The sequence below is a fragment of the Glycine max genome, chromosome 16 (assembly GCF_000004515.6).
Source record: "Glycine max cultivar Williams 82 chromosome 16, Glycine_max_v4.0, whole genome shotgun sequence".
Classification (NCBI taxonomy): domain Eukaryota; kingdom Viridiplantae; phylum Streptophyta; class Magnoliopsida; order Fabales; family Fabaceae; genus Glycine; species Glycine max.
This window is the reverse complement of record NC_038252.2, coordinates 15,158,818-15,223,579: the sequence shown is the minus strand read 5'-3', so window position 1 is coordinate 15,223,579 and position 64,762 is coordinate 15,158,818. Positions and strand designations below refer to the sequence as shown.

General features: G+C 35.5%; 3 protein-coding genes across 5 annotated transcripts in view; all 3 read left to right on the top strand.

Annotated features, from left to right (window-relative positions):
* Positions 1 to 2,311, top strand: part of LOC100814948 (uncharacterized) — a 3,053-nt gene extending 742 nt beyond the window's left edge. The window contains exons 4-6 of the mRNA XM_041010434.1: positions 641 to 748; positions 1,688 to 1,835; positions 2,053 to 2,311. Coding sequence (XP_040866368.1) covers positions 677 to 748; positions 1,688 to 1,835; positions 2,053 to 2,294 — 462 coding nt within the window. The 5' untranslated portion in view covers positions 641 to 676 and the 3' untranslated portion in view covers positions 2,295 to 2,311. The remainder of the gene's footprint in view (positions 1 to 640; positions 749 to 1,687; positions 1,836 to 2,052) is intronic.
* Positions 2,312 to 21,624: 19,313 nt separating this feature from the next.
* On the top strand, positions 21,625 to 25,336 carry LOC100810821 (uncharacterized). Of its 3 annotated transcripts, XR_418780.4 has the most exons (3): positions 21,625 to 22,686; positions 23,468 to 23,608; positions 23,689 to 25,336. XR_418780.4 is itself a non-coding variant. In XM_006599121.4 (2 exons), the coding sequence occupies exon 1, from the start codon at positions 21,881 to 21,883 to the stop codon at positions 22,679 to 22,681; it is 801 nt and encodes a 266-aa protein (XP_006599184.1). In that variant the 5' UTR covers positions 21,625 to 21,880; the 3' UTR covers positions 22,682 to 22,686; positions 23,468 to 23,765. The 3 variants fall into 3 exon arrangements, 1 of the variants encoding a protein (XP_006599184.1); XR_005888969.1 differs by having other exon boundaries at positions 21,625 to 23,014; positions 23,468 to 23,765; XM_006599121.4 differs by having other exon boundaries at positions 23,468 to 23,765.
* A 2,752-nt stretch (positions 25,337 to 28,088) lies between these two features.
* LOC106796509 (uncharacterized) lies at positions 28,089 to 28,879 on the top strand. Its single transcript, XM_014768829.3, has 2 exons — positions 28,089 to 28,480; positions 28,566 to 28,879. Exons 1-2 carry the CDS (start codon positions 28,280 to 28,282, stop codon positions 28,740 to 28,742), a joined length of 378 nt encoding a protein of 125 aa, XP_014624315.1. The 5' UTR covers positions 28,089 to 28,279; the 3' UTR covers positions 28,743 to 28,879.
* The last annotated feature ends 35,883 nt before the right edge of the window (positions 28,880 to 64,762 follow it).

The following is a 64,762-nucleotide window of genomic DNA, read 5'->3' as shown; positions in this document are numbered from 1 at the left end:
GCCACCTGTCTCCTTTCTACTACTTCATGATTGTGTTAATGCTTTAATTTAATGCCCCTTTGTTTCTACATGATTTATGCATTGGGGTTAAGGTCCCCAAGCTACATTAAGTTATGTAAAATCGTTTATTTGTTTTGCTACTTAGTTCTATGGATGCATAGGGGGTACAGTACAGGGTATGGCAATTCCCCCCTTAGGGCCTGTTTGGGTAAGTGTATCTAGAAGGACTTCTAGGAAAGGAAAATAAGTAAAAATGGGATGAGCTTCTTCATAAGCTCAAATTAACTTATGCACAAGATAATTTGTAGTACTTTACAAGGACTGACTTGTACTTGAGAAATAAGTTAATATTTGGTATGTACCTATGAGTAACCATTAAGTACTAGTATTTGGTTCCATTCCTGGTTAGGCAACCATTTAATAAGACCCATGTATTGTAGGTTTACCACTTTGATAGGAAAATCAGTTATTTCTACTGTTTGTTCCTTTAGTGGCATGTATCATAGGTTTACTACTTTGATATGTTTGTGGGATCCTCATTAATTTGAAGAGCATGGTGTGCCTTAAGTGTGCTACTTTGCCCAGAGGTTTATAATTCCTGCAATTCTGGCTATTGATCTATTATTTTTGTATGGAGCAGCTACAACAAATTTATTTTTTGGTAAGGCAGAGGTTGATGTTCCACAATGTCTTCCTTTCAACTATTGCAACTAACTCGGCGTGGCCAGAGTTTTCTGGCTTCAAGGAGGTATTGATCTGTATATGTCTTTTCTGGTGATTCTTAATTTCACATCTAGCATTGCATTTGACTAAAATTGTTTGCTTGTTGACCTAAATATCAAGTTTATAACTTTTTCAGCTATTTTGTTCATTATTCCTAGGTCAGTTTTGAAGAATACATTATTCACATCTGATTGGATCCCCCACCCCCAATTCTCATTATCCAAAATGGAATATATAATGCTGAAAAAATAATACCCGTTAGGGAATTTTGGTGGTACCCAACACTGATATATATATATATATATATATATATATATATATATATATATATATATATATATATAAGAAATTGAATGAGATAATGCTTATACTATTTCAAAATGTCCATGCTGCAATCTTGAGACTTCTCATGCTACTGTAGTTTAAACTCTTAGAATCTAGTAATATGTAATCTAACAATAATAAAGGCAATATACCATTTTGGTTTCAATTTTTTTTTAACTGTTCTACTCCTTTGATAGCATATTATAACTGGTTTTATTTTACTTTTTCATTTTTTTATTTAATCTTTTTTTCTTTAACTTCTCATTTGTTAAAACTGACTGTTGTAACTAATAAATGTGGTTTCTATTTTCTATTCCTCTTCCTCTTTTTTTCCAATATTTTTATATGATAATGAGAAGTGGCTATTAAACTTAATTTTCAGATTAAGATAATGAGAAGAATCATGTTTCAGAAGATGTTATCATTGAGGCCTTTGAACACGATTTTTGCATATTCATAGACATTTTTGTATATCGTTAAAACTTAGATATAAATATTCTTATATAAACTTAGGGGACAGAATTTGTCAAGACAAATAATTAGTCTCAGAGAGGACAAAGATTTGCTCAAGACCAAGTATGAGCAAAGAGCTGTACATTACAGTAAATTACCTAATTCCTTTATTAATATTTTGGCATAGGCTGTTAGGGAGATGGGAACAGATTTTTCTATGATACAAAAGACTTTTTTCGCTGATAAAAGACGGCATCAAATTAAGTTGAAGTGCAAGAAGGAAGAGCGGCAGCAGCCTTTACAGCTAACCGATGTTGTAAATAACAGTGCAAAAGGTTTTGCCCTTTAATTATTGTTTTCTGCTATTCTCAGCTAGACTGATGTTTTTATTGTTTTAAGTAGTCCAAAAATGATCCTCAATATTACTTCTATGACTTCTTCAGCTTAACATGGCAAATATAAGTTTAGAATGGTTAACTTCATTGCTTTTCATTTACTCTTTGATGTGGAAAAAAAGTGATTCTAAAGCAAATTTATACTCCTTTCTTGTAGATCACCCTCGTTCTAAGTTGTTTATTGAACTACTAAAAGTAGTTTCCACCAAGGCAGAAGAATACCCCAGTAGAGATGCATCAGATTTTATGATGGCGGAGGAGGTTGTGGACCTAACAGTTGGAACTCATGTATGCACTTTTGGCCTATTCAATTTATCTTTTGATATCTTCCTTTTTTTGGTGCAGATAATTTATGATTTTAGTGGCTTATTTATCAGAGAAATATTCTTAATTGCATGATGTTTGATGTGGATTGTGGAACATAGTAGGGGTCCATCTACAAAAATTAAAATTTTTACTTGGTTCTGGCCTTCATTTCCTAAATTTGTTTGAGGTTTAAAGCTTTTTCTACTTTAAGTCATTAGATCAATGCTAATATCGTCTTTGGCTTTAAAGCTCAGATGGCCAAGTTACTTATAGTATATTGCCGCAAGGGTGATAGATAACTTGCCTTTATTATTTTCTTTAAAGAAAAAGTAAATTTAGTTTTATTTGTGCAATTAGCAATGATGCAATCCTCCCTAGGAAGGGATCAGTCACTAGAACCATGAGCAAGAGGCTCCCAGAAGATTGAGCTAGAGCTGCTAAAGAAGGCCCTAGGGTTCTCATGAACCTCAGGGTAGATTTCTGAGCCCATGGGCCAAGGTTGGGTCCAATTATCTTTGTACATATTAGACTAGGATGTCATTATATTTGGTCCTTGTATTTAGGGCTCCATATTGTAGGTAGGGTACCCTAGAAATATAGGATTTTTTCAGCCCTTGTATTTTAGGGCACCTAGACTAGTTTTCGTATTAGGGGTAGTTTTGTAATTTCACATGCACTAAGTGGATATTTGATGTGTGTGGTTGGAAATAAATTTAATTGAATTGGTAGAAGCCCAATCCAATTAAATTTTAGAGGGGGAGGTGAGCATTTGCATACTGCACCCCATTGCCACATCATATAGTCACACTTTGTGCATGTCCTTCATGCATTTCATGCCTCATGATACCTAAGCACACTTAGTGGAGAATCTTGGAATTGATCTTGGATTAGTGGGCTGAACCATAACTAAAATTCACTAATCATAATTAGTGAAATTTTGGCTCCAAAGTTTGGCTCCACAAATTCAATTTCAAATTCAAGTGAAATTTGAATAGAAATTCAAATTTCCCTCCAATTTTGTGTGACACTTAGGCTATAAATAGAGGTCATGTGTGTGCATTTTTTGGAACTTTGATCATTTGAATATTAACTTCAGATTTCAGAGCTCTTTTAGAGCACAAAATTTCGTGCTCTTCTCTCCCTCTCTCTTCATTCATCTCCTTCTTCCTCCAAGCTCTTATCCATGGCCTCCTATGGTGGTGAGCTTCTTCTAGACTCATCTTCTCCTTGAAGTGGCGTCTCCTCTCTCTATTCCTTCTCCATTCCGCTGCCATTTATCTTTCAAGAAGAAAAGGAATCCATTGATGAAGAAGATCCTAGGCCTACAAGCTCCAATGGAGCTTACATCATGTGGTATCAAGAGCATCTTCATCTAGGTGATGTCTTTTGCTTCCTCTATCTTTTTGTTCGGTGAATTCTCTTTAATTCCTTGTTCTTCATCTTATTCTCCTTGTATATCCTCCATTGTCTTGTGGTTTGGTGCTGTTTAGAGTAGATTCAAAAATATAAACCGATTAAATCTTAGATCTACACTTGTTCTTGCATTTCTATGGTTCAAATTTTGTAGATCTACTCTTGAATCATGTTTTTTGTGTTGATTTTAGGTTCTATCATTTTTCATTCATAATATTCTTATGCTGAACCTTTAGATCTAAATTTTCTTCTAAAATATTGATTAGAAAAAAAAAACACAAAAATCTAAGTGTAAATCACTTAATCCATGTTGTCTTAGAGTCATGTTTAGTCATAGTAATTGTCACATTATGTTCTAAGTTTGTGTTGAATTTTTATTTTTTTGATTGAATTCTAGATACATTTGTTCATGTATTCTTGTCATTCTTAGCCTATATTTTGAATTTTGAGTCTAATTCATGCATGTTATTTAGTTCATAACATGTTCTAAATCAATTCCTAGAAGTAGTCTTGTTCTTGAACTTTTTTTTGTTTTCTAAGTTTCCTACATGATGCCTATGATGAAGTTGAGTTGTGGTGCTGATTTGTGGCTGGATTTATGAATCAAAATAAGTCTTAAGCTCTCTTGAATTGTGTTATTCAAGATAATTGAGCATAAGCAAACACAAATTGTAACTATCCAAGCCTTAAGCAACATAAACACTACTCATGATTTCTAGGTTGAAATCGCTAGTGCTGGCAGCTTGAACATACGAACTTGTATAAATTACTGGGAATTGGTCACTACGTTATTTGAGCTGAAAGTTTTACTGAATTTTCTAGACATCTGGAAAAAAATTATAAAAAAAGAACCAAGCGATTTGGATTAAAGGAAAAAATAATAAAAATCGCACAATTTGGAAGAAAAATCAGTGTCCACGAAAAAAAAAGTGACAGGAAAGTGTGCTTGTTGTTTTGGCTCAAAATTTGTTCTATAATTGGTGCCTATTTTATACCAATCCTAGTTCTGAAATTTCAATTTAAAATTATTGTGAAAACAAGTGCCAAAACTAGAGGTTTCTTGAGTCTTTTTTTTAGAGTTTTTCTACTCTACTCTAGAGCCATTCTAGGTTTCTCTTTGAGTCCTAGCTTGCTTTTATGTCCTTTTCATTGCTTTAATTGTCGAATAATCCTTGAAAAATTGTCTTGTTAAAACTCCATTGGTTTAGCTTTCATTTCATTTTGGTCTTTGGTTATTGCTTGTCTCTTTGTTTCCTTGCTTGTAAGTTGCCATATAGGGAATTGGAAAGGAGGATTGGTGCCATATCTTGAAGAATTTGAGTCAAGAAGCAAGGGGTCAACCACCTTAAGAGCTATTGGACTAAGAAGCACTCCAAATTGAGTGAAATACTAAAGAGAGAATAGCCACCACAATTAAGGACTTTTTTTTTGTAACTTTGTAATTGGCAATTTGTTTTGCTTTCAAATTTTGTAACAAAAAAGCCTTTCATTGGAAGTAAGTTGGGAGCCTCCAATAGGTCACCCTACTTCCATTTGTGTGTAATAATTTTAGGCAATTTTCCCTTAGGATAGTGAGTGTTTTGTTGGGAACCTTAAATGAGGTCATCCAAACACTCTTAGGATCCGCCTAGTTTGCATTTCTTGCACTTTAATTTCTTGCTTACTTTCATAGCTTATTTCCTTTATCCTCCATTGTCAAACCGCCTAGATAGCTTGCCTTTTACCAATTAGTTTTTACCTTATCTTTCACACCTCTTTTAGTATTTATTTTGGCTAGTTTCAACCATAGTTTCTTTTACCTTTTTTTCAAACCCCCAACAAGAAAGAACCATAACTTAGGAACCAACATGAGTCTTCATTCTTCATCTAGTGTTAATGGTGAGGGTTTTACTCCTAAGGACCCTTTTTATAAGATATTAGATGAGTTGAGATCCCTTAAGTTGTGGAAAGAAAAACAAGAGAGAAAAGAAAAAGGTAAAAAAAGAGTGGAAAAAATAAGTCAAGATGAAAGAGAGAAAATAAGAGAGGAAGAAAGAAGAAAAATAATGAAAGAAATGAAAAGAGAAAAACATGTCTCCTATAGTAGTCATGACTCTTGCAAGAGTTTAAGTGAAGAACTTAGCGACTATTATAGAGGGCGTCATAGTTCACATACTAAACATCACTCCCAAAGAAGAGAAAAGGATAGAAGGCCTCAAGAGGTTAACATTAGCCTCCCATATTTCCATGGAAAAGATAATGTTGAGGCTTACTTAGATTGGGAAATGAAGGTTGAACAACTCTTTGCTTGCCTTCATATTAGCGAAGAGAGAAAAGTTCCATTGGCTACCCTTAACTTTCAAGCGTATGCCCTCTATTGGTAGACTTCCCTTGTTAGGGAACGAAGGATTCATGGGGATCCTCCAGTAGAGTATTGGAATGATCTTAAGAGTGCCCTTAGGAAGAGGCACATTCCCTCCTACTCTAAAAGGGAGCTTATGGACAAGCTCTAAAGGCTTAGACAAGGGAGTATGAGTGTTGAAGAATATAGACAACAAATGGAACTACTCCTTTTAAGAGCTGGACTTAGGGAAGAGGAAAGAACAAGCATAGCTAGGTTCCATAGTGGACTTAATATGGAAGTGAGGAACAAGGTTGAACTCCTTCCATATAGGGACCTAGATGAGCTAGTCCAACTTTGTATAAGAGTGGAGCAACAACTTAAAAGAAATCCTTCTTCAAAATCTTATGGCTCTCACTCTTATCCAAAGAAGGACCAAGCCCATGGAATTTTGGGGGCTGCACCTTCAAAACCTAAGGAAGATAAGGGTAAGACCATAGAGAAATACACCCCTAAGACTAGTTCCCAAGAAAGGACTAGCAATATTAAATGCTTCAAATGTCTTGGGAGAGGTCACATTGCCTCTCAATGCCCCACAAAGAAAACCATGATCATGAGGGGTCAAGACATTTATAGTAGTCAAGTGGAGACTACTTCTTGCCCTTCCTCTAGTGGAAGTGAAGATGAAGTAAGGGGTGAAGAGTCTAGTGAGGAAGTCTACCCCCATGAAGAAGGTGACCTCTTAATGGTTAGAAGGCTCCTTGGAGGTCAATCTTGCGATCTATCTCAATCCCAAAGAGAGAACATTTTTCATACAAGATGCAAAATTTTAGATAAAACTTGTTCTCTCATTGTGGATAGTGGATCTTGTTGCACTTGTTGTAGCACAAGATTAGTTTCCAAGTTGAACCTCACTATCATTCCCCACCCAAAACCTTATAAACTTCAATGGCTCAATGAGCAAGGGGAAATGATAGTTAACCAACAAGTGAAAATACCTTTCTCCATTGGGACATATAAGGATGAAGTTAATTGTGATATAGTTCCCATGGAGGCAGGACATATTCTTTTAGGAAGGCCGTGGCAATTTGATAGGAAGATCATTTACAATGGCCTAACTAATGAGATTACCCTCACCCATCTTGGCACTAAATTTATGTTGCATCCTCAAACACCTTCACAGGTGGCCAAAGATCAACTAACTATGAAAGATAAGAGGGATGAGGAAGAAAAACTAGAAAAACAAAAGAAAAAGAAGGATAGTAAGGCCTTGTCTTCAAAGGCCAAGGGGAAGGAAAAAGAGGAAAAGGATTCCTCCAAGAAGATTGTTAAGAAGGAAAATCATTTTGCAACAAAAGGTGATATTAAAATAACACTCCTTCTTAAACAATATTTCTACCTTCTCCTATCTAGGGAAACATCCCTTAGCATTACCACAATTCCTACATTTGAGACCTTACCCCCAAAGGTCCAAGAACTCTTACATGAATTTGGTGATATATTTCCCAAAGAGATACCCCCTGGGTTACCTCCTTTAAGGGGAATAGAACACCAAATAGATTTAGTCCCAGGAGCAAGCCTTCCTAATAGGCCAGCCTATAGGACTAACCCTCAGGAGACTAAGGAGATAGAGTCTCAAGTTAAAGAATTGTTGGAGAAGGGTTGGGTCCAAGATAGCCTAAGCCCATGTGTTGTGTCGGTGTTGTTGGTTCCCAAAAAGGATGGTACGTGGAGAATGTGTACAGATTGCAGGGTCATCAATAACATCATGATAAAGTATAGGAACCCCATTCCTAGACTTGATGATTTGCTTGATGAGTTGCATGGTGCCAATATCTTTTCAAAAATTGATCTTAAAAGTGGTTATCACCAAATCAGGATGAAAAATGGTGATGAGTGGAAAACCGCTTTCAAGACCAAGTTTGGTTTGTAAGAATGGTTAGTGATGCCTTTTGGGCTCACTAATGCACCAAGCACCTTTATGAGGCTTATGCATCATGTCTTAAGGGATTTCATAGGTAGATTTATAGTTGTTTATTTTGACGATATTTTAGTGTACAGTAGGAGCCTAGATGATCACTTAGGATATCTCAGGCAAGTTCTTTCAATCCTTAGGAAAAACACCCTCTATGCAAATATAGAGAAGTGTACCTTTTGTGTAGATAATATAGTTTTCTTAGGTTTTGTAGTTGGTAGAAATGGGGTCCAAGTGGACCCTGAGAAAATCAAGGCCATCCAAGAATGGCCCACCCCAAAAAGTGTGGGAGATATTAGGAGCTTCCATGGGTTAGCAAGCTTCTATAGAAGGTTCGTTCCTAATTTCTCTACAATTGCATCACCTCTCAATGAGCTAGTGAAGAAGAATGTGGCATTTACCTGGGGTGAAAAACAAGAGCAAGCCTTTGCTTTTCTCAAAGAAAAGCTTACTAAGGCACCTGTTCTAGCTCTTCCTGACTTTTCTAAAACTTTTGAGCTAGAATGTGATGCCTCTGTAGTGGGAGTTGGAGCTGTATTGTTACAAGGTGGGCACCCTATTGCTTATTTTAGTGAAAAACTTCATAGTGCCACCCTCAACGACCCCACCCATGATAAAGAGCTTTATGCCTTAATAAGAGCCCTCCAAACTTGGGAACATTACCTTGTTTCCAAGGAATTTGTCATTCATAGTGATCATCAATCACTTAAGTACATTAGAGGGCAAAGCAAGTTAAACAAGAGGCATGCAAAATGGGTAGAGTATGGACTTTGTCCTTGGGCTTCCTAGAACCCAAAGAGGTGTAGACTCTATCTTTGTGGTGGTGGATAGGTTTAGCAAGATGGCACACTTTATACCATGCCACAAGGTGGATGATGCTTCCCACAAGGTGTAGACTCTATCTTTGTGGTGGTGGATAGGTTTAGCAAGATGGCACACTTTATACCATGCCACAAGGTGGATGATGCTTCCCACATCTCAAAACTCTTTTTCAAGGAAGTTGTGAGACTCCATGGTTTGCCTAGGACCATTATGTCAGATAGAGATGCTAAGTTCCTTAGCCACTTCTGGAACTAAACTTCTTTTCTCTACCACTTGTCATCCATAAACTGATGGGCAAACAGAGGTAGTGAATAGGTCTTTATCCACCCTTTTAAGGGCTCTTCTGAAAGGCAACCATAAGTCTTGGGATGAGTATCTTCCTCATGTAGAATTTGCCTACAACAGGGGGGTTCATAGAACCACCAAGCAGTCCCCTTTTGAGGTTGTCTATGGGTTCAATCCCTTAACACCGTTAGACCTCATTCCCCTCCCACTGGACACTTCTTTTATACATAAAGAAGGGGAATCTAGGTCAGAATTTGTAAAGAAGTTGCATGAGAGGGTTAAGAACCAAATAGAGAACCAAACAAAGGTGTATTCAACTAAAGGCAATAGAGGAAGAAAAGAACTAGTTCTTAATGAGGGTGACTGGGTTTGGCTCCATCTTAGGAAGGATAGATTCCCTACTAAAAGGAAATCCAAGCTTAGCCCTAGAGGGGATGGACCTTTTCAGGTTTTGGAGAGGATCAATAACAATGCCTATAGGTTGGACCTCCCAGAAGAGTATGGAGTTAGCACCACTTATAACATTTCTGATTTAATTCCTTTTGCAGGTGGAGCTGATATTGAGGAGGAGGAACTAACAGATTTGAGGTCAAATCCTCTTCAAGGGGAAGGGGATGATGCAATCCTCCCTAGGAAGGGACCAGTCACTAGAACCATGAGCAAGAGGCTCCCAGAAGATTGGGCTAGAGCTACCGAAGAAGGCCCTAGGGTTCTTATGAACCTCAGGGTAAATTTCTGAGCCCATGGGCCAAGGTTGCGTCCAATTATCTTTGTACATATTAGACTAGGATGTCATTATATTTGGTCCTTGTATTTAGGGCTCCATATTGTAGGTAAGGTACCCTAGAAATATAGGATTTTTTCAGCCCTTGTATTTTAGGGCACCTAGACTAGTTTTGTATTAGGGGTAGTTTTGTAATTTCACATGCACTAAGTGGATATTTGATGTGTATGGTTGGAAATAAATTTAATTGAATTGGTAGAAGCCTAATCCAATTAAATTTTAGAGGGGGAGGTGAGCATTTTCTTACTGCACCCCATTGCCACATCATATAGTCACACTTTATGCATGCCCTTCATGCTTTTTATGCCTCATGACACCTAAGCACACTTAGTGGAGAATCTTGGAATTGATCTTGGATTAGTGGGCTGAACCATAACTAAAATTCACTAATCATAATTAGTGAAATTTTGGCTCCAAAGTTTGGCTCCACAAATTCAATTTCAAATTCAAGTGAAATTTGAATTTCCCTCCAATTTTGTGTGACACTTAGGCTATAAATAGAGGTCATGTGTGTGCATTTTTTGGAACTTTGATCATTTGAATATTAACTTCAGATTTCAAAGCTCTTTTAGAGCACAAATTTTCATGCTCTTCTCTCCCTCTCCCTTCATTCATCTCCTTCTTCCTCCAAGCTCTTATCCATGGCCTCCTATGGTGGTGAGCTTCTTCTAGACTCATCTTCTCCTTGAAGTGGCGTCTCCTCTCTCTATTCCTTCTCCATTCCGCTGCCATTTATCTTCCAAGAAGCAAAGGAATCCATTGATGAAGAAGATCCTAGGCCTACAAGCTCCAACGGAGCTTACATCAAGCAAGTTGGGCAATGTTCATAAATCCTCCAATGGAGTAATTCAAATGCAAAAATAAGTAAAACAGGTGTAGAAACTAGAAACTCAAAAGCAAACATAATTGAGTACACAGGAGAACACCCTGAACCAATTGTGAGTTATGGACTGTGCACATCAATATATAACTGAAAATTAGTTACAACAATATTTTAATCACATCACTTAACATTTTCCAGTGATGGGAGTTCAAAAGGAGGTGGTTATTTGTCAACTTAGCATTCTTAAGGTTCTACTGAAACAATATTTTTGGAAGAAGGTTTTCTTGATTTTTTGAACAAGATACATACAAACTAGTTCCTTGCAAGTTAACTAGGATATTTGTTATACATTCTGAATGTTAGATATTTCATGAACAATGTTTATATTTTTTGTTGCTATGCTAGATATCAGATCACTTAATTTTGTAAATTAATCTTATATATTATATGTTCTTTTAGTAATTTTGTATTTCCACTACTGGAAATGGGGTTGTAAAATGTTCTTTTAGGTTTTAGTTAATTTAATATTATATATTTATTTTTATTGTTAATTATTAATGTATTTAAGTTACTTTTTAAATAATTATACATAATCATTATTTATCCTTATTATGCTTAATTATAAAATATTAAATTAACTAAAACCATAATATATAGTAAAAAAATTATATGTACTTATCATATTTTCAATTAATTTTCTAATTATATGTACTTATCATATTTTGAATTAATTTTTTAAAAAATTATATGTACATTTAAAATACTTATTAATAATTATCTTTATTGATAATCATTATTTATCATTATGTTGGTTAATTATATAATATTAGATTAAATAAAACCATAATATATAGTAAAAAAATTATATAGTAAAATAATTCTTAAATTTTTAGCTTATATTATGGTTTTATTATGTTTATTACTAATTATTAATCTAATTAAATACTTAATGATAATTATTTGCAACTAATTATTTTATGATATTAATTTATATATAAATAAATTGATAATATTAAATTAATATAAATAAATTAATATTAAACTTTCTACGTCGGTTCTGACGTAGGCACCGACATAGGAATACGCTTTTTCTATGCCTTTCTACATCGGTCATAAAAGGACCGTCATAGAACACGTGATAAACGAAGTCATGCCTATGTCTACATCGGTGTTGTTGTAGGTACGACTTTGTTTATCACGTGTTTCTAAGACGGTCCTTTTACAACAGTCGTAGAAACATCCACCCTCTACAACGTCATTAATTTCAAAGACGCGCGTCCACCATCTTTGAAATGTGTTTTCCACCGATGTAAAATGCTATTTTTCTAGTAGTGAACATTCATAAGTGCAAAATTCTCTATTAGGAGTCAAGTATGTCAATTGAGCTCCTTTGATTTTAAGATCAAAATGGTCAAGAATATCCCTTCTTGGGAGTTATGTGATTGGTCAAGATGGCATTTAACCATAATTGCACAATCCATAAAAGTCCAACAATGTGCTTTATCTTCCCTGGAGTGTCCATAATTTCAACTACTTCCTTCATTACCTTGTAAACTAAAGCTAGTAGAAATTTTTCAAGATAGATATCCCGTCCAAAATGAATGGCTTAGGCTAAATTATAGATGTACATTAAATTTGAAGGGAGTGAGTACAAGTAAGATGCAAAGATACCCAATACATTAAAAATGCAATATGCTCTTCATCATAGACTTCTTCAGTGTCTTTTGCATTTTTCTCGATGAAAGCCCTATAAGACTTACCACTAAAGTCTATGTCTATCTCACTCCTTTCGATTTGATCCTCAATTAAACCTATAGCATAGGTCTTACTTAAAGGTTTAAGACTGATAATTGCAACTATGTCCAGTAAGGTTAAAGTAATTGGACCACAAGGAAGTTCCAAAGCATGTAGGCTTCTATTCCAGAATAAGAAAGAAGTCATCAACATAGGCATATCCAAACTAACAATATCATACTTAATCAACTGAATCAAATCATAAATGCCTATGTTTTTCCAATGTTGGGATTTTTTGGCTTCTATACATGTCAACCAACTAGAAAAATGTTTTCCTATCCTTGGGTGGAGAAGCTCTGAAAATCCCACTTTTTCTTCTTCAGAAAATCATTCCTAATGGTTTTCTTATGGATTCTAGGGTATTCGTTCTCATAGGTTAGGAACCAATAGCTAATGGCTTTAAAATCTAGCTTAGGACAGTAAGGACTTGCAAAGCAAATATCTCTAGAGTTCAAAGAAGATGGAACTAATACTTGGGTTTCCCATACCTTCTTGCATTCTTCTAACGGATGACTCATTATACATACATACATACATACATACATACATACATACATACATACATATGTATGTGTGTGTGTGTATGTGTGTCTGAATTTGTGATCATCATTTTAAAAGTTATTGTCTTTGATTAATACACTATTTAATCCCCTTCTAGTGTAATTGTTGTTATTTTAGGGTTCAATGTACACGTGTGAAAATGGTATAATTTAACTGTTAGTGTAGGAAATCTATAAATAAAAGGTTGTGTAACCATTTTTCCTTTGATTGGAAACACTTGCATAAATCTAATTACACTACCATGCCTCACACAAGTTGTTGAAACCTCATCCCTTGTTTTAATTATGACAAATCATTAGTCATGCAAATCATAAGGATGATGGAGAAAGATATCTGGATTGACTTGTTTGCTAGTTTTTTAGTGATATGTCATAAAAACAAAGATAAGTCCAATTTTCTTATGCGTTTAGAATGAAGTTCATAAATGAAACAGTTTGCATTCAAGTGAAGTAATCTTCAAAATATAAACTAAAGCACATATGTTGATGACCAAAGCTTTCCTCTGATATTACCATAATTAGATATGGCAAAGAACTTCGTGAAAGCTTCAACCTGAAGTATAGCAAAAGATACAAAACAAGTCATGTAATGAAGCAATATTAGAATCTCTCATCAGAATAAAGCTAGGTAGAATCAAGTTGTCCATATGACATAGAATCTAGAATCTGCAACATTTGATGAAGCTTTTGGGTATCTTCTAGACTTCCACATGAGTTATATTTCGAGGACTCATCAAAAGGTTGAAGATTGCTCTGAATCAAAGATGCAAGACACTGCAGAAGCTGAGTTTTATCCTTTAAAGGCATAATTGATTGTTAGATCAGAATGAAATAGACTTTGGACAAACTAATCAAAGAATAAAATGTCACATCTGCAATAGCAACCATTGGAAGATCAATCTTAAAGAAACTTGCATTGTATAGTGAAGAAGAATGAAGTTGAACTATCTATAAAAGATGCGAAGTTATAATATTATTTCAACATGTAAATTATTGTCCTTTTTATCAAAAGATGCAAAGTTATAATATTATTTCAAATTTGTTATTGGAACATGCATTTCAATACTTGTCTTTTAAATAAGATTATTTCAATATTTGTTGAATAACCAAAATTGTCTCAATTTGAAGCATGAAAATTGTTGGTTTGAATTAACAAAACCCACATCTTTGAAATTGTAATTCCAAGTCCCGCAGATGGTAATACTGTATTTGTTGGTTAAAATCACTGTGAGAAAGCTACAAAAAAAAAGAGAATATAATGGGGTTATGTTTGGCTTACCATGAATTTAACCCTCCTAAAATGCATCAACAATCATAAAAATGTCCATCACTTATGTGTTACTAGTAGTTTGTAGCAACCTTAAGAAAAAAATGCATTGCTTACCCACAAATTTATAACCCTTAGCAATTACCTTGGGTTATTAACCCCCGTAAAGGCCATAATAGCTATCCGCACTTTAAAGATCCCTTATACTTATCAAGGGTCACCAACCCCGCTAACACCAATTTTAGAACCCATAGATCTTACCAAGGGTTTACAAATTCCCATTAATACCAATTTATATGTGTGTGTGTGTGCGTATTTTCCTTTTTTTTTTTTACCTGCAAATTTATTAAAACTTTAATTTGTTGTTACATTTACTAATAGAAACACAAGCATTGTCGTACTTGTATGTCTACATTTTTATTTTGCTATTGTCTTTTTTGCATTAAAATTGATATATTTTTACAATTTATCTTATGTGCATTTATGCATATACAAATTTTAGTTTTATATGCTTTTTTTATACATATTTATATATAGATTGTTTTACTTTCGATGCCTCTTATCTTCATTCAATATGCTATTTTTTTTAACAATGTATGCAAGTCAATATTAATTGTATAAAGAAACATATGCTTAATATTTAATTATTTTTAAAGGCTTATGTTAGAAGTTATTGTAATCAATTTTTCTTATCATAACAATATCAATTTTTATTATGCTAACTAATTTGATACAATCATACAATTCATCTATACCGTTGTTGATTGATAGTCAACACTGGACCACACACAACACAATAAATGGCTACAAATATCCTAACCTTGTATTTGGACCAAGAATTTCAAAATTTTAAGGAATTTGAAATACCCAAAATTTGAATTGCTTTGATTTTAATTTCTTTCATTTTTCAAATGCTTTGTTTGGATAAATCAATTCAAATTTCTTCTATTTTAAATTTTTTGTTTGGATAGGGCAATTCAATTTCCTCCATATGCAAAATTTCAAATTTATATTTTAAATAGATGAAATTTTAACATTAAACTTTATAGAAAATAAACACCATCTAATTTTGAAATATTAATTAAAAAATATTTTCAATTTTTAATAATTTATAAACACAAAATATTGATAATTTTAACTAGGGTTGTTTTGCTTGACCACAACTAGTGATGTTTTTAAACCGACATCAACCAAGACTATTTTTTGGTCGACATCAAATAGGGATTTTTTTGTCAAAGTATGTCGGGAATATTTGTTAGCTGACATCAGTCGGGGCTATTTTTTGGCTAACGTTGATTGAGTCTATTTTTCAGCCAATGTTGGTTAGATTTTTTTACTAACGTCCACTAGAGCTTGTTTGGCCGACATCGGCTAGAGTCTTTCCGAACGACATTGACCAAGGCTATTTTTAGTCAATGTTGGCCTAAAAAATCCTAGCAGGCGTTGACAAAAAAATCTACCCAATATCAGCTAAAAAATAGCTTGATCGATGCCAACCAATATAACCTACCCGATGTCAGCTGAAAAACATCATTGGTCAACGTTGGCCGAAAAATCCCTAGTTGAAGTTGGCTAAAAAATAGCCTTGACCAATGTCGGACAAAAACCCTATCCAACATCGACTATAAAATAGCCTTGGCTGATGTTGGCTAAAAAATAGCTCTGACCGATGTCAACCGAAAAAACTCTTGTGGATGTCGACTGTAAGAACCTAATCAATGTCGACTAAAAATAGTCATGCCCGATGTCGGTCAAAAATACCTAGTTGGTGTTAGCAGAAAAACCCTAGCCAACATCAACCAAAAAACCTAGCTAATGTGGTTAAGAAATAGCTCTGGCTGATGTTAGCCAGAAAACTCTAGTCAATGTCAATAAAAAAATCCTAACCGACGTCGACTAAGAAAATCTAGTTGACATCAGGCAAAACACCCTAGTTAACATCGACTAAAAAATAACCCTAGCCAATATTGGCTAAAAAAAATCTTTGGCTGATGTTGGCTGGAAAAACCTAGTTGATGTTGGCTGAAAAACCCTAACAAGTGTCTATTCAAAAGTTAGTCATGAACAATGTCAATAGAAAAAATCTAGCCAACATCAGCAAAAAAAATCATTGGTCAACATCAACTGAAAAAACCTGGATGACAACGGCAAAAAATAATCCTTGGTCGATGTTAGCAAAAATTTCTCATGACTGACGTCAGTGAGAAAATAACCCTAACCAACATCGTCTAAAAAAAATCTTAGCCGGTATTGGCAAAAAATAGCTTTGGTTGACATCATACAAAAAAATTATGATCGAAAAAATCTCGGCCAACGTTAGTGAAAAATAACTTATGTCGATATCAGCCGTAAAAACTTTGGTGACCCGTAGTAGTGAGTGTTGAGCAAGAAAGAGTCGCGAGCAAGAACGTGAGTTAGAGAGAGCATCTCCAAAAAAAGAATTTCAAATTTTATATTTTTTGAGAGAATTTGAAATCTCACTGTTTTAATCAATCAAAATGATTCATAAAAATATCAAAAATTAAATCTCCTTTCAAATACTTTATCCAAACAAGCTATTTTATCATGAATTATTTTAGATTCATTGAAAAACTGAATTCCCCTGTTAAATTTTTCCATCCAAACACACTATAACAGCGGTTCACAAAAATCTTGAACTCGCCAATGCACACATGGAGACTCTTTCTCATCCATTGTCACAGTGGTTTAGAACATGGCCCCTTCTTCACAAACATCTCAGCACATATAGCCAAAACTCCCACATGCCCCTTACGTAAAATTGTCCTCACGACCTCACGTCACATGCACCATTGTACTCAAACGGTGTGCATTTCATTCTCATCCACGTAATTTTACCAATCACACATGACCTACAATAGAAAAGGATGTTCCTCTTCCTTCGTTCCTTACTAACTAGAATATGTGGAAACATTCTCAACCTAAACACACTTGTGCATCAAGCACCTTAGCTCATCATGGACTAAGTTCATGACTTCCTTCATCTTACTAAGTTTTATGAGCACTCACCATACTCAATGTCTTATGCTTAGATTAGTCCTTGATACTTAAACTCCATTACAAAGGTCCTAATCTTAATCTATTGTCCAAGTATTCACATTCCATAACTTAAAGCTATTAATCATTCCATATTCATACAGTTTTTAGTTCACTCTCTTTTCAAATGTTAATTCACCACTTCTTGTAACGAACAAAGTTGTTAATATAGTCATTCTTATCTCAAATGCACTCTACTTATAGTCCATTTTTCCTGCAAGGATTCAAGGTCCTTGTTCCCCAAACAACATCTCTTTCAATCAATTATCATGCACAAACAAACCCGACATGTTGTGCCCAAGGAGCACACTCCCTAGGACTCAGATCATAGTATAATCAATATAGTCAATTGCACAATAAGGAAAGTCAAAATTACAATAATTAATAATTACAATATCAATATCAATGGAGATCCTCCTTCTTAGGTGGAATCCTCGTATTCAAGTTTCAATGTGTGAATATATGTATACAGGTTTTTGATGATGCCAAAGTATAAGCAAACAAGATTGATTCAAGAAACATTCAAGGTTAAGCAAACAAATATTGCTTCAAGATTAATTCAAGGTCAAGCAAACAAGATCAAGAAAACGATAAGGCCTTCGTTTATTTGTTAAAAGAATCTCACACTGGTTAATCAGTTTTGGCATCAAACAATTATTTTCAACAGTTCAAGACACTAATAATCGATTACCAGAGAGACAGGTTGCAAATGGGCTTTTCAAAAAGGATTTTGAAAATTTGAATTTTAAATCTTGTAATCGATTACCAAATGTCCGTAATCAATTACAAGTAACGACACTTCAAAAAACACTTTGAAATGTCATGACCCTTCAAAATATAACTGTGTAATCAATTACCAGAATCCTGTAATCGATTACCAATGAGAAAATTTCAATTTTTTTTTAAAAAAACACAGCTCTTCAAACTATTTTGAAAAGGCACAATGGGCCTACATATGTATGTCTGACTTCGAAACATACAAGAGAGAGATTATTCAGAGAACTTAATTTTCAAATTCTCTCTAAACAACTATTAGCCAAATACTTGCAATTCTATTGAAAAAAATTCTTCTAGGATCTTCAATTTGTATCATCTACTCTAAAGATAAGAAATCTTTTTGTTCATCTCATAAACTCAGTTGTAATAAAGAGAATGTTTGTCTCTAGGATTATGAGAATATTGAACACAAGGGTGAGGGATCCTAAGGTGTGTTCAAAGATTGTAAAGGATTTACAGAGATAGTGGAAAATCTCAAGTGTATTGCTTGAGAACTGGACGTAGGCACAAGAAGTGGCCGAACAAGTATAAATTGAGTTTGCATTTCTCTCTTCCCTTATCTCAGTTATTTTATTGCAGATTACTTTGTCTTGCGCAATTAAAAGAACTTTATTAAATTGATTGTTTCTTCTTTTTCTGCATTCTAAGCATATTGTATATCATTTAAAAGGGGGTTAAAGTTTATTAGTGAGAAAATTTTGAAACTTAATTCACCCCCCCATCTTAAGTTATTGAGGTCACTTGTCCAACATAATGTGCAAAATTTCATACATAACACGATTATTTTAATTAAACTCTTATTTTCCAACTATTGAATTTTAAGTCATAAAATTCTAAAAATATAATTCAAACTCCAAATTTCATCAAACTTTGTAGATCTACTTCGTAATAGGTATATTTCATCATAAAAATTCACTAATCAATCCCTTCACATATTCATATGAAAAGAGAAATTAAAAAAATAGTCACAATGCTCAAAATAAATTATAAAATTACCATGACATCTAAAGGGTCCAAAACATAGGAAAATAGTTCAAATTCCTTAAAACATGCTTCCATTAATTTTCAAAAAAATGAAAGTGGTCTCAACCCAAAGTGATAAAAACATGCGTTCTTCCAATTTTTAACAATAAAGAGAGATACCATGGCAAAATTCATCACCCAACAGCCCAAACCACCCGATTACAAGAGTAAAACACTTGGTCTACAAGGAAAAAGAAAGAAACTCCTCATACCTCAACAACCCATATTTTCAAAGTGCTCCAAATGAGAAATAGAGACCACCCACTTGTAGCCCTTTGCCTCTTGCTTGATATATCAAAAACTAAACGGTACAAAATGATTCCTTGAGCTCTAAATGCTAGAGAGAAGTCTGAAAATGGTATAGAGAAGGTGTGGGGCATTTGGGAAACTTGGAGAAGACGAAAAGAGAAACAAGTCATTAAATGAGGAGAGAGTAAAGTGAAATTCAAAATAAAGCACCCCTTGCCCACACTTTAGGGTCAATGCACAAGTGTTTGGGCCTAGGGTCCATGTTTTTCGTTTTAATTGGCCCCATATGAGGCTCAATCAAGATTAGTGTTATGGTTCTCGGTGATTTTAGTCCCCATGTGTTACAAATGAGCACTTTAACTAGTTTTGAATCAATTACACTTTAATAATTATTTTTCTAAAGCATAATTTAGTTTAGTTAACCATTAATAAAATTATTTCCATTAACTTCAAAGGTTATTTAATTTATTTTTCATTGAAAGTTATTTTCATAGCAAAATTAATTAATTAAGTCCCTTGAAGCATTAGTTCCTCTTTTAGAACTTTTTAGACTTTAATTCATGCAAAATGAACCTAATTGTGCTTAATTATCTAATTAAAATTTCTAAATCACTATTTACCTTAAAAATATTTAATTTCACTAATTAAAGTCATTACAAACGCATTAGTAAGCTATTTGTGTAACTAAAACTCTAATTTTTCATTCTAGACAAATGTTGTACATATTTCACACAATGTCATCAATGAATTGATAAAATTCCTTCCCTTTGACTATTTGACCAAATGAGTCTCTATCTTTAACTTTTCAAATTTTGAACTTTTCTCCAAATTTTTCAATGTCTCTACTTAACTATTTTTAAGTAACACTCATTTTAATTACTTTTCAATATTTTTCTTAATTACTCAATTAATATCTAATCATATTTAATTAATCAAAACTCACATTTCACTAATTTAAAACCAATAATTTCCAAATAATTCATAATTAAATCACATAAGTACGCAAATCTCTTAGTTGTAATTTTTAGGGATGCTATAGATCTACACTCAATCCCCCCCCCCCCCCCCAAAAAAAAAAAGACTAGTTGCAAGTAGGATTGAAAACAAAACAAACTAATGAAAATAAAAATATTCATACCGCAAAAAGGGGAGAGATCAAGAGCACCCAATTTGTTCTCCTCTAAGCCATTTAAAAAGTCAAGTTCAAAGCCCTAGAAAAAGGTCTAAAATGTCTATATAAACTAGTGGGCCAAAAGGGTTAGAGCTCGAAAAGAAAAAACAAAATGAAAAATTAAAGTTTATCCCCATAGGGGTCAATGCATAGGTGTGAGGATTTATAGCACAGGTGTGCAACTTTCACAGCTTAAGAACATATCAGTTTTGAAAGTTGCTCGCCATTTTCTTGCACAACTATGTAAAAATTTCAAGGTTTCCAATTAGCTTCTTTTGCCTCAGCAAGACCTCCAAACTAACTCATATGATCCTTAACACATCAAATTACTCTAGGGATGTCTCCAATCATGATAATTAAGATCCATTCTGACAACACAAAAACACCAAAAAATGTGACAAGTTCAACAAAAGGTGAAAAGACATACAAACATGAAAGGACTAAGTTTTAAATGGCAAATAAAACATAAAATCCTAGCTAAAATGAGACCTAAAGATAACTAAAAACGTAACGCATCATTTTGCTGAAATACATGCCTTCCCCATTAGCTTCTTTTTGAACAATTAGACTTCCGGATAATTAGTGTGCATCATGAGACTTTGAAAATCCTAATTTAGTAATAGACGACTCTATCCTCCACAACTCACTCTTTTTTCCAAATGTTTGTGTAACCCTGGTGGGCTAATTGAGAATTAAGATATTCTTATATTAAAAAGGGTTTTAAAAAAAGTAAAGTAGTTTTACAATTTTTAAAAAAAGGTTAGTATAATAAAAGGTGTTAGTGTAATGTTTTTAAATATTAAGAAAAGTTAGTGTAAAAATAAAAAAAATGGTACTATATATTTGAAAAAAAAATCAAGAAATACAAGTATAATTTGTTTAAATTAAAACCAATAGTCTTTTAAGGATGAATTTAGTTAAATGACATGGAATGAAATAAAACAAAAATTAGAAGAAATATTTGTATTAAAATAGAATAAAAATATGTATCACCATACTCAAAATAATTTTAAAATTTATTTTCTTTCATACCAATTTAAACTCAATGTAAGAAGTAAAATGTAAATCCTTTGATTAAACCTAAAAAAATAAACATGAGTTGTGGCACAGTGGCAGTCTCACAGGCTGGCGCATTTACCCACCCAGCATGTCACTATCCACCATCACCCCACCACCTCCCTACTACCCTTCCACTTACCGCCACCACTTCAATCCCCGCCACCAAATGTCAACCAAACCCACCAAAACCTTTCCTTACCCTCACACCCAACCCAACCTCACGCACCCACTCCAATAATATTAACAACAACCACAACCCTTTGTTTTTGTTCCTTACACACCACACACCTTCCTCATCAATCAATGGCGACCCCCCCAAACGACGCCGCATCGACAAAGAAGCCCCAGCCCATACCATGGACCCACCAGGAGACCGTGCACCTCATCCGCGCCTACCAGGAGAAGTGGTATGCCCTTAAGCGGGGCCCACTCCGCCACAACCAGTGGGAGGAGGTCGCCGTCGTTGTCGCCGCCCGCTGCGGCTATGACCTCGCCCACCCCGCTAAGTCCGCCCTCCAGTGCCGCCACAAGATGGAAAAGCTCCGCCAGCGCCACCGTGCCGAGAAGAAGCAACAACACACCGCGGCCGCCCTCCGCCCTGGCGCGTGGCAGTACAACACCCTCATGGACGACCTCGAGCGCGGCCCCCTCCCCATCTCCGCCCTCGCCCCTCTCGACACCTTTGAAGAAGAAGACGAAAACAACGACGACACCATTGACGATCGAAACGACTATGATGGCGACGGGAGTTTTATTAACATCAAGTCGAAGAGTATTAACTGTATCCTCAGCGAGAGGCCTGTGAGAATGAGAAGCAACAAAAGAGGGTTTTTGAGAGAGCACGTTGTTGTTAAAGAAGAAGAGGAGAATGAAAACGAAGACGACGACGTTTTGGGGTTGTCGACGGAGATGAGGGCTTTCGCGGAGAGGTTTATTGGGATGGAGAGTTTGAAGATGGAGATGATGAAGGAGACGGAGAGGTGTAGGTTGGAGATGGAGAAGAAGCGGATCCAGATGATTCTGGAAACGCAAAGGAGGATCGTTGATTCCATTGGGAGGGCGTTTGGGTCTAACAAGAGGATCAAGATTACTCAACAAAACTGAAAAGGGTTTCATTTCTTTTCTTTTCTAAATTGTAATTTTGATTGAGTTTAATTTCTATGCATTGTGTAAGAAGTTTTAATCAAGAGGTACCACTTATACATGACAGAATGTGATGGGATGACAATGAATACATGCACTATTTACTCAGTTTAAATTAGGGTTAAACATGGTTTTAGTGGAAATTCACTTTTGGTTCTTTTTTGTTTGGTCTTTTGTTTATGGAAATGTGTCAGGCATGGTTCTAAATTGCGGTTGTGGTTTCGTCCTGATCCTTGACATTGTGGGCAAATGTGGCTGATGCGGCCGCAATTGCGATCACAGTACGGTTGTGTGGTAAGTTAAAAACCCAACTGCAATTTAGAAACATGGTGTCAAGTATAATCCCTGTAACTAAGTGAGAAGGAAGGAAATGAATCACACATGACATATTTCTAAATAAAGGATCAAGAGATGGTTTTCTTAGGGATTGAAATGAAATTTCTGTAATTGGGAAGCTTAAAACATGAGTTTGATAGGCATGCACTCTCAATGAAAAAAATTATATTGTCAGTGAATTAGAAATCATTCCTGACGCGACGTATAAAGGGTAGTTATTGTAAAAGTGAATAACTTATCATCCATGGTGGTTTGTGATTAGATGACATGTAATGTAAACGACTTTTACACTGTTCATACATGTATTATTTATTCCTAATAACATATTTAACCTTGTTAATTATTTTTGTTGTCTATTTTTTTTTTCACCTGGTTTATGGATTTACGGTTGCATGGTTGATCTGCCTGCAGATTGTGAAATATAATGATCGAAATAAGCTCTGATTGGTTTCTATCGAAGAAGAGTCTACAAAACCAGTTGCACAGTGCACTGCAAGTTATTTATTCTATTTATTGTTGCATTTGAAGTCTTTACTACTCACCTAAATTAGGGTAAGTTAATTTTTTGGCATTAGTTTCTTAAGACTAATGATCTTGTAGCTTGATTGACTTGGTTACCAATGATCTTGTAGCTTGATTGACTTGGTGCCTTCTGATCCAGTTTCTTAAGACTAGGGTGTAACAATGCTGTTAGTGGTTCAAGCCTCCATTAACCCACCTATTCTGCATTTTTTGTCTATATATTGCACTTATTAGTGAGGAATGGTCAAAATTCCTCATAAGATTTTTTTCAGTATCACACATGCATAATGCTGATTATTTTGGCTCCAAGACAACTAGAGACATGACAAAACTGGTGTTCTGTCTAACTAACTGCAATATGGTACCAACTATGACCAAACTTTCTAGATATCCAAGCAGTCTTGACATTTTCACCATGTATTTTGATATTGCTAATTTGAAATATCTGATTCTCTAAAGGTCTTTGGTCAACCCTTCTGGTTATTTTGTCATGTAGATTATTCCTTGGTATGCAGCAATGGCCATCTGACATTAATCCATTTCTTGTTTTTCATTTCTACGATTTCTTTTTTGGGATGGCTTTTTGAGAACATTTGAATGAGTAGGTGACAATCATGCTTTAGCCTAGATGTAATTTGGGTTAGTCTAAAATAGTACTTGTATGGTTTTCCATGTATCATCATTAACCAAGAATCACGTTGATTCTGAAGTTGAAAGATGCCTTAGGGCCTAAATGTTACTCATGAATTTGTGGCATTCAAAGCAGATCAAATCTAGTTAAAATTTATGCATTTCAGCATCTACCAAAAAGTAGCTTTTAAGGAATTTCTCAAGCAGATCGGCATGGTAAAATGCTTTTTGACCTTTATTTGGCTTCCAAACAGACATCATGATGGGCCGAAGATAGGACATTATAAAGCCCATATTTGTGAAGTTAATTACTCTAATATGTATGGCACAAGTCTTGAAACTTTAAAACCATATGCTTCACCTCACCAGTTAGGATTAAATGTACTTACTTCTAAAGAAAGTTGGAAACTAAGAAGCATTTGGAAAGGTTTCTGTAGCTGCTTTAGCCAATTTTCAACAATTGCATATTTCCAAATATTGAATTTGAGTTATTAGATGCAGGAGGTTTGTCTCGTAGTAGGAATCCTGTCTTTTCTAAGGTCTAGTTTCATTGCAACAAATGGGGAAGGAGCTAAGCATTGCAATTTCACTTGATGAAAACTTCAAAGAAAAGTGAACATGACATGTTTGAAAAATCTAATTTTTTATTTAAATCATTGTGGCTTTTCAAGATATTCTTTTATGTAACTCGTGTACTACTTCCATGACAGCTTTGGTTGTACACCTATATCTTTAGATAGATAAGTCAGTTTTTCATACAGAGTAGTCTATCAAAATTACTTATCCATAATTTTTGTTTGATCAATTTTGTCAACATCTACCTTGAAGCATATTCCAGGCCCACCTGATGTTTCTATTTGCTGAAAGGATTTTTTACTTAAAATTTTTTATGCGCAACATGTGACAACTTAAAGGCCAGTATGGGGTGTTTGGGACTTGCTTATTGGCATCACAAAACCTCCTTCACACTTTGAAACCGTTTCTTCTTGTTTTAGTCCTTTTTATAATCAGTAAGAGTCAAATTTAGGATCTGCTTTTAGGCATTATTGGGTGGATTATCTTCGTGACTGATATCTTTGTTACTCCATATTTGATCATTATATTAATATATTTAAGATTGTGGGAAAACGATTTGTTAATTTTTTTTGTAGCATTTTGACATATTTTTTGCCTTTTAACTATTTATATGAAATTAATCAGATTTATAATTGAGACGGCTAATTCTGAGGCATTATCCATATTAAATTGTTAGACTTGTTTGTGTTTACGACTTTACGTTGCCTCATTGCTCGATATGTGCAAAAGAGGCATGTGTTCCTTTCTATAATCGAATAAAACTTTAACTTATTTGATAAAATTAGTACAGCTGGTCAATTTAATCCATGACATTATTAAGAAAGAAATATAGTATTTAATTTTGACAGTTATCAGTTGACTTAGTCATTGACGTTGTAAAAAAAGCATTTTAATATTTGTCTTTGGATAAATTTGGTTCCATATTTTGGTGCGCATTAGCTAACTTTAATCTATTTGGTTCTTAATGTCAAGGGCCAACTTGATTAATTGATGGTGTTAAGGTCCAAATTGATCGGTAGTATTAATATCGGGATAAAGCATATTCACAGATGTTAACTTGAAGGCCTATTTGTTATTTATTTATTTGTAATATGATGGATTAAATTAACTGAGAATGTCAACTTTTTGGACTAAATTTTTTAATCATTTTTTGGAAATATGCAAATTATATTAAGATGTAATTCGTTGCGGCAGGACAATTGTGAGTTTTTTTATTTTATAATAAGCCCCTGCTGACTACTAAAATTACATAATTTATAAAAAAATATTTTATAAATATCTTATTTTTATAATTCATGTCGTTTATTAATCTTTATTTGAATTAAAATATAGTCAATAAATTAATATATATGTATATGCAAGTTAATTTTTCTGAGTTAAATGAGTTTTCCCAAAAGTTGTCTCTTCACAAAAATTGGATTGGGTTTCAATTTCTTATTTCAGACTCTTAAACTTGTTCTGCTCTTAGCAAGGTGGAGACAAAAATGGTTAAACTTTTCTCTGACATGCTCTGTTGCCCTCGCTAAAGAGAAGGTTAATTAAAAAAGTAAATAACTGGATTTCACTTTGTATATAATTTACCAAACTTTGATCATATATTTTAATTTACTAGAATAAGTGATGTGAAGTATAAAAATGTTAAAAAAAAAAGAATTTGTATATTGATTTATGAATATATAAAAGTATTAAAATAGTTATTTAAAAAATAAATAAATATTTATTTATGAATTATTAAATAGTAATTTCTAGAGTATTATAAATTAAATTGTAGTTTAATTTTGATTATATATTGTAGTTTGTTACATTAATCATTCAATGTTAATTTAAATGTTGTTATTACCTTTGTTAAAATATACTACATTTTATAGTACAATAGGGTTTTAGAAGATTTATTATTGAATTAGTTAGTTATTTTTTTATTAATAGAACGACAAAATTTTTGTACTAGATATATTAAATTGAACTATTATTTGAATGATGACATTAATTGTTATTAGTGTTTAAATTTTTAGATTATGGTTAGAACCAGAAGATTGTGTTGGACTTTAGGCAAATTTTTAGGAAGAGCCTAAGGGAGACAAATTAGTGGTAATGTGGAAGAAGCCCTTCAATGTCAAAGGCCGACAGCAACTGCTCGTAGACAATGGGCAGTTACAACTGTTGCTGAGGATGTTGATCATACTGCTAACGAGGTTCATGAGGAGCCTCAAGAGCCAGTTATTGATGATGTATGTGCTAATACACAAGGTTTTTCAAGCGGGCCCCAAGATACATCAGTGTTAACAAATTAGGTTTATCATGTGGTAGCCAGAGTTTGGGCAGGAGAAGTAGTTATTTGTTGAATTATATAATATTTAAATTTGTATTTATCATTTAACCCGTACTAATTAATTTTAAATTTTTTTAGGAACGTACTGAGTTAAAGTTGGCCTCTCATGAGAGGAAGGTAGAGAAATTTGGAAGGTCTACACTTGAGATTGAAGGCATAGTGGCTGCTACATGATTAAGTTCTCTAATTATATGTTCGTTTGACATTGGTGACAAGGGACTTATATCTACTTTTTGTGGAGAGGTGGCACAAGGAAACTAGTAGTTTCCATCTACCAGTAGGAGAGGTCACTATAATCCTCGATGATATGGCATCCTTGTTACATCTGCCCGTTATAGGCGCCTTCTATACCTTCGATGCTCTTGATGTAGATCAAGTTGTGGACTTGTTAGTTGAGTTGCTTGAATTCAGTACACAAGAAGCAAAAAATGAGACATTTCAATGCAGAGGGGCATATGTTCACCTAGCCTAGCTGCTAGACATTTATCATAACAAATGTGACGCAAGACAATGGACTCTAGAAGCTCAAGCATATTTATTGCATCTAGTAGGTTGCACACTCTTTGCTAATAAGAGTGTCACACACATTAGTGTGATATTCTTGGACGCATTTTGTGACCCTAGACAATCTGAAAGCTATTCATGGGGAGCGACTATACTGGTGCATATGTATGGCAATTTAAATGATGTGACAAAGAATCTTACAGGATAAATCACTCTATTACAGGTAATTATAATTTCTTTTACCTCCCGTTATTAATTTTATAGTTTATATTTACTATTGATTAGAAACTTTATTTGTTTTTTAAATATGTGCAGTGTTGGATCTACGAGCATTTCCCTACAATTGCTTTCATTATTGTTGATGAGGATTATCATGAAAGGAAACCACGTGCTTGTTGATGGAAGTCTAGAAAGGCATTACCAGTGTCGATGTATCGTAAGTACTTGGATAGGTTGACGTTAGATGTTGTATGCTGGATTCCTTATGATGACCACTGTTCATTTATGTGCGACAGTTTGGTTATGTGCAGACCATTCCTCCACACATTGTTGCTCCATCCTTGTCTATAGAAGAGATTGATGATAGATGGCTTCAGTTTTCAGAATACCTTGCACCGGTTGGACAGATTTGTAGTGCTCATGGACAGTGTTCACCAGACTACATGGAACGGTTCTATAGGATATCTCACCCCTTCATGAGTTTGACACAACCTAGGGAGCCTCCTGGAAATTCACCCGTGGTGCATGATGATACATTTATTGTACCAGATCCTCCTCAGCAAGTCATCGATGCAGCAGCTACACCAGAACCACCTGCACCTACACTTGCAGCTGCTGATGTAGATATGCCTCGACGTGTAGTGGTATAATATTATTTCAATTCACTCTTAGTGATATTTTGTGTCATGCTTTCAATAATTATTTTTTACTTTGTTGTCAATGTCGTAGGACGCTTGCCAAAGGATAGCAAAAAGTTTGGAACACATGATCAACATGAGAATTGTTACTGTTGGAACTGAAGCATACACTCTGACCCAACATTGTCTAAGATTGGCCAGGGGTGCCATTGAGCAACATAATGTTTATGTTCGGTCAAGACGAAGGAGGGATACACAGGACACATGAAGATAGTTGGGATTGATTAAGTAGTATAGGATATATGTATGCAATATGACTGAACAGTGTTTAATATTTGCTATTATTTGACAAACTATGTATGTTATCACTAAGGTTTTAATTTGCATTTATGTAGTATTCGACTATTAAATTCTTCAGCTAAATAAATTATGTTAAACCTTAATCCCTAAAACGAGTAAAATCTAAACCATAATGCCATAAGCCCTAACCCATAAACCATAAACTGCCTATGCCATAAACTCTAAACTTAGTAACCCTAAAACCTAACACTAAAAAAATCAACTCTAAACCCAATACTATGTAAACCATAAACCCTAAATCCTAATCCCTATAATAAGTAAACCCTATACCATACACTAAGTAAAATATAAAACCTTACAACAAACAAACTAAACCCTAAACCCTAAAACCCTAAACCCCATAATTATTTCTTCCTTTTATGTTTGGTAAAACTGCCTTTTTTCTGATATGAATATTCACATAGTTGATGAATACGTAAAAGAAATAATTATATGAATGTCCATTGAAAGACATTTTAATTACCACATTACATGACTTATTCATGTTTGTTTCACAAGTATGTAAGTTACAAGCATTGCCCTAACAATAACAAAATGTTCAATCTTCTCCTAAATTAACAAAGTGTGTGGTTAACTTGAACAAAATAATTGTCATACATTCAAATGGGCATATACCTGTTGCATAGGCATATACACATTCAAATGGGATGATCATTATTTTACCTGAACAAAATAATTTTCATACACATGACCAATACATATAACACGATGTATAGAAGAATCTCTTGTTGGTTGACTTCTAAGAGGAAAAAATGTCATGCCTTTGTGTTAGAGATAGGGGGAGCAACATGAACAACATGAAGACTAAAGCTTGGAGCTTGGAGAAAATCATGAAGATGTTTTGTCTTTTACATGCCCAATTCCCTTGAGTGGCTTTTGTATTGGTTGTTATATTGAATGTATCTTAGTCCATATCATATCTTTTGTGCATTATGCATCATCATGAGTAAGTGGGGAGAAAAAAATTCTAAGTTACAAAAGTTTCTTCAGAAGGAAAAACTCTTTGTTTTAATCGATTACAGCCTTATCATAATTGATTACACAAGTTGTCTGAAGCTTGTAGAGTTATGTCTCATATTAATCGATTACAGCCTTATCATAATCGATTACACAATTGTTTTTGAGAAAATGATTGATTTATTCAGGAGTTTCTTCTTTAATCAATTACCATGTGATATAATTGATTACTTCTCTTTCTATAAGTGTTTCAGAATTGGACAAGAACACTTTAATCTATTACTTTGGATATCTAATCGATTACATTGTTCTTGAGTTATTTCTAGGTTTTAGGAAGAGCACTTTAATCGATTAAAAAGATAATCTAATTGATTACTTCATTGAATTAATTGATTACCTTGTTGATTTAATCTATTACAGGCGGTTATAATTGTTTTCTCTATAAATAACCAGCTTGTGTTCTCTTCATAATACAATGAAATAAGCTTCAGAATGAGCTAAGATCATGTGTTGTTATTAGTTAAAGAAAGAAGAGAAAAAAGTGCTTAGAAAGAGTAACTCACACCTACAAATCTTTTGATTGTGAAGATCTTTTGTGATAAGTGAGTTGTGTCACTTTCTTGAGTTCAAGAAGAACACCTCTTTAGTCAAGCAAGCTTTTGTGGAAAGGATTGATCAGGTTGTCTCTATCTTTACTCTTGGTTTTCGTGTACGGTTTTACATAGTTTTTTGTTTGTGCATGAATGGGCTCAAAACAAATCATTTTCAAAGAGGGTGCATTTTTTAATCGACCTCATTTGTTTGAGGGTGAACATTTTTCTTTTTGGAAAAAGAGAATGAATTTTTTTTAAACAAATTATCCCAGTGCATGGAATGCCACTATTAAAGGTCCTTTCATTCCTATAAACAAATAAATGGTGAATTAGTACCTAAAGAATGGGATGAGATGAAGGATGACGAGAAAATAAAAGTGCAAAATGATCAAAAAGCTAAAAACATTTAAACTTCTGGTTTATCTTCGGGTGAATTCTTTCGTACTGCAAGGTGCAAAAGTGCAAAGGAAAATTGGAATATGCCTGAAGTCACTCATGAAGACATAGTGAATGTGAAAAGAGCAAGAAAGCACACTCTTGTATCCAAATATGAAGCGTTTCAAATGAAAAATGGAGAAACCATTTCAAAACTTCAAACAAGATTCACTCATATTGTGAACCATCTCCTTGGTCTAGGAAAAACGTTTGAAGATAAAGAGCTGAACATCAACATCCTCAATTGTCTTACAAGAACTTGGGTGTGAAAGATTACAACAATCAAGGAATCCAAGAATTTAGCTACAATGACGATGGAAGCTCTCTTTGGTAAATTGCTTGCATATGAACATGAACTAATTCAACAATCTTATGCAAAAGAAACAGAAAAGAAAAGAAAAGAAAATGGATTACACTGAAAGTAAACTCCTCAAAGGAACATTACAAGGATAGTTCCTGCAGTGAGGAAGATGCAAATAATTTCAATTTGATGGTAAGAAAATTTGGAAAATTTCTCAAGAAGTCCAAAGATAGAAAATTCCCTAAATCCTCCAAGAAGATTGAGAACAACAACAACTTCACATGCTTCGAATGCGGTAAGCAAGGTCATATCAAATTTGAGTGTCTTATCTACCTTAGAACACATGTTGTAGAAAATAAAGGAAAGAAGGACAAAAAACAAAATAAATCCTATATAGCTTGGGAAGATAATGCGTCAACAACCTCTAACTCATCAGTCATTGAAGAAACTAAGGTAAATCCTGAATTTGAAGAAGTTTTGGAAGCATTTAATGAAATTGATGCAATCCTCCCTAGGAAGGGACTAGTTACCAGAGCCATGAGCAAGAGGCTCCAAGAGGATTGGGCTAGAGCTCTTGAAGAAGGCCCGAGGGTTCTCATGAACCTCAGGGTAGATTTTTGAGCCCATGGGCCAAGGTTGGGTCCACTTATCTTTGTAGATATTAGATTAGGATTTCATTATTTTTTTGTCTTTGTATTTAGGGCTCCATAATGTAGGTAGGGTATCCTAGAAATATAGGAGTTTTCAGCCCTTGTATTTTAGGGCACCTAGACTAGTTTTTGTATTAGGGGTAGTTTTGTAATTTCACATGCACTAAGTGAATATTTGATGTGTGTGTTGGGAAATAAATTTAATTGAATTGGTAGAAGCCCAATCCAATTAAATTTTAGAGGGGGAGGTGAGCATTTGCTTACTACACCCCATTGCCACATCGTATAGTTACACTTTGTGCATGTCCTTCATACTTTACATGTCTCATGATACCTAAGCACACTTAGTGGAGAATCTTGGAATTGATCTTGGATTAGTGGGTTGAACCATAACTGAAATTTACTAATTATAATTAGTGAAATTTTGGCTCCAAAATTTGGCTCCACAAATTCAATTTCAAATTCAAGTGAAATTTGAATTGAAATTCAAATTTCCCTCCAATTTTGTGTGACACTTAGGCTATAAATAGAGGTCATGTGTGTGCATTTTTTCAACTTTGATCATTTGAGAATTAAAATTCAAAGTTCAGACTTCTTTAGAGGCACTAAATTTCGTGCTCTTCTCTTGCTCTCCCTTCATTCATCTTCTTCTACCTTCAAGCTCTTACCCATGGCTTCCTATGGTGGTGAGCTTCTTCTAGGCTCATCTTCTACTTGAAGTGGCGTCTCCATTCATCTTTCTCCTTCTCCATTCTGCTGCAATCAGACCTCAAGAAGCAAAGGAATCCATTGATGAAGAAGATCCAAGGCCTAGAAGCTCCACATGGAGCTACATCAGAAATGCATCAAGAAGCTCTATGTCTTGCCTATTTTGAACAAAAAGCTGAAAAGTGATTTCAAATTGCTTACACTAAATTGGCTTCAACACAAAGTGAGATAGATAAATTGAAGCAAGAAAATGAAAAACTTGTTTCAAACTATAAAGCCACTAGTTGTGATTGTACCTCTATTTCTTTTAACATGGATGATTACAAGTCTTTGCAAACTAAATTTTAAAATATAAAAAAGGATCACTATGCTGAACGTATGAAGTTGCAAATTGATTTTTTCTATCTTAAAGATATGTTTGGAAAATTAAACAAAGGAAAGAGTGATCTTAATCACTTGCTCAACGTGCAAAAGCATACTACAGATAAGACTGGTTTATGGCATCTTAGGATTGCACACATAAATATGCATCATCTTAATCATCTAGTTAGGAAAGACTTAGTAATTGGTCTTCCAAAACTTAAGTTTGAGAAAAATAAATTGTGTGAAGCTTGTAAAAAAGGAAAGCAAGTTAAAAACTCCTTTCAAAGTAAAAATGTTGTTTCTACTTCAAAACCCCTTGAACTTTTTCACATTGATTTATTTGGTCCCTCTAGAACTGAGTTTAGGTGGAAATTACTATGGCTTAGTTATAGTAGATGATTACTCAAGGTTCACATGGACTTTGGTTTTGAAAACCAAAGATGAAGCTTTTGATGCTTTTCGCAAACTTGCCAAGGTGATTCAAAATGAGAAATGTCTCAACATTGTTTCACTTAGAAGTGATCATAGAGGTGAATTTCAAAATGAGTCTTTTGAAAACTTTTATGAAGAAAATGGAATTCACCTCAATTTTTCTACCCCAAGAGCACCTCAACAAAATGGTGTTGTGGAGAGGAAAAATAGATTCCTTGAAGAAGGTGCAAGAACCCTTTTACATGAAACAAAGTTACCTAAGTACTTTTGGGCTGATGTTGTACATACTATTTGCTATACTTTGAACAGAGTTTTATTAGACCTATTTTAAAGAAAATTCCTCATGAACTATATAAAGGAAGAAAACTGAATATTTATCACCTAAGAGTTTTTGGTTGCAAATGTTTTGTTATAAACAACGGTAAAGACTCTCTTGGAAAATTTAAAGAAAAGGTCGATGAGGTTATTTTTCTTGGTTATTCATTGCATAGTAAAGCATATAGAGTATTCAATAAGAGAACTCTAAGCGTTGAAGAATTTGTTCATGTAGTATGTGATGAAATTAACTCTATTGTTTAAGATATTTTTTTTAGAAGAAGAAGATACAGGTTTTCAAGAAAAGGATTCTACTCTTGAAGATGACATCATGTCTAAAGAACTTGAACAAAGAAAAGAGATCTCAACTAAAATGCCTAAGGAATTTCCTAGAGAATGGAGAACTGAGAAAGACCTCTCCTTGGATAACATAATTGGAGAAATCTCAAAGGGTGTCTCTTCTCGTTCTAGACTCAAGGTTTTGTGTAAAAACATGGCTTTTGTTTCTCAGGTTGATCGAGGGAATATTAATGAAGCTTTGCGTGATGAACTTTGGTTGATGGCAATTCATGAAGAGCTAAATCATTTTAAGAGAAATGAAGTGTAGGACTTTCCTAAACCAACCTCTCACAAGTCAATCGGAACCAAGTGGTTGTTTCGAAATAAACTTGATGAATTTGGCACCATAGTAAGGAATAAAGAAAGATTGGTTGCAAAAGGTTACAACCAAGAAGAAGGAATTGACTTTGATGAAACATGCATTCCAATTGCAAGGTTAGAAGCCATAAGACTGCTGCTTGCATTTGCATGCATCATGGTTTTCAGACTTTTTTAGATGGATGTGAAGATTGTCTTCCTCAATGGTCTCATTGAAGAAAAAGTATATGTAGATCAACCATCAGGTTTTGTAGACTATGAACATCCTAACCATGTCTATAGACTGAAAAAGGCTTTGTATGGTTTGAAACAAGCACCAAGGTCATGGTATGATAGATTGAAAAGTTTTCTAATTGAGCAATCTTTCACTAGAGGCCAAGTTGACAAAACATTGTTTATTAAGAAAGTAAACAGTGATTTGTTAATTGTTCAAATATATGTTGATGATATTATATTTAGTGCTACTAACAAAATTTTGTGTAAGAAATTTTCCAATCGTATGCTGAAAGAATTTGAGATGTCTATGATGGGAGAGTTGAACTTTTTTCTTGGACTCCAAGTCAAGCAACTAAAACATGGAGCCTTCCTTAGTCAAACCAAATGTTGTACAGAACTAGTTAAGAAATTTGGTATAAAAAATGTAAAGAGGCATCTACTCCAATGACAATTTCAACCTACCTTGACTTAGATGAGAAAGGTAAATCAGTGGATGAGTCAAGATATAGAGTTATGATTGAATCACTTTTGTACTTAATTGCAAGTAGACCAGATATCATGCTTAGCATTTGCTTGTGTGCAAGGTATCAAGCTAATCCTAAGGAATCTCACTTAATGGCTATCAAAAGGATCTTTAAGTACCCTAAGGGAACAACCAATGTATGTTTGTGGTATCCCAAGGGTACCTCCTTAAATCTAACTGACTTTTCATATTCTGATTTTGGAGGTTGCGAATTAGATAGAAAAAGCACAAGTGGGACGTGCCACCTATCGGGAAGCTCTCTTGTGTCTTAGAATTGCAAGAAACAAGCTTGTGTAGCACTTTCCACTGCAGAAGCTGAGTATATTGCACCTGGAAGTTGTTGTGCTCAGAGTCTCTGGATGAAGCAATAACTTCAAGACTTTGGGGTAAACCTTGATCACATTCCTCTAAAATGTGACAACACAAGTGCGATCAATATAACTAAAAATCTTGTCATGCATTCTAGGACTAAACACATAGAAATAAGACATCATTTTCTTAGAGATCATATTTTAAAAGGTGATTGTTGCATTGAGTTAGTAGATAGTGAGCATCAACTAGCAGAAATATTCAATAAACCACTTGTTAAAGATAGGTTCTTCATTAGAAATGAACTAGGTATCTTAGATGGATCTAGCATAGAATGACATTTTGTTTAATGCACATTATCTGTTGCATATTGCATTTTATATCTCTTGATTTCTCTTTATGTGTCTTAGTTTGTTGATATGTGTGTTTAATCATTTGTTTTTCAGAAAAATCACATGCTTTCCTTGGTTATTTTGTGATTTTTTTCTGTTTTAATCGTTGAAGGCATGCTAGAATAGGTGTTTCTAGTTTGGGCCAATGGTAGGTTTCTCTTAGGCTCTTATTCACAAAGGACCCTAGTGTTGGGTGCCTAAGTCTTTTTTTTTCAGGGTGGGAATCATAGATTGGTTATGATTGCTTGTAAGGATTCTATATGCATAGTGAAAATCTAATTTGGGTTTTAAATTAGATAATTGGATTAGCTTCTATAGTGATAGAGAGTGAACCAGTATTAAAAGGTTGTGTACTTCTTCTCTTGATATGATATTTATCTCTCATTCTAGTCTTAATCAGTTTTCTAAAAGGTTCCAGAATATATCTTTGTGAAATAAAGAACTTTAAAGAAGGATCTCGTGTAAAGTGTGTATAGGTTAAGTATTGATTGAGTTTGATTTCTGAAAATTTTTATGATATGATCCGTACAAAAGAAGTTTTTGTAACTCTGGTTTTAAAAGTTCATTTTGTTTTGAAAACCAATTCAACCACCCTTGGTTTGTTGAGTACCATCATCTTTTTCACTTTGTTGGAGAGAAAGATAAACAAGGATGACATTATACCTTGATGCAATCACATAATCCATGTTGGTTATAATCATCCACTTATCCATGGTAACCTGCACGTAACAATTTTAATTAGTATTATTTACATAAATTAATCCATCAAAACATAACAAAAACTTATATACCATGGATAATCCATCAACAAGTAGCGACCGCTTTAAATCTTCATATTTGTCTATGCCACCAAGTAGGTTCATATACTCATCAGACCACTTTGCAAGTTTTTTCAGCAAATGGTTAAGAACCAAAGACCATGAATCTTCACCCATACTTAATAAGGCAGCAATTGCAGGATATCCACAATTACCATCATCTTTGACATGAACAATGTTTTCAATGAAATCATGAATGCATGGATGAAATTGATCCAACATGGGCATCTTCCTTTTTGGTTTTGGTTGTTCAGATGATGATGCAGTCCGTTTCACTGAAGAATTGCTATTTTACACAAAATGTAAAACATACACATACTCCCACTAAGACAAATAGAATTTAGATAAAGGTAGGCAATTTCCCAAAGTTTACTCTTTAGAGTCACTTTTCCACATACATCAAGCTCTTCAAACTGCTTCGATATAGCTTCCATCTCTTCGGTTATGGTGACTTCGAGCTCAAATAAACCTAGGTCTGAAAAACTTGGTCTCTTCCAAAACATATGGATTGTGTCAAGTGGTATGCTACCAACAACATATCTAGCTAACTCATATGCACATGGAAGATCATGAGTAGTCCTCATTATACATCCACAACGAGAACTGTCAATGCCAACATAATTTACACGCTCAAATTCAGGAGCAATCTGGTTTAACACATACCTTGATACCATGCCAAGTAGTTTCTTGTATAAGGTAACTTTAAAAACATGTACAACCACAGTGTACTTGTCTCAAAAGATGTTGTCGCAACCTACCCTTCGGCGGGAGGGCAACGGGGGGCATACGGGTGCGTCATCCAAGGGAGGAAGGCGCGCGGAGTCACCACCAACGTTTATTCGAGGAAAATATCGGAAAAACCGAACATGTGATCTACGAACTTTAATTGTGAAAGGTTCGGGAGTTGTTTTTACGCACGGGGAAGGTATTAGCACCCCACGCGTCCGTCACAAGGGACGACTTCCTTCAATCAAGTGTGCAAATATGACTTCAAAACTACGTATTTTCCCTTTTTATGTTTTTATGTATTTTTCCTTTTTATGTATTTTTAGCTTTTTATGGGCCTTTTGTATTTTTTTATCTTTTTGTGTTTTTTATGTTTTTATGCCTTTTTGTGCCTTTTTATGCTTTTTACTTTATTGTGGTCGACAAGGGTGTTTCCCTCGCTCTTACGTATTCCTCAATTGCGATGAGGAAATCAGACCTACGTAGTTCTTTCAGAACTAAACGCTGGTTAAGTTGTTTTTATCTTTTTTTCGCAAGATAGATTTTAATTGAACAAGGGTCATTTAAGGCGTTGGACCATTAAACGATTTTTGATTTTGAAAGGAGTGAAATGTTAAGGCGTTGGACCATTAACGATCTCTTGTTTTTGAAAGGAGAGAAACGTTAAGACGATGGACCATTAACGATCTCTTGGGGGGTGGTCGACAAAAGCGGGGCTTTTGCTCCTACGTATCCTCAATTGCGATGAGGAACTCAAACCTATGTGGTTCTTGCCAAAAAGCGGTAAAGTTATATGTTGATTTTATGCTTTTGAACGGTCCATGTTAACCGATAAAGGAAAGATATTTTGATTATTTTATTATATTTTTTCAAAGATATTTTGATTATTATATTTTATTATTTTCAAAGATATTTTGATTATTTTATTATTATTTTAGCCTTTTTTATATTTAACCGAAGTTACAACGTGAACGATCGATTGAATTTTATTTTAATACTGTTTAAACGAGATTACAACACAAATGATCGGTTGAAATTCATTTTATCAATTATTAGGCGAGATAACGGCTTAAATGAACGGTAAAAAGCTCGTTAAAAGCGGAAGAAAAGAAAATCGAAAGTGAATGAGATGAAGATGAAAGCAAACAAAACAAGAAATGAGTTGAAAGTCTCGGATTCGAACACTTACCGGTTGAAGACCAAAGAACGGTGAAGAACGGCGGAAAATCTTCACGAATTTGCTCACGGAAACGTCTCGAAAGCGTTACGAAAGTACCTCGGCTTGGATTTTCTTAATGGAAACACGTTTTTCACCCAAAACAGATGAATGCATAGCATAAGGGCCAGAGATCCTTGAAACTCAGCCTCCTCCCCCTATTTATAGAAGAAATGGGGAGGTGCTTGCTGCCCAGAGGCTTCTTGAGGAAGATTTCTGATCGCACCCCAATTACTAAGTTCACCCCCCCTTTTCATACTTTACGGAAAAGTTATGGAAGCCTTATGGGAGCATTTTGGACTTGATTTTCCTCTTTTTTCTCTTCCCTTTCACCAATATTAAGTGAAATATGCTAACCCAAGATTTCCAGAAATTTTACAGAAGCCTTACGGATGCCCCAGATGCCATTTTTTTTAACAAAATGGAGGTGGTTGCCGCCCAGAAGCTTTTTGAGGAAGATTCCTGAATGCACCCCATAATTGATAAGTTCAGCCCCCCCCCCTTCTAGAATTTTTTGTATGAAGTTTCCTAAGTGCACCCCCATGTTTGATAAGTTCACCCCCCACTTTTGTGTTTTTGGCTGTTTTCTTTCCGAAACGTCCCAGAACTTTACGGATTCCATGGCAATGGGTATTCAACATTTTGAAGTGGTCAAACGGAGGTCGCATGCCGACAAACAATGGTCCCCAGACGAAATTAGGATATGACAGTTGCCCCTTTTTACTTATCTTTTATTGGAGATAAAAGGGAAATAAAGATAAGACACTAATTTCGTTCGAGCTAAATCTTTACCCGACCGGCCACTACCGCAAATCCAAGCAGTAAAACCCGTGAAGGCATGAAGACATTGAAATTCCTTCTTTTCTCGTTTAATTCATTTTCATTTTCTCTCTTTTTTTATTTTTTTAAAAGCGTACAAACAAAGGACGTCGAGTCCTATGAAGCACAGGGGAAAAAGATATTGAAGTTTTTGAGGTGAAGACATTGTTGTCTTCGAAATGCAAATAAAGACATTGTCACCTTTTGAAGGCATGCAATGACTGAAGACATTGTTGTTTTTGAAATGTAGATGAGAACATTGTCGCCTTTGAAGGCATGCAATGACTAAAGACATTGTCGTCTTCAAAATGTAAATGATGGTCATTGTCGCCTTTTGAAGGCATGCAATGCCTGAAGACATTTTTGTCTTCAAAATGTGTGTGGATTACCGTATAGGGCGTCTTCGCATGTTACCTGACTTCTCACAGGTCGGGGTAGCATAAATGTGTGTACGGATAACCCTTGGGTGTCTTCGCATGTCACCCGATTCTCACAAGTCGAGGTAACATATTTGTGTGTGTGGGTGTACAGATAACCCTTGGGTATCTCTGCATGCTACCTGACTTCTCACAGGTCGGGGTAGCAGAACTGTGTGTGTACGGATAACTGTTGGGTATATCCGCCTGCCCCTTACGCATGGGTCAGGATTAACATATGTTGTGTTTGTATGGATAACCACTCGGGGTATTTTCACCTGCCACCTGACGCATGGGTCAGGATTAGTGGATGTTATCTTTGTACGGATAATCACTTGGGTATATCCGCCTGCCACCTGACGCATGGATCAGGATCAGCAGATGTTGTCTTTGTACGGATCTGCCTGTCACCTGATGCATGGGTCAGGACTAGCAGATGTTGTCTTTGTATGGATAATCACTTGGGTATATCCTCCTGCCACCTGACGCATGGATCAGGATCAGCAGATGTTGTCTTTGTATGGATAATCACTTGGGTATATCCGCCTACCACCTGACGCATGGGTCAGGATCAACAAATGTTATCTTTGTACAAATAATCACTTGGGTATATCTGCCTGCCACCTGACGCATGGGTCAGGATCAGCAGATGTTGTGAGACCAAAAGAGTCTCGGCCGGAAGATGCTGACATCTCCGGAAATGGTGCAAATGACCACATTGGTCTCTGCTTTTCAATCGGGCTTGGGGTCTCCAAATGACGAGGTGTAGATAATCGTAAGGCGTCTCCGCATGCTATCGGACTCACTGGTTATGATAACAGGATAGGGTGGTCGATAAAAGCGGGGTTTTTGCTCCTACGTATCCTCAATTTGAGATGAGGAACTCAAACTTACGTAGTTTTTGCTAGCAGCGTGAGACTAAAATGGTCTCGACGTTCTTTCACTAAAATGTAAACATGCTTTAGTAAAGAAACAAAAACCTTCAACTGGTCAGAGCAATATATAATTTTTGGAGAAAAACAATGTGTCTATTGGGGAAGGAGAGTATGCTGATAAAATTTTCCCATAACCACAAATGAGATTTTGGATGTTAGCGTTTCATTTCTAAACGACCATTTAGAGGAAACACCGAGTCCAACTAAAATAGAAAGAAACCACTCAAAGTGTATCAATCTCACACAGGCAAGTGTTTTATCCTAATTCCGAACCATAGATATGTCATGACTTCACTTTGCAAATCATTTCCTATCAAATCAAAGATTACATGTGTGATCATGGATCAATAGGACCTTTTTTGGAATAGTGTTTTTGGTGGGAAATTTGGCTCGGAGTGTTTTGGTCTTTCCCTTTTCTGTTTTTGTTTAGTGCGGGGTGAGAAAGTTGCTAGTGCACAGGATTTTGGTCGACAACCAAAGGGAGAGGACCACTTCAAGTCATGGTTTCCTTTCTTTCCTTATTTGGTTGTGGCTATTCTATATTGTTTGGATATTTGTCTGGTCCAAAGACCCTTATGTATAATTCTTTCATTTTCTTCCGATCTTTGATCAGGGATTTTCTTTTTCCCTTTGTTTTCTTTCGATCTTTGACCGGGAACTTTCTTTTTCTTTTGTTTTCTTCCGATCTTTGATCGGGAACTTTTTTCTTTTTTGTTTTCTTCCGATCTTTGATTGGGAACTTTCTTTTTCTTTTTTTTTTGTTTTCTTCCGAGGGCGAGGATGGAAATTCTCATCCCAGGTCAAGGTTTATGGTGAGTTGGGATTTTGGCGCAAAGCTTGTAGAACGGCTGGACATGATATATGTTAGGGTGTTGATTTGGCCAGTGGTTCAGGGATAAAGGAATGTCCCACATTATTTCCATGACACGTGTGCAACAATGATGATTAAGAAATTTTAAGCAAAACTGGTCATGCATGCACCTATGTGGACACTCAAGCATCAAGTTTTTATGGTCATGTGACACTAGGGCTTAGGATTCATTTTCCCTATTTAAGTCAACCCAATGTTTCCAAAACATGCTATTTTATCAATTCATGCATCCATCCATCTGAGTCCATTTTGGGCTTTTGGGAAAATCTTCACAGCATTCACCCTTCAAGTGCGTACACATTTTTTTTCAAAAACCTTGTGTTCTGAATGGCAAGTTCATTTCCTTTCAAAAGCATGTTGGCTTTTTAGCTAACCAATTTTATTTTTATTTTGTTTTTTTTATGAGGTATTTTGCTACCTAAACACATATACATTTTTGTGAGGCATTTTGCTACCAAACATATTCAAAGTATTTTTGCTACCTAAACATATACATATTTAGTGTGAGGTATCTTTGCTACCTAAACATATACATACATATTCAAAGCATTTTTGCTACCTAAACATATACATATTTTGTGTGAGGCATCTTTGCTACCCAAACATATACATACATATTCAAAGCATTTTTGCTACCCAAACATATACATATATATATTTTTTGTGAGGTATTACTACCTTCCCAGTTTGTGCTTGTTTATTTAAGCTCCTAGGATTATAAGCAACTAGGCGTGTTCAACCGTGGCTTAAGAAAGATAAGTGAACAAAATAGCAAGCAAAAATTCAAAAGTCTTACTAGGTTGCCTCCTAGTAGTGCTTCTTTAACTTCTTGAGTCAGACGCGTGATGACTTATCGGTCCCAGGACTAGTACTTGCTCGTACCTGCCCGGATGGTTGGTCGCCTGCTGGTCGGCCATATGTCGTAGGCAATGCTCCAGCCTTTGTAGATGAGCTGAGGTGGACTCAGGAGGTGGTGGTGGTGCGTCTGTTGCCTGCTGCTGGCCATCCCCAGGCTGCTGTGGTGCCTCGCCCTGCGCTTCCCTGGGGGCGTGGTACTTCTTGATGAAAACCCTGTTAATAGGGGGCTTAATGACCTTGTTGGGGGCGACGAGCACTCCGTAGAACTGACAGAGGCCCATAATCAGAGCTGGAAACCCCAGGACCCTGTTGGACTTCTTCGGGTCCATTAGGTGTCTTGTGGGCACGATCCCTGCAAACAGTAGATGGCATCAGAAATCAGTTGAGGCACGTGTATAGTTACCTATGTCATGATGGCATAAACCAGCTGACACTTCGGCAGGGGGAGATCAAAGTCATGGTCGCTGGGCAGAATGTTTCTAAGTAGCAACATCATCCATATTTGCGTAAGAGTGGTCATGTTGGTGCACAGGATCCGTACTCGTCTCCTTGCTGTGGTCTGAGCGAAATCTTGCCCCGGTATGCATAGTAGCTATGTGATAGCCTCCTCGTCGAAGCTGGAGACCTACCTCCTCCTCTGGTTGTGCTCGCACAGTTGGCCCTCCTCTGAGATCAGGGGGGTGGCCTAGGAACTGATAAAAGGAAACTACCGGCCCCTCACCCGGGAGTGCAAGTTTTGGTTAAGCATTAAAGGCAGAGGACCTTGAGTTCCCTGAAGGCGTGGATGTGGAGCCCTCTGAAAGCAAGGACATGTAGCCCACTGAAGGCGAGGGCATGCAGTCCTCAAAAGGCGAGGATGTGTAGTCCTCTGAAGGCGAGGACATGTATCCCTGTAAAGGCGAGGACGAATAGTCCTCTAAAGGCGAGAACGTGCAATCCTCTGAAGGTGAGGACGTGTAATCCTCTGAAGGCGAGGGCATGTAGCCCTCTTGAGGCGAGGACGTGCAGTTCTCTGAAGGCGAGGACGTGCAGCCCTCTGAAGGCGAGGGCATGCAGCCCTTTGAAGGCGAGGACGTGTAGCCCTCTGAAGGGGAGGACGTGCAACCCTCTTAAGGCGAGGACATGCAGTCCTCTAAAGGCGAAGGCGTGCAGCCCTCTAAAGGCAGTAGGTACTAGTAACCAAGGGTCCACCCTTATGAGAAAGCAAGAGATTTCCTCATCGAGAGGGCCGGTCATCCCAAATTCAAAAGATTGGACATTAGATGTAGGAAATCTATGCAGTTAACATGATTTTTAGGGATGCAGATGCATGCAACCTTTGTCTTGAAATGCAGTAAATGTAGACTTCATATGCAACAATGCAATGTAATGGAAAGTTGTACAATGTTCATGACATTCTTTCCCTATTTTGTGATTTGATTTTGATTTGATTTTTTGGAAGACACAGATTAATTGTCCTTTTGAAAGAGGTGATAATTCATGCAACCTCCTTCTATCTTTGCAAATCTCTTTGGGAACTCCCTCAAAGTGTATGTCCTGTTTGACTTACTCACTTGACAATTTTGGAGTGACGGCGATGGAGTCGTTTAATCAATCCACTGAAATCCCAGGGTTTTTCACTCCCTTTTTTTTTGTTTAAAAACATCGACGGGTGAGAACTTTTGACCTGCCCCCATCTTTCGACAATACATCTTTAGATGGTTCTTGGGGCAAGTAGTCCCCTTGTACTTGTCAAAGTCCGACACCTTGAACTTGGGAGGGGTGACGATATTGGGTACTAGGAACAACTCTTCTAGGTTAGCAAAGGCATAATCTCTGCCTCCTTCAATGGCCTTGAGCCTTTCCTCTAGATGATCCAACTTTCCCATTTCTGCCAAAGCAGGAGGGTTTTTACCCACTGTGGAATGCAAGGGATGTGGTTGTGGGTGATACTGAGGGCCCTCCAAAGTGTTTTGCATGGGTATATCGCCAACTGTTTGCCCTTCAATGGCATAGCTAAGGCGAGGCTCGAAGTCGGCTAGATTGCGATGGGATATTTCATGTGTCTCCCCCATGGGCTAAGAGACATGTGCATGATCAAATTGAGGTTGTTGGCTCTCAATGAGTATAGGAGTGGAGTTATTGACATTCTCATTGGGTGGAGTATAGTTCAGAGAAAAACCATATGGCGGGAAAACATGCTTGTTCTGGACTTACAAAAAATGAGGGTCGCCCGTATCTGAGGTTGGACGGTTTATTAGGTTGAGGCCAGATGGGGGAGTCGGGTCCACCCTAGAAACAACGCTGATAGTGGCAACTGCAGTCGTATTTACCTCCATTATCTTCTTCATGCTCATCATGGCCTCCATCATTGTGGTCATCTGTTCTTTCATGGCCTCCATGTCGGCCTTCATCCGCTCTTGCACCTCGTCTACATCAGCCATTACTCCAGCTCTAGCATGCGTTCGATAAGGGTGTCGTAAAGTGAGTTCTTCCCTTTTGATAACAATGATTAAAGTTTGGTTTTCAGGGAAAGAATGCAATGAACAATGCAACCAATGAAAAGCATGGATGTATGTGAATGATGCATTGTTTGTGCTTTATCGTGACTTTCTTTGTTTTGCAGAGGAAAATGCAAGGATTATGTATGAGTGAACATGAAAACAAAAGGTATGCAGTTTGTAGAACAAAAAGTATGTTGAATGCATGTGCATGATGATGCAATGCAAAAATGTTATGCTTGAATATTATAACTGACAAATGATCCAAAAGTGAGGCATGATGCAATCAAGGAATAAGGAGAGGCATGATGAAATCAAGGAATATGCCAGAGTGAGTTTTCTATGTGCCCCTAATTGAGGAATCTAATGGAAATGATCCAAAAGTCCCTTTCTAGTGACAATTCCCAAGCGTGGTTTTATGTAACCTTACTGGCTTCTAGAGATATCATGCTCTTAGGTAATACATTGTGGCGATAGGGACTATCAGCGACAACGCATCACTAAAAGATGAAAACTCTAGATGAGGCTTCACTGTCATCAAGCGAGTCGGAGACCCAGCATGACCACAGATTCACCTCCACTCCTTATGGCTCACATAGATCTGGGCATAGGGCCTAATATCTCAATGAGTGTGTGAGGTGTAGGTATCATGTGTGTGTAGAAAAAGGGTATCTCTAACTATGAATGTAATTGATAGATGAACACACCAAACACAACAACATAGCAAAGGTTATGTACAAATATAGACAAAAAACCAAAGATATAAGGGAAGGGAGAACATAAATAAAGAAGATGTCATGATGAGATGTTGCACACTGATTGATTGGCCTAACTCTCTAAAAAAGTCTCCAGTGGAGTCGCCAACTGTCGCAACCTACCCTTCGGCGGGAGGGCGACGCAGGGCTCACGGGTGCGTCATCCAAGGGAAGAAGGCGCGTAGAGTTGCCACCAACGTTTATTCGAGGAAAATGTCAGAAAAACCGGAACATGTGGTCTACGAACTTTAATCGTGAAAGGTTCGGGAGTTGTTTTTATGCACGGGGAAGGTATTAGCACCCCACGCGTGAATGATCGGTTGGATTTTATTTTAATAGTGATTAAACGAGATTACAACACAAATGATCGGTTGAAATTCATTTTATCAATTATTAGGCGAGATAACGGCTTAAATAAACGGTAAAAACCTCATTAAAAGCGGAAGAAAATAAAATCGAAAGTGAACGAGATGAAGATGAAAGCAAACAAAACAAGAAATGAGTTGAAAGTCTCGGATTCAAACACTTACCGGTTGAAGACTAAAGAAAGAACAAAGAACGGATGAAGAACGGTGAAGAACGGAGGAAAATCTTCACGGATTTGCTCATGGAAACATCTCGGAAGGGTTACGGAAGAACCTCGGCTTGGATTTTCTTCACGGAAACACGTTTTCACCCAAAACAGCTGAAATGCATAACATAGGGGTCAAGGATCCTTGAAGCTCAGCCTCCTCCCCTTATTTATAGGAGAAATGGGGAGGTGCTTGCTGCCCAGAGGCTTCTTGAGGAAGATTTCTGAGCGTATCCTAATTACTAAGTTCACCCCCTTTTCGTACTTTACAGAAAAGTTATAGGAGCGTTTCAGACTTGATTTTCCTCTTTTTTTTTTCTCTTTTTTTTTCACCAATATTAAGTTAAATATGCTAACCCAAGGTTTTCGAAAATTTTACAGAAGCATTACGGAAGCCTTGGATGCCTCGGATGCCATTTTTTAACAGAATGGAGGTGGTTGCCGCCCAGAGGCTTCTTGAGGAAGATTCTTGAATGCACCTCGTGATTGATAAGTTCACCCCCCTTCTTGAATGTTCTGGATGAAGTTTCCTGAGTGCACCCCCTATGTTTGATAAGTTCACCCCTTACTTTTGTGTTTTTGGCTGTTTTCTTTCCTAAATGTCCCAGAACTTTACGGATTCCATGACAATGGGTTTTAAACATTTTGAAGTGGTCAAACGGAGGTCGCATGCCGACAAACAATGGTCCCCAGACGAAATTAGGGTATGACAAATGCCTTAATTTAAGTGTGTTGCACAATGATCATGTTATTCATGGCTTCTAAAACACTAAATAGGTCTCCAAGACTATTCTGTAGTAGTCTCTTTAAGGCTTAATGTGTAGACTCTACCTTGCATTTTAAAAACACATACAAGGAAACAAAAATAATTATTTTTATTCATTAAACCCTAAACCTTCAACAACATATATTAACAATTTTCATACCTGTTAGTTGTTGTGTTTTCTAGATGCATCACCTTATTCATACAGGCTTTAAAAAATCTTTCTTTATGGGGAATCAACCATGTTTGCTTTGCATAATCAACAAACATTGGTCATGGTGAGCAAGAAATTTCAAACTTCATAAGGCAGTCATCGAACTCTTGCTCAGAAAGACAATCCACCAGACTCCCCCATGCTTCCATGACATAATCCCATGCATTTTTTTGACCCATAAGAGTTTTATATTTTGGCTTCACATTCTTATCAATGTGAAACTGACACAGCAAATTGGTTGACTCAGGGAAAACAGTTTTCACTACATTCATCAATGTTAAATCTCTGTCGGTAACAATAACTTGAGGGATTGCATCACGTCTCAGAAAAATACCTCGAAACTGTTCCAGAGCCCAAACAATATTGTTTAGACATTCTCCCTCCAAATAGACAAATGAAGTTGAAAATGTCATCACAGCTGATGCAACACCAACAATGTCAAGTAAAGGTAGCTTGTATCTGTTTGTTTTGTAGGTATTATCTATGATAAATACCAAATTACAAGCGTTGGTTAATTTCACTGCATCAGGATGACTCCAAAATATATCACGTACAACATCTTCATCCTTCAATCTATGCCAATGAATATACCAATCTCATTCAAGAAGCTTCATTAGTTGTTGCATTTTAGTATTACTGCCTCTTATAGAAGAACGATATGCATATCTTGCATTGTATACTTGCTTCATTGTTGTAGAACTGTTGGCATTGTGCTCCTTCAATGTTAGAAGAATATTTTTTGGTTTGACCATTGACTTTGTCGTATCACCAATGCATGATTATGACTGCCACATGTTAACTTCACCATCCATCCTTCACCTCCTAACACTGATTTCCCTAACAGCTTAAAGGGATACCCACATTTTCTGCTACCTATAACTGTTCATACTAAATCTTTCTTGTATGCCCTATATTTTCCACTCCTTTCACAACCAATTAAAACATATGAGGTCCTTCCTCTATTTCTAGTATATGTTTCTCACCTCATAATCACCACCACAAAACCAATATCATATGCAACAGAGCGAGCTCAATGCAAAACATCATCATGAGTAGCAAACACCTACAAAAGGGATAATACATGTTTAGTCTTCAAGGGACATTCATTTACTTACTTTAACAAAATACAAAATCATATCAATACCTGAGAAGTATTGAAGACATCAGAACAATCAATATTTTCAAACACACTAAGTTCTTCTCCATTTTCTTCATCCATATTAACTTCTTCGGACATTATGTTGCCATATATCTACTAATCTTCGTCTATCTTAACAAAACATTCAATGAAAAACTAACGGCACCATACATAATTTTAATTATTTATAAATAAATCTATTTATTTTTAAAAACTTCCATGTTCAATTTTTTTTTTGTTTTCTACACCACATAAGTATGCCAATATTTCAATAAATATGTTTTTTAACATATATTATCATACAATTTTATTATTTTTTACTGCATTTAATAATATAATACATTGAAATTGATAAGTATATATATTAAAATTTAGACTTGCATAAAATAATATGACACTATTTTATTATTTTTTTACTTGCATAAAGTAGTTAACGTATTAATATTTACATAAATATTATAAATGCTTAATTACTTATCTGGTCCTTACTACAAAAAAAATATCAATTCTATTTTTTTATTACCTTTTAGTCCTTGCCACTATATATATATATATATATATATATATATATATATATATATATATATATATATATATATATATATATATATATATATTGCAAATTAGTTATAAATTATCAACTCTTTTTTATTACAAATTATCTTACGATAAATTACTTACAAATTACTTATTAATATTTTTGTAGTTAATTGTAATTCATAATATTGATCATATTTTGATGGTAAGAACTAAAAGAGAATCAAAATATAAACTATAGGATTAAAAAGATCACTTTCAAACTATAAGGACTAAAAGATAATTAAAATACAAATTATAAGGACTAAAAAAACCAATTTTAAACTACAAAGGACTAAAATTATGAAATTATAAGAAGCAAATTAGTAATTAAAATATTAAATTTTTATTTAAATTTATGTTTAATTTGACATTAGTGAAGAAAACTTCTATACACACATTTTGACAATTAAAAAATACTTAACAAAATGAAAACATCTAACTTGAGTTGATTAACAACAATTGTTGATAATATTCAGAGTTCATAAAAATTTAAGTACTAAATAAAATAAAGAATACATAAAAACTTCATAATGTATAGTGTTGAGGGTTGATGGATCTTAAGGTTTTTTCTTGAGGCCTTTTCTTCTTGTACCGTGTGAATTTTTTTTACACCCAACAATTTTATTAAATTTCCAACACTATCCCTGTTATGTTCTTTGTGTGTTGGTTTTTTTTTTCATTCACCAAGTTGAGCTTTTTCTTTCCACCTGAGGTCTTGGTTGTTGCGGGTGGTTTGATCGAGGTCGCGGTGGTCGTTGGCAGCACGCGATTATCATTGTGGTGGGTGGTAAATTTTTTTTGGTGTCTACGAGTTGGTTTGTTTGGTAACAAACATTCGGATTGACAATTTGTATGAATCTTATGGATTGACAATACGCATAAGTTATACGGATTACTTATACGGATTGTCAATCCATATAACCTAAAAATATTTTTAATGTTTCTTTTATAAATTTATTTTTTATAATAGGAGTGCCTAGAGGGAGTTTGGGAGACCCTCGAAGGCAATGAGAGGTGCCGATTCCGTGGCACGATTCGACTCACTGCTACTTCATTGGTACATCCAGAGGAACCCGCACGCATGCTTCAGCAGCCTGTGGAGTGGATACTACCTACACCTACTCCATATCGACTAGTGGAGCCAGTCCAAGTGATAGAGGTGTCATCCTCTGAAGAAGATCCTGAGGAGGACCCGGAGGAGCTACCTCTTGAACCTGCTGTGGATGATCTTGACTTACCCGAGGATGATGAGGACCCATTCTCTGATGTTGATTCTCCAGAGGATATGATGTCAGCATCTGAGGCAGACTCTATAGAGGAGAGCGGCCCTAGAGGGACAGCGAATAGTGAAGACTCTTCATCATAGCAGGCGACTCTTTAGACTAGGTTTACATACTTTTTGTGGGTGGGTGTATCTAGTTCAGATTACTAGGTTTACTCTTTTGATTTTTGGGTGGGTAGACCTATTGTATAGAAATTTTGATGATTGTATATATGTGGCGGAAGCCACCACAGTGGATACCTTTGCTCTGGATGTCACTATGTATTTTGCAAACTCCCATATTTTGAACAGTTTTAGATGATGAATGTAATTATGTTTAATCTTGTTATTTGAAAAGAAAGTGTTAACAAATTTTATTGAAAAGAGTTCATCGACCGCATTTTATTATTTTTCACGTGATGACCTAAAATGATGGCTGGTATATTTTTATTTTTGAAAGAGCAAAATAGTTTAGAGGCTATGAGTGATCAGAAAGAAATGACTCCGAATAGAGTTGTGAACTGGCCATTCAGGACTCTATAGTGATAATTTTCCTTCTGAATTTAATTACCGTAAAAAGAGAGAGAAAAGAAAAGAAAAGAAAAGAAAAGAAAATTCCCATGGTTTATGTTATTTAAATTATTACTATTAAACCAGTCATTATTTAGGGACGCCACGTTATACAACGCCTAGCTGGGATCTCTCAATGAATCAAAGCTTTGAAGTCTATATATAAAGCTTAAAGTGTTAAAAAAAGTTGAATAAAAAAACAATAATCTAAGACAAAATGAACAAATTGTTATAACGTTGTCAGTAGATAGGACAAAGGAAACTTGAGCGAATTGAGTGATTTTTAGCTTTGCTAAGTTAGAGAGTTTCTTTGTATTTGAGCTTATTGTGTAAACACTCTTTGAGTGATTACATTACATTTTCTATCAAACATATATTGTTTGCAAAAGCCAAGAGTGGCTTAGAAACAAATAATACTTTGGAAAAAGATGATGGAACTCAATTAACCAAGAGAGGGGGTGAATTGGCTTTCAAACACAATGTACTTGTAAAAAATAGAGATACAATAAAAAAAACTTTTCTATGCGGATCGTATCACAACAAATATGAATTGAATGTAATCAATACTTAATCAATCCTTCCTTACACATGATCCTTCATTAACTTCCTTTTTGAAATTTTCAAACTTTGTTTGCAAAAACTTGTAATCATCCATGTTAAAGGAAGTAGAGGTATCATGGCAAGTAGTGGCTTTACATTTTGAAACAAGCTTTTGATTTTCTTGCTTTAGTTTGTTCAGCTCTTCTTGTGTTGAAGCCAATTTATTGACATGCAATTTCAGTTCACTTTTCAACTTTTTGTTTAACACAGCAAGCCTTTGAGCTTCCTCATGCATCTCATTAGATGCTTCTAAAAGTTATTCAAAATCAGAATTTACCTCAATTTCTTCACTTATTGACATATCATTTATGGATTTTGCCATTAAGCACACATTAGCAATTTCTTCATCACTTGAAGAGTTGAAAGTTCTTGATGCACTCTCTTCCTAAGCTTTCTTTTGTTTTTTGTCCTTCTTCCTTTTCTTTTCTCCACCATATTTTCTAAGGTAGATAAGACACTCAGATTTAATGTGGCCTTGCTTACCATATTTAAAACATGTGTAGTTTTTTTTGTTGTCATTGTCAACCTTCTTGGAGGATTTAGAGAATTTTCTGTTCTTTGATTTCTTGAGAAATTTTCCAAATTTTCTTACCATCAAGTTGAAGTTTTCAACATCTTCCTCACTACTGGAACTGTCTTGAGATTCTTCCCTTGAGAATTTGACTTTCAGTGTTATTCCTTTCCTTTTCTTTTCTGTTTCTTTTGCATAAGATTGTTGAGCCAGTTCAAGTTTACAGGCTAACAATTTACCAAAGAGAGCTTCCATCGTCATTGTAGCTAGATTCTTGGATTCCTTTATTGTTGTAATCTTTGGTTCCCAAGTTCTTGTGAGACAATTTAAGATCTTGATGTTCAGCTCTTTATCTTCAAATGTTTTTCCTACACCAAGGAGATGGTCCACAATGTGAGTGAATCTTGTTTGAAGTTCTGAAATGGTTTCCCTATTCTTCATTCAAAATGCTTTATATTCGGATGCAATAGTGTGCTTTCTTGCTCTTCTCACATCTGTTGTGTCTTCATGTGTGACTTCAAGCATATTCCAATTTTTTTTTCACTTTTACACCTTGTTGTACGAAAGAATTCACCGGAAGATAAACTAGAAGTTAGAATATTTTTCTTTTTTTGATCATCTTGGACTTTTGTTTTCTCATCATCTCTCATTTCATCCCATTCTTTAGGTATTAATTCACCATTCACTTCTTTAGTAGGAATGAAAAGACCTTTAATGATGGCATTCCATGCACCAGGATCAATTGATTGAATAAAGATTTCCATTCTCTTTTGCCAAAGAGAAATATGTTCACCCTCAAATAAAGGAGGTCGATTCAAAGATGCACCCTCTTTGAAAGTGATTTGTTTTGAGTCCATCTTGTTAGAAAAACTGTGATCTTGAGTATCTTTCGAGACTTAGCTCTGATACCAATTGAAAAAAATGATGGAACTCAATAAACCAAGAGGGGGGGATGGATTGGTTTTCAAACACAATGTACTTTTAAAAAATAGAGTTGCAGCAAAAAAACTTTTCTATATGGATCTTATCACAAAACAAATATGAATCAAACATAATCAATCCTTCATTACACATGATCCTTCATTAAGTTCCTTTCTTTCACAATCATAAAAACTTGAGTCTTTAAAACCTTGATTAAAACTTGAATAAGTTGATTAAACCTCGAATGAGAGAAAGATATGAACAAAGAGAAAAAGACATAATCTTTTATACTGGTTCACTCTCTATTTCTAGAGAAGCTAACCCAATTATCTAATCCAAAACCTGAATTAGATTTCCACTATGCATCAAGAATTCTTACAAGAAATCATAATCAATCTACAATTCCCACCCCAGAAAAAGAGACTAAGGCATCCAACACTAGGACCCTTTGTGATTATAAGCCTAAGAGAACCATACTTTTAGCCCAAACTAGAAAATCTTATTCTAGCATGATGTAAGCAATTCACGCATAAACACAAGACTGTGTAAAAACCATACACATGAAGAAACCAAGTAGGAGAGATACAACTTAACCAATCTTTCCACAAAAACCTTGATGGATTAAGAAGTTGATATTCTTCTACTCAAAAGACAAAACTCACTTTCATGTAAAGATCTTCCAAATCAAAAGATTAAGAAGCTGTGAGTTACTATAAATCTCTTTTCTTCTCTTCTCTTGTTCACTAATGACGGCATGAAATCTTACTCATTTTGAGGCTAAGAAGTAATTTTTTAGATATATTGAGTATTCTCTAATGATCTCTTTATGTGTAAATGTGAACACAAGCTGGTTATTTATAGAGAAAATAGTTATGACCATCTGTAATTGATTAAATCTATAAGGTAATCGATTATTTCAATGAAGTAATTGATTAGACTATCCAAGTAATTGATTAAAGTGTCCATCCAACGTCTGGAAAACAACTCAAGAACAATGTAATCATTAGATGACCTAAGTAATCGATTAAAGTGTTCTTGCTCACCTCTGAACAACTTGAACGAGAGAGTAGTAATCGATTAATCCACCTGGAAATCGATTAAAGCAGAGACTCCTGAAAAAATCAATCATTGTCTCAAACAACAATGTAATCGATTAAAATACTACCATAATTGATTAAACTGATACAAGACTTAACTCTTTAAGCTTCAGACAACTTGTTGTAATCGATTACGAAAAAAAATTTCTTCACTCACACTATGATAATGCACAATGCAACACAAATATTAAATGTACTATGATGCAACAATCAAGTTAACATCCAATACAAATGCCAATCAAATGAGTTGGGCATGTAAAAGCCAAAACTTCTTCAAACATTTCATTGAGCTTCGAACTTTAACCTTAGGTTGTTCCATTGATATTTGTTTGAGAAAAACTTTTAAAACTTTTCAAAAGACTAAGTTTTTATCCATCACACTATTCACCCCCCCCCCCTTTAGTGTGTTTCAGGTATTTCAATTGGTGTTAGAGCTGTGAAAAAGGATATGTTGTGAACAAGCCTCCCTTTTTCAAAGAAGCCAACTATGACTAGTGGAAGGAAAGAATGATTTCCTTCTTTGAATCCACTCACATTGATATATGGGATGTTGTAGAAAAAGGCAAATCACATTCCTTTAGATGCTCAGAAGAACGAGATCCCCAAGGAAAAATAATCACAAGTTCATATTTCTTCTCAATTCATGTGCAAGGAATGATTTGTTGTGCACTTTATCACAAGTAGAATATTCCAAAGTTCACAGCTTTAGAAGCACCAAATAGATGTGGGACACCTTAACCATTACATACAAAGGGTCCTCTGAGGTAAAACATTACAAGTTGAGCCTTTTGACACGTAAGTATGAACTTTTCAGTATGGAAGAGGGAGAAGATATCCAAACCATGTTTGGATGCTTCCAAAACATTATGTACGAGTTTCACTCTCTAGGTAGACACTATGATAATTATGACCACATTGATAAAATCTTACAAAGTTTATCTAGAAAGTGGAGACCGTAGGTTACGACGCTAAGAGCCATCAAGAATCTTGATTCAATGACTGTCAAAGAGCCATTGGGATTCTTAAAGTCCATGAGCAAGAGCTTGCTCAAGATGAAGGAACAAAGAAAGAGAAGTCCTTAGCCTTTATAGTTTAAAGACCAAAACATAACTCTGTGTCCAAAGATTCATCATCCAAGGCCCTTGCTATTAATGATGCTTTAGAAGAAGAATCAAATGATGATGACTTTGATGAAGAAGATGATGAGCTAAGTTCTGTCACCAGAAAGATCAGAAAGATGCGGAAAAAACAAGAACTCCTCTAAGTTCAACAGTTTGCCCAAAAGATCCTTCCACAAGAGAGAGAAAAGTCCAATCATCTGCTATGAGTGCAAGAAGCCAGGGCACTTCAAGTAAGAATTTCCTGACCTTGAAAAGGCAAAGGATAAGAAGAAGAAATTCTTCAAGTCCAAAAATAATAATCCTCATGAGCACTTAGGAGGACTTGAATGATTCATCGTCTGAAGAAGATAGTGAGGAAGAATCCATCCTGTGTTTGATGGCTGATGCATCCACTAGTATAGTTGAATCAGATGATGAGGATTCTTAGGCTAATGACATTGTCAATTCTGATGGTGTAGAGGTAATATTCAAATCTAGATAAGATTTAATTAAAGGGTACAATCAACTTTTGTCTACCTCTGCTCGCGTCTCTAAAGCATATGGAAAACTAAAAAAATGTTTTCAACATCTTAAAAGAGAGCATGTGGATATTAAGAATACTTACCAAGCTCATTTAGTTGATTTTGTCTTGGAAACCAATTCACCTTGTAATGTAAAAGGTACCTCTGTTTGTGAAGAAGTCAAGGCATTATTTAACAAAAGGTATCCAGTGGATTAAAAATTTCTTCTTAAGGATTTTCAAGACTTGGAAAAAAGGGTGAAATCCTTAACCATAACTCTTAAAGACTTAGAAGAAAAGCACAAAGAGATGCTTAAACAAAAGCTCTTAAAAAAGAATGCAATCTTGCTAATAATGAGCTTGATAAGTTGAAAAAGAACTCAAATCTTTGGACGGAATGACAACATTATAAAAAGATTTCTTCTTATTTAAACTATAAGCTTAGAGGATATGAGGTCTTAAAGGAACTACCTCTTGAGATTGAAAAACTCTATAAGGAAATAGAAACCTTGAGAGACAACCTAGGAAACTTTGTTGGAGGTCATGAATGATGCAATCCTACCCCACCCCAAGGACATTGGATAGAAGACTCCAAAAAGATTGGGCCAGAGATGCAAGAGAAGACCCTAGGGTTCTCATGGGCCTTAGGGTAGATTTTGGGCCCATGGGCTAAGTATGAGCCCACTTATCTTTTTACATATTAGATTAAGGTTTCATTATTTTTGGACTTTTATTTAGGGCTCCATAATGTAGGTAGGGTACCCTAGAAATGTAGGATTTTTCAGCCCTTGTATTTTAGGGCATTTAGACTAGTTTTTGTATTAGGGGTAGTTTTGTAATTTCACATGCATTACGTGAATGTTCGATGTCTGTCTTAGGAAATAAATATAATTGAATTGGGAGAAGCCAAATCCAATTAAATTTTAGAGGGGGAGGTGAACATTTTCTTGCTACACCCCATTGCCACATCATATAGTCACACTTTGTGCATGTCCTTCATGCTTTACATGCCTCATGACACCTAAGCACACTTAGTGGAGAATCTTGGACTTGATCTTGGATTAGTGGGCTGAACCATAGCTAAAATTCACTAATCATAATTAGTAAAATTTTGGCTCCACAAATTCAATTTCAAATTCAAGTAAAATTTGAATAAAAATTCAAATTTCCCTCAAATTTTGTGTGACACTTAGGCTATAAATAGAGGTCATGTGTGTGCATTTTTTTGAACTTTTATCATTTGAGAATTAAAATTCAATGTTCAGACCTCATTTGAGGTACAAAATTTCATGCTCCTTTTCTCCTTCTCCCTCCCCTCATCTTCTCCTCCTTCAAGCTCTTATCCATGGCTTCCTATGGTGGTGAGCTTGTGTTTGACTCATCTTCTCCTTGAAGTGGCGTCTCCAATAATCTTTCTTCCTTCTCCATTCCGCTGCCATTGAACTTCAAGAAGCAAAGGACTCCATTGATGGAGAAGATCCAAGGCCTATAAGTTCCATATGGAGCTACGTCATGTGGTATCAAGAGCATCTTCATCTAGGTGATGCTCTTTTGCTTCCTCTATCTTTTTGTTCGGTGAATTCTCTTTAATTCCTTGTTCTTCATCTTATTCTCCATGTATATCCTCCATTTTGTTGTGGTTTGGTTCTTTTTATAGTATATTCAAAAAAATAAACCGATTAAATCTTGGATCTACACTTGTTCTTGCATTTCTATGGTTCAAATTTTATAGATCTACTCTTGAATCATGTTTTTGTGTTGATTTTAGGTTATATCATTTTTCAGTCATAATCTTCTTGTGCTGAACCTTTAGATCTAAATTTTCTTCCAAAATATTGATTAGAAAAAAAAACACAAAAATCTAAGTGTAAATCTCTTAATCTATGTTGTCTTAGAGTCATGTTTAGTCATAGTAATTGTCACATTATGTTCTAAGTTTGGGTTGAATTTTTATTTTGTTGATTGAATTCTAGATACATTTGTTCATGTATTCTTTTAATTCTTAGCCTATCTTTTGAATTTTGAGTCTAATTCATGCATTTTATTTTGTTCATAACATGTTCTAAATCAATTCCTAGAAGTAATCTTGTTGTTGAACTTTTTTTTTTGTTTTTTAAGTTTCCTACATCATGCCTATGATGAAGTTGAGTTGTGGTGCTGAGTTGTGGCTGGATTTGTGAATCAAAAATAAGTCTTAAGCTCTCTTGAATTGTGTTATTCAATACATTTGAGCATAAGCAAACACAAATTATAATTATCCAAGCCTTAAGCAACATAAACACTACTCTTGATTTCTAGGTTGAAATCGCTGGTGCTGGCAGCTTAAATATACGAACTTGTAAACATTATTGGGAATTGGTAACTTCGAATTTTGAGATGAAATTTTTACTAAAGTTTCTAGACATCTGGACCAAAATTATAAAAAAAAGAACCAAGTGATTTGGATAAAAGGAAAAAAAATACTATAAATCACTCAATTTGGCAGGAAAATCAATGTCCAGGAAAAAGAAAAGTGAAAGGGAAGTGTGCTTGTTGTTTTGGCTTGAAATTTGTTCTATAATTGGTGCCTATTTTATACCAATCTTAGTTCTGAAATTTCAATTGAAAATTAGTGTGAAAACAAGTGCCAAAACTATAGGTTTCTTAAGTCTTATTTTTTTAGTTTTTTTTACTATACTCTTGAGCCATTCTAGGTTTCTCTGAGTCCTAGCTTGCTTTTATGTGCTTTTCATTGCTTTAATTGTTGAATAATCCTTGAAAATTTGTCTTGTTAAAACTATATTGTTTTAGCTTTCATTTCATTTTTTGGTCTTTGGTTATTGCTTGTCTCTTTGTTTCCTTGTTTGTGAGTTGCCATATATGGAATTGGAAAGGAGGATTGGTGTTATCCCTTGAATAACTTGAGTCAAGAAGCAAGGGGCCAACCACCTTAAGAGCTATTGGACTAAGAAGCACTCCAAATTGAGTGAATCACCAAAGAGAGAACAACCACCAAAATTGAGGACCGTTTTGTAATTTTGTAATTGACAATTTACTTACCTTCATTGCTTTCAAGTTTTGTAACAAAAAGGCCTTTCATTGGAAGTGTGTTGGGAGCCTCCAATAGGCTACCAAACTTACATTTGTGTGTAATAATTTTAGGCAATTTTCCCTTAGGATAGTGAGTTTTTTGTTGGGAACCTTAAATGTGGTCATCCATACACTCCTAGGATCTGCCTAGTTTACATTTCTTGCACTTTAATTTCTTGCTTACTTTCATAGCTTATTTTCATTACTAGTCACACCTATTTTATCTTGTAATTACATAATACTTTCTTCTTGCTTATCATGCTTATGTTGAGTTCTTTTGAACCCTAGCTTTTACCTTATACAAACCCCCAACAATAAAGAACCACAACTTAGGAACCAACATGAGTCATCATTCATCTAGTGTTAATGGTGAGGGTACTAGTCATAAGGATCCTCTATCTAGAATCTTAGGTGAGTTAAGTTCCCTCAAGTTATGGAAAGAAAAACTAGAAAGAAAAGAAAAAAGAAAAGAGAGGGTAGAAATAAATCAAGATGAGATAGAACAAATAAGAAAGGAAGAAAGAAGAAAAATAATGAAAGAAATGAAAAGAGAAAAACATGCCACCTATAGTAGTCATGACTCATGCAAGAGCTTAAGTGAAGAACTTAGCGACTATTATAGAGGGCATCATAGTTCACATACTAAACATCATTCCCAAAGAAGAGAAAAGGATAGAAGGCCTCAAGAGGTCAACATTAGCCTCCCATATTTCTATGGAAAAGATAATGTCGAGGCCAACTTAGATTGGGAAATGAAGGTTGAACAACTCTTTGCTTGCCATCATATTAGCGAAGAGAGAAAAGTTCCATTGGCTACCCTTAGCTTTCAAGGGTATGCCCTCTATTAGTGGACTTCCCTTGTTATGGAACGAAGGATTCATGGGGATCCTCCAGTAGAGTATTGGAATGATCTTAAGAGTGTCCTTACGAAGCGGCACATTCCCTCCTACTATGAAAGAGAGCTTATGGACAAGCTCCAAAGGCTTAGACAAGGGAGTATGAGTCTTAAAGAATATAGACAACAAATGGAACTACTCATTTTAAGAGCTGGACTTAGGGAGGAGGAAAGAACAAGCATAGCTAGGTTCCTTAGTGGGCTTAATATGGAAGTGAGGGACAAGGTTGAACTCCTTCCATATAGGAACCTAGATGAGCTAGTCCAACTTTGTATAAGAGTGGAGCAACAACTTAAAAGAAAGCCTTCTTCAAAATCTTATGGCTTTCACTCTTATCCAAGGAAGGACCAAGCCCAAAGAATTTTGGGGGCTGCACCTTCAAAAATCACGGAAGATAATGGTAAGACCATAGAGAAATCCACCCCTAAGACTAGTTCCCAAGAAAGGACTAGCAAGTTTAAATGCTTCAAATGTCTTAGGAGAAGTCACATTGCCTCTCAATGCCCGCACAAAGAAAATCATGATTATGAGGGGTCAAGACATTTATAGTAGTCAAGAGGAGACTACTTCTTCCCCTTCCTCTAGTGGAAGTGAAGATGAAGTAATGGGTGAAGAGTCTAGTGAGGAAGTCTACCCCCATGAAGAAGGTGACCTCCTAATGTTTAGAAGGCTCCTTGGAGGTCAATCTTGTGATCTATCTCAATCCCAAAGAGAGAACATCTTTCATACAAGATGCAAAATTTTAGATAAAAATTGTTCTATCATTGTGGATAGTGGATCTTGTTGCAATTGTTGTAGCACAAGATTAGTTTCCAAGTTGAACCTCACTATCATTTCCCACCCAAAACCTTATAAACTTCAATGGCTCAATGTGCAAGGGGAAATGATAGTTAACCAACAAATGAAGGTACCTTTCTCCATTGGCACATATAAGGATGAAGTTGATTGTGATATAGTTCCCATGGCGGCAGGGCATATTCTTTTAGGAAGGCCATGACAATTTGATAGGAAGATCATTTACCCTCACCTATCTTGGCACAAAATTTGTGTTGCATCCTCAAACACCTTCACAGGTGGCAAAAGATCAACTAACTATGAAAGATAAGAGGGATGAGGAAGAAAAACTAGAAAAACAAAAGAAAAAGAAGGATAGTAAGGCATTGTCTTCAAAGGCCAATGGGAAGGAAAAAGAGGAAAAGGATTCCTCTAAGAAGATTGTTAAGAAGGAAAATCATTTTGCAACAAAAGGTGATATCAAAAGAGCACTCCTTCTTGAACAATCTTTCAACTTTCTCCTATCAAGGGAAACATCCCTTAGCACTGTCATACCTCTTGAGCTTGAGGTTATTCCTCAAGTAAAGGAGTTATTGGATGAGGGTTTGGTTCGTAAGAGCTTAACTCCTTGTGCTTTGTTGGCGCCCAAAATAGATATTATTAGGCACTAAATCCCTATGATAGGTGATATGATGAATGTGTTGAGTGGTGCAACCCTCTTTTTTAAAATCACCCATGCATCCAACATCTTCATGATTCACATACATATGGACTCATTAGGTAGGTTTGTTCTTATTTTTAGTTTCAATAGAAACTTAGGGGCTCATATGGGACACCTTAGGTTTGTCGTACTTTTTGGTAGGAATAATCAACATGAAAATACAGAAAAATGTATATTTTATTGCATTATTTTCCTTAATTTTTTAAATAGTGATCAAGGGGTTCCCACGAACCCTAAGAGAATAAAGGTCATTCATGAGTGGCCCACTCCACCAAGTATAAGGAAAATTTGGGGCTTCCATGACTTAACAAACTTTTACAAAACTTTGTCCCATATTTTTCTATACTTGTAGCACCACTCATTGAGTTGGTGAGGAACCATGTTACCTCATGGGAAGTTTCCCAAGAAATGGGTTTTCAGACCTTACCTTACTCCAACATACCAAACACCACTAATATATATGTTTTTATTCCTTTTACAGGTGTTGAGGGAAGAAGCCCAGAGTTTCAAGAACCTCTGGATTTGAGGTCAAATCCTTTTCAAGGGGGAGGGAATGATGCAATCCTACTCCCCAAGGGCATTGGATAGAAGACTCCAAAAAGATTGGGCCAGAGATGCAAGAGAAGGCCCTAGGGTTCTCATGAGCCTTAGGGTAGATTTTGGGCCCATGGGCTAAGTATGAGCCAACTTATCTTTGTACATATTAGATTAAGGTTTCATTATTTTTGGGCCTTGTATTTAGGGCTCCATAATGTAGGTAGGGTACCCTAGAAATGTAGGATTTTTTAGCCCTTGTATTTTAGGGCATCTAGACTAGTTTTTGTATTAGGGGTAGTTTTGTAATTTCACATGCATTACGTGAATATTTGATGTCTGTGTTGAGAAATAAATTTAATTGAATTGGGAGAATCCCAATCCTATTTAATTTTAGAGGGGGAGGTGAGTATTTGCTTGCTACACCCCATTGACACATCATATAGTCACACTTTGTGCATGTCCTTCATGCTTTACATGCCTCATGACACCTAAGCACACTTAGTGGAGAATCTTGGACTTGATCTTGAATTAGTGGGCTGAACCATAGCTAAAATTCACTAATCATAATTTGTGAAATTTTGGCTCCACAAATTCAATTTCAAATTCAAGTAAATTTTGAATAAAAATTCAAATTTCACTCCAATTTTGTGTGACACTTAGGCTATAAATAGAGGTCATGTGTGTGCATTTTTTTGAACTTTTATCATTTGAGAATTATAATTCAAATTTCAGACATTATTTGAGGTACAAAATTTCATGCTGCTTCTCCCTCCCCTCATTTTCTCGTCCTTCAAGCATGACTTCCTATGGTGGTGAGCGATTGACTCATCTTCTCCTTGAAGTAGTGTCTCCAATCATCTTTCTTCCTTCTCCATTACACTGCCATTGAACTTCAAGAAGTAAAGGATTTCATTGATGAAGAAGATCCAAGGCCTACAAGCTTCACATGGAGCTACATCTATGAAGCTCTTAATAAAATTATTAAGGTGCAAAGAAACCCCAAAGAAAAATCTGGTCATGGTTTCAAAGGCAAAAGGGTTGTACATGATGAAGAAGTCACTATTTTCTATTTTTTTTTGGAAAAGTGGGCCATGAGACTCATAAGTTCAAGGACCTCCCTAAAAAGGGCAACCCATCAAAGGTTCCATCCAATTCTTATCAACGCCCACAAGCTAACAAAGAAAAAGAACCCAAAAAGATTTGGGTACCTAAGATCAAGATAATTCCTATTGTAGACCTCCTTGATAGCAAGAAAGAAACACTAGTCATGGTACCAATCCATATGATAGTTGAAAAGTCTATATTCCAATCCATAAGCCTTATGTCTAGTGGGGTGGTCACTTTCAAAGGGAATCAGAAAGGTTTGATAACTGGTGTAGGTAAGGTCTGTATTCCTCCATATCCTCCTATAAACAATGTTTTATTTGTTAAAGGGTTGAAGCATAATCTACTGAGCATAAGTCAATTATGTAACAATGGATACAATGTCACCTTCAACAAGGATATGTGTATCGTCCAAAACAAGGACAATTCTTCACTCTTATCTACTAAGAGACAAGGAAATCTTTATAAGATTAAACTTGGTGATCTATTTAGTCAAAAGGTATCATGCTTACTTTCAATCAAAGAGAATCATTGGGTATGGCATAAGAAGCTTGGTCATGCTAGCTTGAGGTTAATCTCATAGCTTCAAAAGTATAGCCTCGTAAGAGGACTTCCAAAGCTGTCATATCAAGATGATTCTCTTTGTGAAGCTTTCTAGAAATGGAAACAAGTAAAAAGTAATTATAAAACAAAAAATGTTGGTTTCGACTTGTAGGCCTTTAGAGCTCCTACACCTTGACCTGTTTGGACCAACCAAGACTGCATCCCTCTGTGCACAGAGATATGGTCTAGTCATAGTGGACAATTACAGTAGATGGACATGGTTCAAATTCTTAACCCATAAGGATGAATCTTTTGATACCTTTTATAAATTTTGTAAAAAGATTCAAAACAAAAAAGGCATTTGTATCTCTTCAATTAGAAGTGACCATGAAGGAGAGTTTTAAAACAATCGTTTCGAAAAAAATCTATGAAGAGAACGGTATTCATCGTAATTTTCCCACTCCAAGCACACCATAAAAAGATGGAGTTGTTGAGAGGAAAAATAGATCTGTTCAAAAAATGGCTAGGATTATGCTTAAAGGTCACTCAAATCCCAAACACTTATGGGCTAAAGTAGTAAACACTGTGATGCGATCCTATCCCCCAAGGGCATTGGATAGAAGACTCCAAGAAGATTGGGCCAAAGATGCAAGAGAAGGCCCTAGGGTTCTCATGAGCCTTAGGGTAGATTTCGGGCTCATGGGCTAAGTATGAGCCCACATATCTTTGTACATATTAGATTAAGGTTTCATTATTTTTTGGGCCTTGTATTTAGGGCTCCATAATGTAGGTAAGGTACCCTAGAAATGTAGGATTTTTCAGCCCTTGTATTTTAGGGCACCTAGACTAGTTTTTTGTATTAAGGGTAGTTTTGTAATTTCACATGCATTAAGTGAATATTTGATGTGTGTGTTGAAAAATAAATTTAATTGAATTGAGAGAAGCCCAATCCAATTAAATTTTAGAGGGGGAGGTGAGCATTTGCTTGCTACACCTCATTGCCACATCATATAGTCACACTTTGTGCATGTCCTTCATGCTTTACATGCCTCATGCCACCTAAGCATACTTAGTGGAGAATCTTGGACTTGATCTTGAATTAGTGGACTGAACCATAGCTAAAATTCACTAATCATAATTAGTGAAATTTTGGCTCCACAAATTCAAGTGAAATTTGAATAGAAATTTAAATTTCCCTCCAATTTTGTGTGACACTTGGGCTATAAATAGAGGCCTTGTGTGTGCATTTTTTGGAACTTTGATCATTTGAAAATTAAACTTCAGATTTCAGAGCTCTCTTAGAGCACAAAATTTGGTGCTCTTCTCTCCCTCTCCTTCTTCCTCCAAGCTCTTATCCATGGCCACCTATGGTTGTGAGCTTCTTCTAGACTCATCTTCTCCTTGAAGTGGCGTCTCCTCTCTGTCTTCCTTCTCCATTCCGCTGTCATTCATCTTCCAAGTAGCAAAGGCATCCATTGATGAAGAAGATCCTAGGCCTACAAGCTCCAATGGAGCTTACATCATGTGGTATCAAGAGCATCTTCATCTAGATGATGTTCTTTTGCTTCCTCTATCTTTTTGTTCGGTGAATTCTCTTTAATTCCTTGTTCTTCATCTTATTCTCCATGTATATCCTCTATTTTTTTGTGGTTTGGTTCTTTTTGTAGTATATTCAAAAAAATAAACCAATTAAA

Excerpts from the sequence above, each read along its gene's own strand:
- LOC100810821 (XM_006599121.4), top strand. The coding sequence starts at position 21,881 with ATGGCGACCCCCCCAAACGACGCCGCATCGACAAAGAAGCCCCAGCCC.
- LOC106796509 (XM_014768829.3), top strand. The coding sequence starts at position 28,280 with ATGGAACGGTTCTATAGGATATCTCACCCCTTCATGAGTTTGACACAA. Across the intron at positions 28,481-28,565 it reads ATATGCCTCGACGTGTAGTG|GACGCTTGCCAAAGGATAGC; the intron begins GTATAATATTAT and ends TCAATGTCGTAG.